This window comes from Pistacia vera, unplaced genomic scaffold (assembly GCF_008641045.1).
Source record: "Pistacia vera cultivar Batoury unplaced genomic scaffold, PisVer_v2 Contig1034, whole genome shotgun sequence".
Lineage (NCBI taxonomy): Eukaryota > Viridiplantae > Streptophyta > Magnoliopsida > Sapindales > Anacardiaceae > Pistacia > Pistacia vera.
The window spans coordinates 88585-160673 of NW_022195066.1; the positions used below are offsets into that span (position 1 = coordinate 88585).

General features: G+C 36.1%; 2 protein-coding genes, 1 long non-coding RNA gene and 2 other non-coding genes across 6 annotated transcripts; 3 read left to right on the forward strand and 2 right to left on the reverse strand.

Moving 5' to 3' along the window:
• Window positions 1–5121: 5121 nt before the first annotated feature.
• LOC116124300 lies at window positions 5122–6600 on the reverse strand. Its single transcript, XR_004127198.1, has 2 exons — window positions 6303–6600; window positions 5122–5250 (listed from the first exon to the last, which is right to left on the reverse strand). It is a non-coding gene; the product is annotated as an uncharacterized LOC116124300 (long non-coding RNA).
• Window positions 6601–10597: 3997 nt separating this feature from the next.
• LOC116124288 (UDP-glycosyltransferase 74G1-like) lies at window positions 10598–12581 on the forward strand. Its single transcript, XM_031409994.1, has 2 exons — window positions 10598–11321; window positions 11665–12581. Exons 1-2 carry the CDS (start codon window positions 10656–10658, stop codon window positions 12403–12405), a joined length of 1407 nt encoding a protein of 468 aa, XP_031265854.1. The 5' UTR covers window positions 10598–10655; the 3' UTR covers window positions 12406–12581.
• A 23961-nt stretch (window positions 12582–36542) lies between these two features.
• LOC116124306 (suppressor of mec-8 and unc-52 protein homolog 1) lies at window positions 36543–46939 on the forward strand. Of its 2 annotated transcripts, none has more exons than XM_031410026.1 (17): window positions 36543–36725; window positions 36947–36988; window positions 37071–37281; window positions 37827–37979; window positions 38336–38384; window positions 39689–39772; window positions 40107–40210; window positions 40516–40602; window positions 40687–40740; window positions 42077–42172; window positions 44237–44364; window positions 44718–44844; window positions 44945–45004; window positions 45133–45240; window positions 45567–45667; window positions 46175–46226; window positions 46642–46939. In XM_031410026.1, the coding sequence occupies exons 2-17, from the start codon at window positions 36963–36965 to the stop codon at window positions 46738–46740; spliced, it is 1539 nt and encodes a 512-aa protein (XP_031265886.1). In that variant the 5' UTR covers window positions 36543–36725; window positions 36947–36962; the 3' UTR covers window positions 46741–46939. The 2 variants fall into 2 exon arrangements, with proteins under 2 accessions (XP_031265886.1, XP_031265894.1); XM_031410034.1 differs by having other exon boundaries at window positions 36543–36720.
• An 8292-nt stretch (window positions 46940–55231) lies between these two features.
• On the reverse strand, window positions 55232–55338 carry LOC116124321. Its single transcript, XR_004127200.1, has one exon. It is a non-coding gene; the product is annotated as a small nucleolar RNA R71 (small nucleolar RNA).
• A 12658-nt stretch (window positions 55339–67996) lies between these two features.
• On the forward strand, window positions 67997–68103 carry LOC116124326. The gene has a single exon (XR_004127201.1). It is a non-coding gene; the product is annotated as a small nucleolar RNA R71 (small nucleolar RNA).
• The last annotated feature ends 3986 nt before the right edge of the window (window positions 68104–72089 follow it).

Consider the following 72089-nt stretch of genomic DNA (forward strand, 5'->3'; position numbering starts at 1 on the left):
TTACAGTCTGCAAGTCCAAGCCGTTCCTACTCTGTCTGGCCCGAGTGAGACCAGGATCTACAAAGGAAAAACAAAATAAGACTTTAGTAATCAAAGCATGAGTAAAGATTACGTTCCTCACCAGTTGCCTACCAGGTATACGGGATCTCGCCCTGGCCTTTCTCTCCAGAGACTGCTTCACCCATCAAAAAGAAAATGTGTTCCTTCCAGTTCTTATCACTCGACTGAAGGTCAATCACAAGATGGGTCCAGTCATGCCTAAGAGTGATAGTGTATCTACCCTTATCTTTGTCACTCTCCTTCAGGAAATAGGAATACAACAACTCGTGCAGTCCAAACATCACTTGATTCTGTACGCAGAGGACCATTAACGCCATTAGCAGCCTCCACCCATTCGACATGATCTGAGTCGGTGCAATCATAAAATGATTCAGCACCTCCTAAACAAGGCGAGGTATCGAAAACCTCAGCCCATCATGGAACCACTTCTCATAGACACTCACCCAACCTTTTGCCTCCCAGTCGACTCTCTCGCACGATTTAGACACCCTAACCTCAAATGACTCTGGAATGTGGTACATAGTTATGATCTGCCACACATCGTTCTCCTTTAACAAAAGTGGATAGTCCTTATTCAGTATCCCGTTGCTGGGCTGACTCAGCTCGTCCTCGTGGCCACCATTGGTAGAAGGTAAACTCTCAGAACTGTTAGCTTCATCAGAGTCTTTCCCACTCGTCCCTTGCCCATCTGAATCATCATCACTCGGAGCAGCACCACTTGGCCCAAGAGTAGCCAAATTCACCCCCTATGGTATGCTGACTCGAACACCTCCACCCTCTGGCATTACTGCCATCGTTGGGGCCCTCTCGTACTCATTCCTAACCTCCACCTCTACCCCGTTCGAGTTGCCCAATTCTGACTGCAACATATATTTGCTTAGCTCACCCGACTCAACCAAGGTGATCTACCGTATCTCTAACAAGGTTAAGTGTTCCACCCTTTGGCGAACACAATTCCACCACTTGGCTCGGTTAGGACGATAAATTGGTACCTCCAACCTACTAGTCTAACCTGCAGTGTCAAAAACACTCACTCACCCAAGACAACCAACTGCCTATCACTTCAACCTGTTGACTTAACCATAAACTCCCACAAATTGAACTCTGTCAGGACGACCGAATGACCTCACCCAAGAACTTCGAGTGACAATGTTTCACCTTCCTCGGTCCGGATGATCGAATGTCCTAACCCCCAATTTGCCTTGTCTGCAACCTCCACTCAACCGCTGCACTCGACCCAGTCAAGCCGACCGAGGTGAGCCGAACCAAAATACCCCATAACTTGACTTTGTCTTCTATCTTTGCTAAAAACCCAAGCACTTCAAAAAATAAATCCAACATACTTCATGCCCACCAAAAACAAATCAAAACTCGAGCAAATCACTCCAAATTTCTCCAGAAATTAAACACAAATGCAACTCCTTCAAACTAGACATACAAACCATAACAAAACACTCTAAAATCAAATAATCCCCTTCACAAGCAAACCTAGGAGACCCCAATCTCTTCTTTTTCTCTATATTTGAAACCTCCTCAAAACAACAAGAATACTACTCTAGAGACCAACTAAAAGCAACAGTAGACTCATAAATAAAAAAGAAGCGGTTACCATGAAGAAACGTCGGAAAACCTCTGAAGCGCTGAAAGTTCTCCCCTAAGAAAGGCATGCGAAGAAACTCTTCAATGTTTGAAATGAAAAAGATGGAATACCCAAAGACGCTTCTGAGTGGCATTTAATGATTGTCCCTTCAAACAGGGCCACATGGCAAAACCTCGTTTTGCCATAAATGACTCAACTTTCAAAATTCCCGCCCAAAACAGGTTGAAATCCTGACCTTATACGTGTCACCAGTTCAGGCACGCATGTACCCGAAAGCATGACGATTGCACTTGCCTTAATATCATCATTAGGTCAACCTGATCGGGCAAGCACACCTCCAATAAGCGCTGATGATTCATCTCATTACTTACTTAATCAAATGCCTTTGACATTTCATATCCATTCGCTTGGTCCGCCCAACCGAATGGGAAGCTCCAAAGAACTAGTTCGCAACACATCATTTGGCTCAATGCACCGAGTGATACAAGCTCTCATAACATTTCTCACTCGGTTCAATGCACTGAGTGAGGGCACCTTCAAAGGGTATGCTTCACATCCTCTCACTCAGTTCGATGCATCGAGCGAGGACACCTTCATAGGATGTGCCTCACATCCTCTCACTCGATTCGATGCATCGAGTGAGGACACCTTCATAGGATATGCCTCATATCCTCTCACTTGGTTCGATGCATCGAGTTAGGGCATCTTCACGGATATTCGCCTCTCCCCCTCACTTGGTCTGATGCACTGGGTGAGGCCTTCAAGGTCAACTCCTCTTTCTCACTCGGTTAGATACGCCAAGTGAGGGCATGTTTGTTTTTCACCTCTACCCACCCACTAGGTCTGGTATGCCAAGTGCATCACCTATAGTAAAAGCTATACTATTCAGTTTTGCGAATAAAGAAGCAGCACGTTCACATATTCAACCAGTCGGTCACAAAGGACGACCAAGCACACCTTCACGCAACATCTACTCTCTAAGCTAAGCACTTCTTAACTTAAAGAGTGGGGGGCAAACTGTTAGGGCCAAAAAATGTCCTCGGTCCCAATAGGCCCAAAGACGAAGACACCTTCAACAAAGCTCGGAGCCATGGCCCAATTCAGATTGGGCTCGCAACAGAGTTTGCATATTATGTCTGCTCAGTACACCCACCCTGTTGCAAATTGCTTAAGCCTAATCAACAAAGGTCCCGATTCGTTTAGGCCTCATCATTAACTTGTCTGGGCCCATGCCCTTTGATCTAAGATCACCTATTGGACCTAGGGTTTACTTAGACCCCAAGGTTGCCTACTTCTTATTCCGGTACTATTTAGATTCTATTGAAGAGATCCATTACTATCCTAATTCGTCTAAGATCTGTATCTTAAACCAACTAGGACTCCCTCTCCTACTACGATAAGGGAATCAAAGGTCTTCCTATTCACTAAACCTCAACCTCCAAAGGACTCTTAGTCCTACTAGAACTCGAAGATCCTACAGCTGTTATTTAAACAAAGGCTAGCCCTCTCACAGTTCATGGGACATCATACCAGCTTCTAAACCCATAGTTCCCACTCTTAAGAGCTTTACATCACGACCGTAGTTATAGTCTCCGACTAATCTTCTGGTAACCTTCTCTATCCCTAACCCTCACTAAATTAGCCTCATTCAGCCTTGCTAACTTGAGTGTCAGAGTGCCTATGGCAAACACCACTCTGGTGTTCTCTGTTCGCTTCATGCTTGTTTTCTTGTATGTGTAGCTACAGCGGATTGATGATGGCCTCAACCTCATGGGATCATACCCCCCATTCCGTAACCGTAGATTTTACCGTCTACACTAATCTACTTATAATCTCAAAAATTTTACTTAAAAGAGACAAGAAGTTACTTGGAAAAATATGATCTCATTACTAAAAATTTGGTATATTCTTACTCAAAAATTACATTAGAACATTTTTAAAATGTGTGAAAATATTTGTACAACGATACAGAAAATACCGACTTTTACCTTCGTTTTCAAAGTTGTTTTGTTTACTTCATTCCATAATTTATGTTCAGAATATTAATTAATAATATAAATATTTATATGCGTTTTTATAATTAACCTAAGTGCATGAACTCAGGCAAATATTTATATTAGAATACGTTTTCAAAGTTGTTTTGTTTACTTCATTCCATAATTTATGTTCAGAATATTAATTAATAATATAAATATTTATATGCGTTTTTATAATTAACCTAAGTGCATGAACTCAGGCAAATATTTATATTAGAATACAGAAAATTTGAAGGTGAGAGTGATACCCCAACCATCCTGTCCCAACTACTATAATTAAATATTAAAATATAATTGTTAGTCGTACTATTCAATATCAAGTTTGGTTTTTTCGGATTATTATAGTCCTTACTCCTTAACACATATATTATTAATTATTAGATGTCAATTATATCAATGCATAATACAACCGTTCATCTCTCCAATACTTAAAAACATTATTTTCATGAAAGTTATTCCCTTTTATTCTTCCACTATGTTCATATTTATTCTCTTAAATAATCTAGTTAATTCACCATCTTTTTATAAGGTTATTGGTAAATCTATAAAAGGGAGCTTCCTACTGCATGGGCACATGTATATGGAAAGAAGAATACATATATGAGATGTGCCTGCTACATGAATAAAATATGAGTCGGGTTTGTAGTTTTATACCTAATTAGTAAATACGGATATAGCAAAAAAATGGTACGGGAATTTTACGGGTATGATACGACAAAGCGTGAAAAATACGTTTGTAAAAATTCAGCCATAAAATTCAGATACGGGAAAAATATGATACGGATTTAATACAACGCATTGTCAATAATACATTTTGAAAAATATGACAATATCAATCCTGGTTTTAACACTTTTCATTGAGCACCTGGTTAAAATCAATATAGCATTTCAAATGCAAAATATTCAATTAACTAATAACAATTAGACCTAATAATATAACACAAATACCCAATATATAACTGAGATTCAAATTATAGTCTCAAGACTTAAACACAATATATAGCCAAGATTCAATTATAGTGTCAAACCAAACACATAACAAAACCAAAATTCAAAGTCGAATTAGAACTCCAAACAAATAAAATACACAAATAATACAACCAAGATTCAAATTATAGTTTATAACAAAAACTTACAAAGTACATAACCAACAATAACAACTCAAAAAAAAGTATCATCCAACCAAGAAATGTCATCATTATCTATCAAGCCATCTATGTAACCCTCAACCGTCGGTGTAGAATTAGAATCTTCGTCCATATGAATTTCTTCATATTCATAGTTTGGAAGCTCTCCCAATTTTTCAAGATCTATAGGTTCTAAGTCGCGACTCATTGTGGAAGTGAACTTATCCATCATCATCGTGTTCATCCTCACATACACAAGGTGTCTAGCATTTCATGTGACAACCTATTCCTTTTTTTTGTTTGAGGGGCTTCAAAAACACTCCAATTTCTCTCACATGATGAAACGCTACAAGATTGACTCAAAATTCGAATGGCATACTTCTTGAGTACAGGAAGATCATCCCCATTGTAATCCCACCATATTTCTCTAAATAATATAAAAAGTTTTCTTAAATACAAAGAGAGAAGCAATGTATAAAAAAGATATACAATTTTTTTTAAAAACTTACGAGGATGACTTGTTATTGAAGCAATTTAAGTAACTCAGTTTGTAACTCGAATTAATCCCACTTCTACGTATGAGATTTGGATGGCCACAAACTTCAGCAAGTTCAAGAAGTTTTGTTAAAAGATATGGATTTAGTTATTTTGAATTGATGATGAAGACTGGTTTGCTTGGTTTCTAAGCTGAAACTTTTATGGTTATTCTTCTCGATTGGAACCTTATACTCCTTTGTATTAATATCAGTCATTGACCAAGCAGTTTTTACAAAGAAGCTTCAATTATAATTTATTAGTAGCCTTGGATGAAAATTCAACCTATCATAAGCCTAACTTGTATTCTAGTTAGTATTATTAAATGTCAATGACTTATGAGGCTTGAGTTTAGTCAATCAAATGCTTTCACCTCTCCTTAATAGTTTTAAGTTTCTCTTGGTTGTGCTAACTGGTGCGGTGATTAAGGCTATTTATGAAGAAGTTGCTTAATCAGGTCTTGTTCAAGTTTGTACGCTAGCTGGAAAAAATTGGTTGACTAAAATTATTTAATGAAGTTGATAGACATGAAATTCTTTAATAGTTATTAAATTAAGAAGTCAAAAATTCAAAGAATCTTTTGATATTTAATAATTCAAGATGCATGACTTAAGGACTCTTTGACATTTTAGGATGAGCAGAGATAAGAACATTCATCATGTTCACATTGCGTAAACTAGGGTGAACATTCATCATATTAATTACTTAATTTGGAATCTCTCTTCTTCTTCTTTTTTCAGTTTCAATTTCACTCTTTGCAATGTGTCGTAGTAATTTCACTCTCACAAACATTTCATCAAACGGGTTTTAAACAAATCCATCAATCTACCAATATAACTAATCCATCAATCCATCAGCCCCCTTATTACTACTACTCACACGCCAACACAAATACAAGCAATTAACCAACATAAGAGATTCAAAGAAAAGAAAAGAAATGTGTACCTTGAAGTCTTACTTTTGGGCTTAAAGCTTGAAAAAGAGAGTTAAAAAGAAAGACTAAAGAGAAGAGAAGAAGAGATCAAGATTTAAGAGATGAAGAAAGTTAGAAAAGAAGTTTTGAAAAGGAGTCGAACTGCCGAAGACTTCAAAGAGAAGAGAACTGTCAAAGACGTCAAAGAACCAAGGATGAAGATGAGAAAAGAGAGTTTTGAGTAATTTGAGTCAAACAAAAATTCGCAAATTATATGGCTAGTCCAATTATACATGAATAATTCAGCGACCGCTTATAAAATATGTTTATATGAGTATAAAAGGCGTATTTACTAACTAGGGTTTTATATAACCACTTTTGTCAAGGAGATCCAATGCTGCAAACAAGATCCAATAACTTTAGGTTGTGTTTGATTAGGGCTGTGGGTAGTTATCTGTCTTTGATTCTAGATATTCTTTTGTTTGATCTGACAGTAATATAAGATTAGGGAATGAAAAGTGAATACTATTGGTCATTTTGGGGGGTTATAAAATTATCTAGTCTAAGGCTGTTAATCTTTTTTTATTGGGGTTATCTTTTTTCTCTTCTTTTTTTTAACAACTAAAGACTTTAAGGCTTTAACCCAAATAGTTGCCTCTCGGGCTCTTCAACACAAAACCCAAACGTCTGCTTCTTGGGTTAGTCAAAGCAAATCCCGAATGGTTGCTTCTAAGACTGCACATCACAAGGGCGATTGCTTCTAGAAGTTCTAGGTAGGGGTGGACCTTGGCCCTTTGAGGGTAGGCTTAGGCCTATCCTCAAATTTAAAAAAAAAAAACAAAAAAAAACAAAAAAAAAAAAAACCAATTTTTCTATAGAGTAGTCTTCCCTAGAATCTCTCCTTATCCTTTGGGGTTCTACCTGTCTTTATTAATTTAATATTTCTGTCCTCCCACTTTTTCTCTAATTTAGTCTATATAATATACCATACAAATAACTATTAACCATGATTTTTAATTCTATAACCTAGTCTCACTGTCATTTTATCTATAATTACCTTTCCGTCAATATCTCTCTACAATTAATTACTTAACAGACATCAATTCTCTCTACTAATAAAAGATTTCATGTTGTAACTTACACCCCTTTTTAATAGAAATAAAAATTAATAATTTATATAATTATAAACTAACAATCTACTTAATAATTATCATTATCTTTCCCTTATTTTAACAAATTTCAACTGATTATGTTATACTTTTTTCACAAATCTATCCTCCAACTAATGATAATGATTTGACATAATTAAAAATTAATAATTAGATTATGATTCAATTTGGTAAGAGAAGTTTGAATTGAAAGCAAATTAGGTTAAGATTTAGGGTTTAGTGTTTAGATTTATGGTTTTTTGCTCTGTTCACATTAAAGAGGTTTTTCCAAGTAAAAAATTTCTTGTGAATTTGATGTTTTTTTTCAACATATTTGCTCAAGATTTTGCTTCTCATAGACTTATTCAAGTAGGAAAGTATTGTGTTGTTGCATTTTTTCCTTTCAACTTCTTGATATTGTATTATTTCATTTGCTCAATGTTTGATGGTTTTTTAAAAGTTTTTACTAGTTAACTAGCAAACAATATCAGAGCTGCAGAGGCTTCATTTGGTAAAAATCCTGAGTCTGTCACTGCTTCTAGGGAACTCATATAAAGCCCATATAACAATAGGATGTCACATTTTATTATACAAAGCCCACCTAACTATAGGATGACACACATGAAAGATTTCATTTTAAACTCACCTAATCATAGGATGAGACCTATTGTTCATGATTGAACTTTTCTTGATTTTTCATTACCTCGTTAGTTGGTAAGGCATTCAATTTAGGGTGTGTTTGGTTGGGGGTAATCTCCTATTACTGGGGTAATGTCATCTGATATTACTTGATTACCATGTTTAGTTGTCAATTAATATAAGATTTCGATAATCTTTCAAAACCAGTAGTAATTACTGTTGGTACTATAGGAGGTAATCTGATTACTGCAATTTTCTTAGGTATTTTAGGATTACTTAGAAATCTTATTTTGTTACAATTTTACCATTAACTATTAAAATTTTTGGATAATAATGTCCTTATTTTAAAAATAATTTACAAATATATCCATGGATTATTTTTATCTTTATATACAAAAATTTTAGGACATAAATGTCTTTGGACTTTAAAAAAATTACACAAAGGTGGTGGCCGAATCTGGCCACTATTGCCAACTGCCAGCCGACGTAAGAATGGTGTACGACTGGCTGGATCTAGTCGGAAACAACCGGATCTATTCTAGTCGTTTCCGACTAGATCTACAACTTCTGGTTGTTAATTATGGCCAAATCTTTGGCCGTATTCAACGAACACGCATAAGGTAAAAACATGTAATTCGCTCGTCTTTATATAAAAAATATTGTTTTAGAGTTAAGATATGATTAACAGTTGTTAGTTTGTGAGATATTTCCTAGTATTTGAAAGACCAACACCAACCAAAAATTCAGGTTGGATCAAGTCTTTCTTGTGTTGGTTTGGATTATCAAAATACTGTTAGGAATGTGATCAGACCACTAAACTTTTTTTTTGGCTCTTTTCTTGAATAGTTAAGTTAGCTCATAATCACTGTCATTTTCATTTTGAATAATTCAATACATACAAGCAGCTTTGTTTTATGAATTCTGTTTGCACATGGACATTGTCACGAGCTCTATTGAATTTTCTGCGGTAGCTCTAATGAATTTTGTTTTCACTCCTTTTATATTTTAGCATAACAGTCTGATTCTAAATATTTTGATGGATGTAGATGTGGCCAGCATTGATAGGCAAAGCCAAAGAGGTAGGACTGTATGTCATTCAAACTTGTGTGCTTTGGAACCTTCACGAGCCCCAACCTGTTGAGGTTAGATTTTATATTAATTAACCCATCAACTCCCCTGTTTCTCTTTCAACTAATTTAATTTAATATATACTATAGTATGATTTCAGTGGTAGTGGTCAAATTCATCAAGGAAGTTCAAGCACAAGGCCTTTATGTTTGTGGCAGAATTGGACCCTTCATTGAGAGTGAATGGACTTATGGGTAATAAACTAATAATATCCATTTTTTCAACCCTGCCGTCGAATGTTGCTCCGATAAACTTAATTAACATTTCAACTACTTTTATAATTAATTAACTTGGTGCCAAGTGTCCTGTCTCATGCAATTGGACTAACGTGTCCTCCACGCAACTTGCTCCCAATTTGGCGGCTGTTTCCTTTCTACTAAATAAATACTTCATGGGAGAATGTGATGATAAAATTGTGGGTCAGTTTTCAAACAATACAAATGGATTGATTTGATCGAAACCTTAAAAAGGGCCAATGAAGTTTTTATTAACAATCTTAACAAAAATCCAACCAATACATATTCTATTCCATCAATAATTTCTTGTAGTTAAACATCTCCTATCAATTATTCATTTTCCTTGCTTTCAATTCTATCAAACCAGCTTAGTATTAAACTATTTTATCACCAAATCTGTCCATAAATTTATTTATTTTTCTCAAATCTCACTCGTGTTAAACGTTAATCGTAATACAATTGCTTAACTGTGCCACATGCATATGTCAGGGAACCTTTTGTTGTCCTTTGTGTCAGTTTATATAAAACTTTAATTTGCAGGTCCATGAAGTAATACCAATATCGTCATCATCATCTCAAATTTACTATAATATTCAGTGACTCAAATGAATATTTGTTAGCATACTCTAAACAGATATGACATATTTCACCATGAAAATTATGGGCCACCTGGTAAAAAAAACACTAATATAGTGACTATCTCTTTCATCTGAATGATTGGAGTTATATATCTATAGCAAATCATGCAATTTTAAAATAATATAATCTTTTAGTCTCCAAATAGATAGTCTAGCTGATTAGATCTCACACCATACAATCTTAGTTTTTGTATGAAAAAAGGGTGTAGTGGATGCATGTTGCTAAAAATAGAACTATCATCTTTTGAAGCATCATAAAAATGCATGTTTTTTTATAATATTATAACATTAAAATTTAATAGTAGTTTATAAAAGCTATAGGAGACACACACAAAAAAAAAAAACAAAACAAAACTTCATTTTCACAAATGAAACCTAATCACAATCCTTCGACATCTTTTCTAATGGTTAAATTTCTAAGCACCTCCCACCATTATGATATGAAGAGACCTACTATACTTTGACTTACCAACAACTAGTCTTGATTCATGACTACATATCTGAAGGTCCTTACACCATGTGATCGATATGCATTTATTTATAACACCAAATTGTCTGTAGGATTACTTCATTAGTTTCTTCTAAAATTAACAAGAATGGAGAACGCAAAGAAACCCTCCTGTAAAGCTCACTGTTTGATCTTATCGTATCCAGCCCAAGGCCACATAAACCCTCTTCTCCAATTTTCTAAACGCTTAGAGCAAAGAGGAATTAAGTTCACACTAGTCACTACTCGTTTCATCGTCAAAACCCTTCATACAGCTTCCTCCTCCACCTCCATTGCGCTCGAGACGATCTCCGACGGCTATGATGACGGCGGTATTAATCAAGCAGAAAGCATTTCTGCCTACTTGGAGCGTTTTTGGGAGGTCGGTCCACAGACCCTTTCTGAGCTTGTCGAGAAGATGAACGGCTTAGATTCAATTTGTCCAATCGATTGCATTGTATATGATTCATTTTTGCCTTGGGCTCTTCATGTTGCAAAGAAATTTGGCTTGTTTGCAGCTTCCTTTCTCACTCAATCTTGTGCCGTCGATAGTATATACTACCATGTGCAAAGGGGTTTGCTCAAATTGCCACTTAACGACCATGAAATTTTACTGCCTGGATTGCCTCCACTTAAGCCTCATGATACGCCTTCTTTTGTTTACGATATGGAGTCCTATCCTGCTATTTTTCCTATGGTAGTCACTTCTCAATTTGGCAATATTCACGAGGCTAATTGGGTTCTTTGCAACACTTTTTACGAGTTGGAGAAAGAGGTAGTTAACAAAATTATAATTTTTAGTTGAAATTTTAAAGATGATTTTGTTTCAAGATCTAGAAAACTGATAACATTCTAGTCCATTGTCAAGATTTTGTGGATTTATCTCCTATCCACTTTACATAGTAGACCTTAGAATGTGTCCCTCTTGATTCGAACTCATGATTTTATCATTGGAAACAAATCAAAGCTTCTTTCGAATGATGAAATCCGAATCAAGAGAGACGTGTTCTAAGTCCTCCTCTTTGAGGTGGATAAGAGACAAAAATCCAACAATATCTTAATATTTGGCTGGTGTGTTACAAATATTATTAATTTTTTTATGGAATCATTTCATTCAGGTAGTGGATTGGCTTGCTAAGCTGTTTTCATTGAGCACAGTTGGACCAACTATACCATCAATGTACTTGGATAAGCAACTTGAAAATGATAAAGACTATGGTTTTAGCATCTTTAATCCAAATAGTGAAGTGTGCATGAAATGGGTAAATGATCGACCAAAAGGATCGGTTGTTTATGTGTCTTTCGGTAGCTTGGCGGCGCTAGGAGCTGAGCAAATGGAAGAACTGGCTTGGGGTCTTAAAGCAAGTGACAAACACTTCTTGTGGGTGGTGAGGGAGTTCGAAGAGGCTAAACTTCCTAAAAATTTTGTGGAGGAGACAGCCGAGAAGGGGCTGGTGCTGAGTTGGTGTCCTCAATTAGATGTTTTGGCACATGAAGCAATTGGGTGTTTTGTTACACATTGTGGATGGAATTCTACATTGGAGGCTCTGAGTTTGGGAGTTCCAATGGTGGCAATGCCTTGTTGGACTGACCAAAGCACTAATGCTAAGTATATTATGGATGTGTGGAAAATGGGGCTTAAAGCTCCGGCTGATGAGAAAGGAATTGTGAAACAAAAAGCAATACAAGATTCCATATTGGAAATATTGGAGGGTGAGAAAGGGAAAGAAATAAAAAAGAATGCAGCTAAGTGGAAGAAATTGGCCAGAAAAGCCATGGGTGAAGGTGGTAGTTCCGATAAAAATATTGATGAGTTTGTTGCTACCTTGGTTAACTCCAAAAGTTGTGCTTCTAAATAATATTTCTTCTTGTATCATCTGTTGGTGTGTAAATCTAGATCAAGCTCAAGTTTCAACAGGGCGAGATCTCTCCTATATATGATAAAAACTTATTTAAAGTTGAATATCCTTATTAGTACATTAATGAAAGCTTGTTTGTACGTAGGTTAGCCACTAAGCTACCCTTCTCTATTAAATTAATAGGACTCTCCACCTGATCATGATCGAAATATGAGATGTTTAATAAATTCAAAAGTGATTCTATTGAAAGAAGACATTGTAAAAATTATATTTACAAAATAAATCATTGTGTTATCATTCCAAAAATCTCTTATTTATGATATTCATCATAATTATATTTGGGAATTTAATTTAGAATATAATTACTCTCTTTCATGAGTTATATATTATCTTTTTAAAACTTGAAATATTTGAAACAAAAAGAATATAACTCTATATATCAAACTTTTCTTTTTCTACGGTTTTTTTTCTTTTTTAAAATTGTATATTATCCGTTTGTAGCTTTAAGTTTCGGAACAGGCCCAGGGCCTAAACCGGGTCATTAAAAGGGGAAAACCGGAAAAATTTTGGTTTCTGCAACTGCGTCTTCAAAGTTCAATTCAACCCGTAAAAATGTAATATACATCAATGATTTTCTTGATGCGACCAAGACAGAGTTGGTGGTTCTTGAAATCGTTGACTTGTTCGATTTCTTGACGCTCGTAAGACCAAAACATTTGGAGTTATTGTTGCTGTTGTTGAAGGAGGTGGTGAAAACTGAAAAGGGGCAGCGACAACAGCAGTAGAGGAGGGAGGTTGGGGCTATGGGTACGTGAGAAGGATTGACCTTAATGGGTGTTCTACATTGGATTTTGATTATGATTATGATTAAGATTTTTGATGATGATCGTGGATTGGTGGTCTTTGTTTGATAGGATGTGGGAGATGTGTTTGCAAGGGTAGAGATGAATGAAGAAATTGCATGGTTGTGATTTTGTTTGGGAGAAAGAGGATGGGAATGGGATAAGGATTTTTAGATTCTCTTCTCCATGTTTTTCTATGTTTATATTAATATATTAATTCTAAACAATGACATCAGAGAATTGGGAAGAGAAAATTAAGCATATTCTAATTCATCATTCTCATGAAGTGCAATAATCGGTATTTCTTCTTCACTTAAGTATTGTAACTAACTGCAGTAACAATTAACTAAACTCTAGTTAACTAACTATAGCACATACTNAGGATGTGGGAGATGTGTTTGCAAGGGTAGAGATGAATGAAGAAATTGCATGGTTGTGATTTTGTTTGGGAGAAAGAGGATGGGAATGGGATAAGGATTTTTAGATTCTCTTCTCCATGTTTTTCTATGTTTATATTAATATATTAATTCTAAACAATGACATCAGAGAATTGGGAAGAGAAAATTAAGCATATTCTAATTCATCATTCTCATGAAGTGCAATAATCGGTATTTCTTCTTCACTTAAGTATTGTAACTAACTGCAGTAACAATTAACTAAACTCTAGTTAACTAACTATAGCACATGTAACTAACTACTTCAATTACAACTCAACTAACTGTCACAGTATATTGCTAATCACCCCCCCCCCCCCCCCCCCCCCCCCCCCCCAACCACACTTTTATGTTGGGATTCGTGCATTTTGGACATAGAAATTGAGAGAAAATAATGATCAAGATGATGAATGTAGAACACAAACACAACATCAATGGCAATTTTTTAAAGAAAAAGAATAGTATATTACAAACTCTTTTGCTATTAAATGCTTGATGTTGAAACTTGAAGTCTAGATTCTTCAAAAGAGAATGAAGAAACTCAAAATGAAATCCACCCAAGCCAAAGATGAGAGAGAGCCGAGAGAGTGAAGAGTGCTTTTGTTTTCAATTGTTGCAATTGCATTAAAATGGTATAATACTTAATTTATATACCATAGGCACAAAATGTAATTTTAAATTGTTTTGGGAATGCCTCAAACAATTTAAAATCAACTTAAGAATAAACATTTATGCCAAGTCCTTGGTTTTATGATTAATTCATAATCAGACCAAATTTTAATTTCATTAAATATTCTAACCCTTTAGAATAAGACCAATGCACTTTTGCCTCCATCATTAAATCCAATTCAATAACAATATTTAATAAATCCTTATTACCCTTAGTTAGTGCTAGCTATCCATGGATAATCATTTCTCACCAATACATTAATTCGGATGCAACCGTTTACGTCCAAATATCATTAATCCGATTAATGATATATATTACTCTCTCTCATTGAGCTCGGTTTTATGAGTAACCATTTTGGTTCACTGTGATCTAGCCATAGACCCAATATCATATTTCAATATGTTTTGTTATAACTTTTTATAATCGAAACTCTCACTGATTATGGTAAACGTCTAGCAATGTTCCATAACCCATAAACCATAATGAAGTGTAAACTCCAATGAATCGTTTCTGATCGTACGTATCATGTAGTAAAATCCCTTCGTCATCTAATCCCAATTAAAAATGGTTCATGATATGTCAAAACCTTTAACTTAATCTTTAATCAAATTGTCAATCGATACAATGGAACTCGTCAATATGAAACTACTTTTCATCTAACATTCATTATACTCGGGCCAGAGATTTCTCTTTTCCAATGTTTATTGACATCGTCTGGGAACTCGAGATTGGACTATTTTGAGTTAACAGATCCCATCTTGACCATCACTTGTCCTCGCACACGAATAACATATGACCAAACCGACTTATTACACAAGACATGACTAGTCTCGTGCTTATACACGATATGAACCATATACATCATATGTTGAATCCAACCGTGATGTCTCAGGTCTAAGGATTAGTGGTACACTAGCACGATCCTACGATGCATCATTGACCACATCCATGTGATTCATAGTAATCGGTCATATTCGATAAACAGTTCACTAATCATTTATCCATGCTAATGTCTTAGTGACATATCTCTTATAATCACCCACACTAATACCATCACGTGATATTCAATGGAGACATTCAGCATGCCTACTATGCAATGTTATTTCCCAATTAACATTACTTGAATAGGGAATTCTCTGATGATTTGATCTTCTGAATATCCGTGTCATCTAGACATTTCACATGTAATATTTAATATAATATAAATGAAGCAGTAAATCAACATGTGAAATAAGAATACTTTCTTTTATTCATAATACATTTACAAGATATAATGTCCAGAAACCGACAACACGATTGGTTCCTAGGGCATACACTAACACTTTCCCCCTTAAAGTTGGAGGGTGATAGAGATCAAGAATACTCAACTTGTGTAATAAATGATGATGAAGCTTGCTGCTGAGAGCCTTGGTAAACAAATCAACTGGCTACTTAGAAGACAAAACATAAGCAGTCTGAATTAAACCAACCTTGAGCTTCTCAAAAACAATATGACAGTCAATATCAATGTGTTTGGTGCATTCATGAAACATGGGATTAGCAGCAATAAGAAGTTGAACTAGCTAAACAATTTCACATACAATAGAGGTCATTGCCCTGTATTCAGCTTCAGATGAAGACTTGGAAATGGTAGCTTGGCGCTTGGATTTCCAAAAGATAAGAAAGGAACCAAGAAAGATGCAGTATCCAGTAATTGACTTTCTTGTCATGAGACAAGATGCCCAATTAGAATCACAATAAGCCATCAAAGTGAAAGGATTACTAGCAAGAAAAAACAAGCCCAAACCGGATGCAGACTTAACATATTTAACAATTTTGAGAGTAGCATTCAAATGAGATTGCTTGGGATTATGCATAAACTAACTCTGAAAAGTAACAAAATAACTGAAGTTAGGTCTTATCATCCATAAATACAAAAGCTTACCAATCAATCGTTGGAAAATGCTAGGGTCAGATAAAAGAGAATCATCAATTGGATGAAGAAGCTAATCATAAGCTGCAAAAGTCATCTTCAAGTTTTGATCCATGGAAACTAAAGAAGGTTTGGATCTAGAAAGACCAAATTTAGAAATAAGTTGCAAAGCATACTTGCGTTGATAAAGACTAATGCCCTTAGAAGATCTGGCCACCTCAAATTAAAGGTGGGAATTTGGGCCTAGACCCAAAAAACCCACCCAAAAAATCAGGCCTAGGACCAGTCCTTATAAGGTTCGATCCCAAAACCAGACCAGGCCCATGGAGGAGGGCCCAGACCCTAGTTCGATGCCTCCTCCAAGGCTCGAGCCTAGGCCTGGTCCCAAACCCTCTCGCCCAATTTCATTTAAGCGCCTAGTAAATATCCAAAAACCCCGTATTTTATACAAAATAGATAATAAATATAAAGGCTAAACTAAAATTTTACGTATTAGAGGGCATATTGCAATTTTCCAAGCCCATAGGACCTATGGCCCCATGACCCCTAAGGACCAGTCCGGGCCCTAAAAAATTTCATGGGCCTAGGACCAGTCCCGAGATCGATTGGGCTCGGTCCCAATTTGGGACTGGATCCATTAGGCCCAAACCCAGGACTGATTAGGCCCGATCCTTGCCCACCTCTACCTCAAATCCTAAAAAATACCGCAATAGACCAAAATCCTTCAACTTAAAATTGGAATGTAACAACTCTTTAGTATGAAGAATTATATCAGAATTGTTCCTGTAATAACTATATCATCTACATAAACCAAAAGCATCACAATATGTGTATCATCTCTTTTAATAAAAAGAGAATAATTCAACTTAGACTGCCGAAATCCTCCAGAAAGAAGTGCTAATGTGACCTTGTGGTTGTAGGCTCGAGAAGCTTGTTTCAACCCATATAGGGACTTACTTATGTAACTTGCAAACAAGATTGGATCCCCCTTGTTCAGCAAAACCTTGAGGCAAAGTCATGTATATTTTTTCTTGTAAATCTCCTTAAAGAAAAGTATTATCAACATCCACTTGATAAGGTTGCCCAATGATGGATAGATGCTAAGGTTAAAATAGTCTGAATAGTAACCATCTTGATGACAGGATAGAAGGTCTCAACATAATCAATCTCTGCTTGCTGAGTGTACCCCTTGGGAACCAACTATACCTTATACCTTTCCAAGGATCTATGAGCCTTATACTTAAGTTTATACACCTATTTACAACCAATGGGAAGTTTACTAGATGGTAAAGAGGCCAAAGACCAGGTATGATTAAGTTCTAGAGCTTGAATTTCTCTTCTCATAGCATCAACCCAATGCTAGTCTTTAGAGGCTTGGGAAAAGGTAGTAGGTTTAATGAGATGGGATATTTTGGACAAAAAAGCTTGATAAGAAGGTGTAATATTGTCATAGGAAAATGTATCAGATATAGGGTATTGGACAAGCTTGGCTTAAAAAAAGGATAGAATTGTGGGACAAACAAAATCTGATGTCCAAATAGGTGGTTTAATAGATCTGGTGGATTTCCTAAGTAAAACAGGAGAAGTATCTAGGTTATGGGCAGTAGAAGGAGAAATTAAAGTAGGTTCTAAATGATGTTCTGAGTTGGGGTCTGCAATCTGAACATGTGGAGACTCATCAAATGAAAAAGAACGAGAGTGAACAGCTTCTAATTTGAGAAAATCATAATCAATTAAAAAAGGTGGACTGGAAGGTGTAGACCAAGTGAAAGGAAAGACATTTTCATAAAAAATAACATCTCTGAAAACAGTGACTGAATGAGAAGCCAAATTGTAAAGAAAATAGCCCTTTTGTGTTAAAGAATAACCTAAGAAAACATAAGGTGTGGATCTAAGGGACAACTTATCTTTGGAAGGGAGAATAGTAGAGTAAGCCAAAGATCCAAAAACTCTTAAATGATTTAATGCAAGAGATTTACCAAAAAAAAAAAATTAATATGGAGAAATGCCTTTAAGAACTAAAGTGGGAAATCTGTTTATAAGATAAACAGCTGTTTGGACACAATATCCCCAAAGATGAGTAGGAACATTTGACTAAAACTTTAAAGCTCTAGCAACTTCTAATATGTGTTTATGCTTCCTCTCAACAACACCATTTTGTTGAGGGGAATATGCACATGAACTTTGATGTATGATCCTTTTATTAGTTAGTAAATCATGACAATCTTTGTTAAAAAACTCTAGACCATTATCAGTCCTAATACATTTTGGAGTCCTATGATACTGAGTTTGGACCATTTGAAGAAACTATTTAATTATATAAAATGAATCAAATTTAAATTGCAAAAGAAATAACCAAGTAATTCGAGAATGATCATCTGCAACAGTAAGAAAATATCTAGCATTCCCATGTGTTGGAGTCTTATATGGACCACAAACATCCATATGTAATAAGTCAAAAATATGATCAAAATATGAAATACTTTTAGGGAATGGAATTTTAGTTTGTTTTGCTAATGGACAAACATGACAATGAGGAATACTTGACAAACCATTCAATTCATTTCGCATAATTTGCAACATTGGATATGAAATATGCGCTAATCTTTGATGTCATAGTGCAAGATTTTTTTACTTAAAGAAACACAATCTTTATTGGACCAGTTTGTACAATAGTACCGAAACAAGAATTGTTACAAACTGTTTTATTCAAAACTCTTAAATCTGATACTTTGGACTTTATTTTTGAAATGGAGTCAAAATAGTATAGACCTTGGCTATGTCTACCAATCCCCTTAAACTTGCCATTCCAAAGATTCTAGATTAAAGAGAAATTAGGATAGAAAGTGATTAAACAATTGTTAGAAGCTATGAATTTTGAAACAAAAAGAAAATTGTGTTTGAATTCTGGCAAATGTAAGACACCAGGTAAATGAATGTCATTATCCAGATTGATAGAACCAATGTGTTTAATATGAGTTTTAGTACCATTGAGCAATCCTACGAGTGATTTAGGAGATGATTCTATGATAGTAGGAGAATTCAAACTAGATAAATCATAGGTCATATGGTCAGTAGCACCTGAGTCTATAATCCATTTGCTATTATCATGACAGGTATATAAAGTTGTAAAATTACTTGCAAGATTAGTTGAGGAGAATACACTATTTTCTTTTCCTAGCAACTGTAGAATTTGATTGTACTGCTTTGATGATAAAACTGGACCAAGTGTATTAGTACAATGTTAAGGGTCAGAAGCTGTAGTGAGATTTTGTGTTTGCACTTGATTGGCAGAGGCTTTAGACTTGGAGAACTGGTAATCAACTAGGTAACCATTCAATTTATAACAAGTCTCCCTCTTGTGTCCAGGCAGATGACAATAGTCACATTTGAAATATGGTTTCTTTCCCTTATATTTCGAATTTGGATTTTGTGGTTTACTATTGTTTTGAGCATAAAGAGCAGTGGTAATCTCAGAGTTAACACTTATTCCAGATAAAATCCTCCGACTCTCATCTTGGTTAATTATTGAATAAGCATATTTAACATATGGCAATGTATTCATGAGCAATATTTGACTACGTACCATAGAATACGAGTCATTGAGTCCCATAAAAAATTGTAGCAACTTTTGTTGATTGAGATGCTCTAGATAAGCCCCTGCCAAGATACTATCTAGAGATGACAAACTTACTAAAGAATTGAGCTCATCCCAGACTGATTTGACCTTGTTGTAGTAAGTCGCCACTGTGTTTGTCCCTTGAGCTAGACTAGCAATCTCACGATGTATTCCATACACTTTGGTTCCATTGACCTTGTGATACTGCTCTTGTAGATCTTGCCATATTTGATGAGCGCACAATGAGTAAACAATTCCATTGAATATTTCTTTCGACGTTGTGTTGAATATCCAAGCAAGAACCAAAGAATTACAACGTTCCCATTGCGCAATCAAACGAGGATTAATTGAAGACTTATCGCAAGATCCATCCACAAACCCTAACTTATTCTTTGCCCTCAACAAAATAATCATTGCTCTACTCCAAATCTCATAGTTCTCGGTACCTATGAGCTGCTTAGAAACTAAAACAGAGCCTGGTGCATCTGATGGATGGATGTACAGTGGTGAATTAGAGTCGATCGAAGTTGTGGTTGTTTCCTTAGTTGTGTATGCCATAGCTGTAAACCTTTTCAAAGTTAAGAAAGAAATTTGCAGCAAAGAACTAAACTTCAAAACTTTTGAAGCAATTTCAGAGTTTGATCCGATTAAGATTTGATCAAAAAGCGGAAGAATTTTGTGTACTACTCTGATACTATTTAAACGATAAAAACAGAGAATTAGGGAGAGAAAATTAATCATATTCTAATTCATCATTCTCATGAAGTATAGTAATCAGTCTTTCTTCTTCACTTAAGTACTGTAACTAACTGCAGTAACAATTAACTAAACCCTAGTTAACTAACCAGAGCACCTGTAACTAACTACTTCAGTTACAACTCAACTAATTGCTACAGTATATTACTAATATTAATATTATTTAGTATCAATTAGATAATTTGAATATCATTTTATTTTATTTCTATTTATTTTTATTAGAATTCTTAATCTATTTATTAAAATTATTGAATTTCGATTATTATTTTAATATCATTCTTTTTTTTCATTCAACTTTAAGAAGTTTGACCCCTCCCTCTAATTTGTTTGTTTTCTTATTCAATTCAATTTTAATTTAACTAATTCATTTGTCTTTAATTTTAAGTTAGTTTTTTTCTTTTTCTAAAATCACATTTAAGCCCCTATTAATTATCGGTGTTTAATTTTTTTTATTATGTCATGCTAACGTCAGTATGATGACATCATTAATTCGACCCACCAATTGAACCGGTCAACCTAGTACTCTGGTCAAGGGCCCGAATTGGATCTTTAAACATTGAGTTAGACTATTAATAGATTAATTTACTTAAATATGAACCCTAATTAGTGAATATCCGATTAGAGTTTTAGAGCTATATAAATGTGTGAGCAAACTCAATTTGTTTCCAAATTAGTCTTAATATTTATGTTACTGTTAATATATTATATATTAATTTACCTCTTTTTTTCTCATGAGACCATTATTATAGCANATAATCAGCATCAACAATAGTAAACAAACACATCCTAAACTAAGTATAGCCAAATAATTTTATTATGTATAAGTAAACACAAAACATGTCTAATTATTTCATCTTCTGCTTTCTGAATTAATTAAGTTTAATTATCAAAAAATGGAGAAACTTTTCCAAGTTATGATAATGGTTGTCATCTTCTTCATTGTCACGGCATTTGAAACTGAATTGACTGGTTTGGAAAGAACTACTATTGTCCTTGTCCCAGCATTCCTCCTTGTTGCAGACTACCTAAAGATTAATATATTTTATGTTATCACATTTGGGATCGATCAGCTTGACAAAATGCATAATCAGACTGTCGTTTGGTACACTTTTTTTAATAGGATTTCTAAAATCTTATTATGAATATATTTTAGGGTAAGATTCTGAAAATGTGTTTGGTACATTATTTGAAAATATTTAAATTATTTTTTAACCTCATACATTGGTTAATTTAGCTAAACACCTCCAACAATAAAAATTTATAAATTAACAAAAATACTCTACCTACCCAATCGACTTCCAGCAGTCGGCCACCATCGTGGGATGGTGGCCGTCAGTTGTCGGAATGACGCATGACTGGCTGAATCTGGCCGATCATACATCGTTCCTATGGTGGTAGCGGCGACAGTGGCTGCTAGCGGGTGATAATGGTTTGGGTGGGTGGGGCTGTTTTTGTTAATTTATAAACATTTATTGTAAAAGGTAATTGTTAAATGTTTTGAGTTGAATAAAATAGGCTTGAATTTTGAATTGAATAGTTAATATTAAAACAAATATTTTTTCATTGGATTAGATAAGATAGTAGAATGGAATAGAGTATGAAAAGTGTATCAACTGGGGGGAGCTTTTAGCATCACACTTGAGAATTTTAATTAGAGGTGGGAATTAGGCCCAGACCCAAAAACCTAGTCCTAGGACTGGACCAGGCCCAAGGGAGGAGGGACCGGGCCTAGTTGGTCCCTCCTCCAAAGCTTGGGCCTAGGACCGGTCTCAGCTCTGGCCCAAACCTCTTCCCCAATTACATTTAACCCTCGTAGGATATCTAAAACCCTCATTTAAATAAAATTGACAATAAATATAGAGGTTAACATGTAATTTTACGCGAAAAAAATAAATAGGATTGATCGTAGGACCAATCCTATGGATCCTCATAAATCTCATGGGCTAGAACCAGTTCTTCAAAAATTGGGCCCAGTCCCCCAAGGCCTTGCCCACCACTAAAATTTTAATATATTTACTTATTTATTTATGTATGTGTTTTACGTTGTTGTTGTTATAAATTATAATGAAGTAGTTTAAAATTTTCAACCTTTGTTATGCAAGTAGCAAATCTCATTCTCAAATAATATTTTTAATTAAATCAGTTTTCTTCTTGAAATTGCTCGTGGCTTTAATTTCCCTTCAGCAATGAGATATATAATANTTGGTAGTGGTTTCTTTTAATTTCTTTGTAGGCAGAGGGCTTCCCTTTACAGAAGCTTTTTCAGGTCTCTTCCGGGGTATTTACTTCTTATATAAGTAGTGGGCTTTCAACCCCTTTTAAATAAAAAAGTAAGGATTAACGGTTCCCTTTAGACAATTTCCTCAAAATGGAAAATCAAAGATATTAATTGGAAGCCGTCATGCGGATCAAAAGCTGGTTCCTCAAACAGATCTCGGGAAATCTGATTTAAAGGCTCCCCACATTCGCAGGGGCTAGGTACCTGATGGGAACTACACATATGGTTAACAAAGGTATCCCTCAGAACCTGAACCAGCAATTTCGGATCCGGTGTAAGATAAAGAGCAGATGGGCTTTCGATTATTAACTTAAATTAAAAGAGGGCTAACACTGCCTGAAAGCAAGAACTGTTGACATCATAAAGAATTGTTCACCAGCAGAATTCGAATCCGCTGCTTTCAATATCCGCTCTTTGAAAGAAGTAAATGGACAAAGCCTTTTTGCCGGCTATTCTTTCTTTTCTATCTTCTTTGTCTGAAACTCGGCTCAATGGATTTCTTTCAATCCCTACTTTCGAAAATGGGGTTCTCTCTTGGGAGTCGAGTCCTGTTGAGTAGGGGCTTAGCCCGTGAAGGATGGCTCCTTTTGGTTTTTATTCTAGCCGCTTTCGGGATCTTTGACGGAACGATAATGAATATGACGGGAGGAAACGAGACAGTTAACCAAGGGCTGCACAGGGGCCCCTCTTCAATACAAAATTCTGAATCGGACTCGGGTAGTTGGCGAAAGTACCTCACTTTATCATCAGAGATAGAAGTAAATCAAACTCCTGGGCGTCAAGCTCCACCGCTGCCCATCGAATCAGGGACTGTGCCACCCGCCAATGCAGTCGCCTTCTCTCATCTCTTAAGATATTTTGAAATCGAGAATCGTGAGACTCGCTTTATCGGGATGGGGGATGGCTCGACATCAAATCTCATCTCCGGGTGCACATATGGTATCAATCTCTGGTTGGTATAAATCTCAATCTCTGGTCAGAAAGAATGATGCCAACCAAGCTCTATCTTAGCGGGGCAAGGGCGATTCGGATCACCTATGATTCGGGACTCACATACCGCTATTGAATCTATTGCCGCCATTACGGCCAGTTGTTAACACAACTATATAGGGATAATGGAATGACTGAGGACCGGAACCACTGAATCAAAGCTTTCTCCTTCGACAAAGATACAGGCAGATGTATAACTAATAGCTGATAGCTCCGGGGTAGGGACTCGAATGGAATGAATAGCCCTAGGGGTTGACCTACTCCCCTTCCTTGGCGTTGGGGGGAAAGGAGAACCGCTAATGCCGAAAACGCCCGTTGGTTGGTATTTTCTTCTCAAACCCCCATCCAGTACGCTATCTCTTTGAATCCTGAATATGGTGATACCCTCGATTGTACTAACCTACATATGTCTCTCCTCCATCAATCGGTACTAGTTATTGTCATTTGGATTCCTTGACTTGATTTGTCCGATGAGAAATGCGAAACGAAAGAAGGATCCTCCTGCTGGGAATTAGATCCTACTCTTTGCTCTCCTCTTCACAGAAAATGGAGAGAGAAATTGATCGTCTTTCAACCCTAGCCTAGGTCGAGCTGACGGGCTCGAACCCGCAACTTCCACCTTGACAGGGCGGTGCTCTGACCGTTGAACTACATCTCCGCTTAAGCAATCTGGTTAAGTCTGTGTATGGGAGCATCGCTTAACGATCAGTAAATGGCATAAGATCGCTTAAGCGATCATGGTTGTTTATACTGGATCGCTTAAGCGATCAAGTGTATCGCTTAAGCGATCCAGTATAAATAACCATGATCCCTTAAGCGATACATCAACCAAATATGCGAATGTGCAGATTCTTTTTAAAATTTGAACCCTTAGTACACTTTAAGAATATTGTTTTTCTTGCATTACAGGTAGTTGGCTATTATTATACATAGGACAATTTTTTTTGGTGTTGAATATTTTGGTGAGTGGGTGGAGAAAGAAAGTAGGTGGAAGTGGATTGGGAAGAGCAAAGAAGTTATACCAATTGCTGTGAGCACAGAGGTTAGTTTTGATGAGTTGATTGATGAATAATTAGAAGAGGTAATTTAGTTGCTCGCGTAGTGAATAGTTGTGAAGTATATTTTAAGCAGAGCTCCTGAAAATTATAAGGTACCTCTTGCTATATTAAAGTCGGATGAAAGTGTGAAGTTATATATGATTGATATGCGCATAGTGGTTCGAGCCGATTTTAAGGGTTTCTTATGTAGAAAAACCGTTGGAAGTTGGTTCCAAGGAAGGGATAACGATGTAGGCGGAGATTTGCCTGGTTTTAATTTGAACTACGAGGCCATTGATTTTTTAGCTAAAAATCAAGAGTAGACGGTGAATTGGTGGTGAGAGGACACTATAGAAGAGGTTGTGATGGGGGACAGAATGAAAATGTTGAGGAGGAGGCCCCCGTAGATGTTCCCACAGATGTAAGATTCCTTTAAATACTGATTATGCAGAAGGCTTACATTGTGGGAAGAACACTATGGTTGTTTATGTAGGTTCAAAGGGGGCAATTGGAGCTAGTAGTGAATCAGCTCATTTCTTTACGGATGGATCGGAGTGTCACATAGGGTATTTATTTGACAACAAAGAGAAGTGATAGAAAGCTAAAACTTGTTGCTGTGAAAGGTAATTTTGAGTTCTCACTAAAAGTCAAATTCATTGGCTTGTACGGTTGCATGTCGTGACCGAAATGTGCAGTGGCGGGTTTTTGTAGAAGGTTGGCGGAGTTGAAAAAGTTTATTCTTAGCACATATACCCGTAGCACACTGTGGTTTGGACATGTTTCAGGTGACATCGACGAGCGTCCGCTGATGTTATTGGACAATTTGTCAAAAGTCGGTTCTTCGAAGGAAAGGTCCATCTCCTAAAGACATTCAGAGACTTGGCGCGCACAGAGTTGGGATGTGCTGTTGTTACTGGAAATGTTGGAAAGGAGACAACATGCACAAGATTTTGTGAGGCACGCCGGAGCACGGGTACGCAGTATTAGAAGCGTACCGTTATATGCTTGAGTTGACAAACCAAGGTAGCAAGACGGCTTTGAAGTGGGACAGGAATATGATGTTTAAATATTTTTTGTTGCTTATGGTTCTGCTATAAGGGGTTTTGTAAACATGAGAAAGGTGTTGCTGTTGATGGTTGCTTTCTGACGGGAAGTATGGAGGTACATTGTTGGTGGCCACTGCCACAACAGCGAGAATCACACATATCTTGTTGCATATATGTGGTTGACTCTAAGAATGACGAGTCGTGGACTTGGTTTTTTCAGCAGTTACGTACGATAGTGCCTGACCATGACGAGTTATGCATAATATCCGATAGGCACAACTCTATAAGAAGGGGATGCTACTATTTACCGTCAAGCACATCACGGATTCTGTATGAGGCACCTTGGTGAGAACATAAACAAAAGTTTAAGTGTGCTGGCCTCCTTCAGACATACTACATGGCAGTAAAAGCTTATCAGGTGATGAGTTCGAGAGCACTTCCAGCAAATCCGAATGAAGGTGTTAGAGTTGCTAAGTATCTTGAGCATGATGTTGGTTTCGAGAGATGGAGTAGAGCTTACTTTCCTGGAAGAAGGTTTATGTCATGACCACAACATAGCTGAGTCCATAAATTCAAAGTTATTAATAGAAAAAAAGTTTCCAATAGTTGCACTTTTTGATGCATCCAGGACACTATCGCGGTGGTTCCATGAGCGTCGTACGGAGTCAGATAATTTTACTACAACCCTGTTCCGTCACTGAAAAATTATTACGAGAACGTATGGAACTGTCAATGCACTGTTTGCCTATCCTCTTAATGCTCAAGAGTTCACTGTGCGCGGCTATGGTCCGGATCTCTAGTTAACCTTGTTAGAAAAACTTGCAGCTGTAAGTGTTTGACATTCAACGTTTACCTTGTCCTCATGCCCTAGCAGCACTAAAACACCAACGGAAGCAAGATTTTGGTTCAAGAATTTACATGGACTTGCTCCCCTCTCTATATGACAGATCACTACATGCTACATATTCAGAAACAATATATCCGGTGCCTCCAGAAGAGCATGGGTAGTGCCGCCCGAGTGCTGACATTATCCTCCAGCCGCTATTCAAGAAACACCAAAGGGAAAAAAAGGGTTAAGCGTATTCCATCAGCCTTTGAGGTTCCCCGAAGATGAATAAGTGCTCAATTTGGGGCAACCTGGCCACAAGAGAAGCAGTTGCTAGAAGTAATTAGGTTCGAAGAAGGATGAATTGAGGAGTTGCGAAGGGCAACCATTGATGAGTTATTGTTTCATAATTGATGTTTAAATTTTTATGCTACCTTTAATAATTATCCTTTATATTGTGTATTCTTATTACATGGTCTAAATATTTGTTGGTGATTTTAGTTTGGAATTAGGTTGTCAAATTGAGGAAAAAGTATGAATTAATACGTTTTAGTAATTTTAGTTTGTCAAAATTCGGGAGAAAAGGTGCAAAAGTATACATTCCATGATCGCTTAAGCGACTAAGTGTACGCTTAAGCGACAAAGTGTTTCGTGACAGGATCGCTTAAGCGATACACAATCGCTTAAGCGATCGTGCACCTGGACTGATTGATTCTACCCAGGTGCATGATCGCTTAAGCGATCCGTGTTATCGCTTAATCAACCATGGGAAAAACAAGATTCGCTTAAGCGATATCACATCGCTTAAGCGATCATGCACCTGGGTAGTTTGCTTCTGCCAACCACATGATCGCTTAAGCTACGTGTTATCGCTTAATCGCCCATGGAAAAAGACAAGATTCCTTAAGCGATATCACGGATCGCTTAAGCGATCATGCACCTGGGCAGATTTGCTTCTGCCAATCACATGATCGCTTAAGCGATCCATTGTATCGCTTAAGCGATTCTTGTGCAAATAGTTTTAAAATTTAACAGATACACCCCTACCTACCCACGGTGCCAGATTCTGGCCACCGGAGCCGGAATCTTATCGGGAAAGGCCGTTAGGATGCACAGTGGTCGGATCTGCCCGATAGGGCCTCATATGGCCTTTTCTGGCCAGATCGACCACGATGTGGCTGAAAGGCTAGACGATCCGCCAACTGGCCGTAGACGAACGGAGAGGTCCAGATCTTGCCATCTTCGACAGCCAAATATATGGCCTTCGTTGTCGGTCAACGATGGCCAACATTTGGCCGTCGTTGACCGTCAAAGTCGGACATTTCATTGAAAGTCCATGACGGCAAGATGTGGCCTTTTCCGGCCGCATCCACGGTGGATCTGGCCAAAAAGGTCACAACTGGCCATTACCGACCATTTCCGGTCGTTGTTGCTGTCGGCGGTAGCCAAAATCTGGAAGTTGGGGTGGGGGTGTTTTTGTTAATTTTTAAACTTTTTGGTATTAATGAAATTAATTCACTTAATGTGTCAAAAATTAATTAAAATATACTATATTTTCGTAAATAATTAAGCAAACATATAAAAATATACTGAACGAATCGTAAACCCCATATGTTTAGTATAGCCATAAACAGGTGCTCTGAACGAATCGTAAACCCTATAAGGTTCATACTGACGTGTAAAGAACTGTATGTTAATATAAATGTAATAACGGAACAGGTGCTCTGAACGAATCGTAAACCCTATAGGTTTCATACTGACGGCAAAAGAACTGTATGTTTAATATAGTCTTTTACACGTCAGTATGAATTGTATCGCTTAAGCGATTCTTCCTAAAAGACACATAGTCGCTTAAGCGTTTATGATCGCTTAACGATTCTTCCTAAAAGACACTGTCGCTTAAGCGACCCATATTATCGCTTAAGCGATTCCTCTAAAAGACACATGGTCGCTTAAGCGATTTAGATCGCTTAAGCATCTTTTCCGAGGCAGAATGACATCTGCCCAGACTATGATCGCTTAAGCGACCCACTTGTATCGCTTAAGCGATTCTTCCTAAAAGACATATGTCGGTTAAGCGATCGTTTCCGAGCAGAATGACTTCTACCCAGACTATGATCGCCAAGTGACCCACCTATACGCTTAAGCTTTCTTCCTAAAATACACATGGTCGCTAGCGATTTATGATCGCTTAAGCGATCGTTTCCGAGGCAGAATGACTTCTGCCTAGACTAGTATCGCTTAAGTGACCTACTTGTATCGCTTAAGCATTCTTCCTAAAAGATATATGGTCGCTTAAGCGATCATAGATCGCTTAAGCGATCGTTTCGGGCAGAATGACTTCTGCCCAGACTATGATCGCTTAAGCGACCCACCTGTATCGCTTAAGCGATTCTTCCTAAAATGACACATGTCGCTTAAGCGATCGTTTCCGAAGCAATGACTTCTGCCCAGACTATATCGCTTAGCGACCCACTGTATCGCTTAAGCGATCCTTCCTAAAGACACATGTTGCTTAAGCGATCGTTTTCAGACAGAATGACTTCTGCCCAGATATCGTGTTAAGCGACCCATTTTCGCTTAACGCTTTCTTCCTAAAATGACATCTGCCCACACCTTGGTCGCTTAAGCGATTTAAATCGCTTAAGCGATCATTTTTGAAAAGTCTTGGTCTTTAAGAGAGATTGTGGACAAAGAAAATATCTTATATGGACACACCATACATAGTAAATTGAAACTGCTGATGAATTATCTTATATGGACAACAAAAATATATCCCAAATATCAATCCAATTCTTTATAGAGTCACACCATACATAGTAAATTATTTACAATTTCCTGTACACTGCCTTTAATTTAGTTTTTGATGCCAAAGAGTTTAGAGTCCACAGTGATGGTACAGGGCAGTCCATGCTTGAAAAGATGCCCACGACATCATTCTTCCTGATGCTTTCTGGCTCTGCACTAGCATCCAACAAATTCAAGATGGTGCCTCCGTTGACTTTCTGTGGAGATTGACCATTCCATCTTTCATAACTACAAGTCAAAAAACTCAGTGTCAGCAGCTGAAGTTATATGGTTTAGAATAATACAATCAACTCAAAAACCCAAGTATGAACATCAACATCACATAAACTACAAAATTCAAACATTCATACCCTTTGATTGGGTTCTAGTCACTCAAAACGGATCCATCTGCCCATGGAAGCAGTCGACAGCCCAGCGCTCCCACACTCTCTCATTGTTTCGTCATTCAAGCTGTCCATCGGGCTGTTGGTCATGTCGAACTGAATATTTTAGGGCATATGCCCCACATTCAGCGCTACAATGGAAGAAGACATTAGCATTATATAACTTATAAACAATTGTATTATGTAATTTAGTTTTAAACAAAATTTACCTTGACTCATTTATTGGGCAGGTAGGCGCTGAATTGGCCACTTTCCATTTAGTACCTGATCACCGAAGTGCCCAAACATCCCGCTGTCACGCAACAGCCGCGGAACAACCTGGACATGTCCAACTCGACCCAACTGCTTGTCTCAACAAATGGTTGGGTTGCAGTCAAGGTCTTCAGAAACCCCTCCCTAGATGCCAACGACTGCTATCCAGTGCATCTGTTTGAAGGATGATGCGTACACTCTTTAACAAAGGCCCAACCGTGGCCATATTTGGCCGATCCCCCCTTACGTACTGCATATCCTGTCATCAACCGGAAATCATCAGGGATGCAGTCCGACGGTTGTGCGGCCATCGTTTTCGCTTCGGTCCTTTTCCCACACCACTAGCAACGGCATTTTTAATTAAAGTGCGATATGCCGAAACAAGCGTTTGCCCAAACGCCACATCGGTGATAGCACAGTCGGGATACAACAGATCACCATCACTAGTCTGTCGTAGCCTCATCATTGCCAATATCTCATCGTGTGCTGCATCAAAAAAAAACAACAAAAGTATAGAAAACACAGGCAAAAATAAGAAAATTAAGTGAAAATAACCCACCGAGTCCTCAAGCCACGTCCCTATCGTCAACAACTTCTGAAACCATCCCAGGATATCCCCTGTCTTACACTTTATATGGTCATCACTTCCTGATCCATTGTAATAGGCATAAGGAGTTTTTCTTTTCCTCTATTGGCCTATACAAATCGACATTTGATTCCAATTTCCTTCCCCACTTCCTCCCCCTTCCTCCATTTTTACATCCCCGCTTCCTTCGCCTCCCACCTCCCCCTCCTCCATTATCACCGCGCCACTTCCACCACCAACCTCCTCAACCTCCTCCATTTGTGGTTGTTCCTCCATTTGTTTCTTCATTTTCTTCTTCTTTACCTGTGTCACTACCATGTAGGCGATTTCACAACTTGCTTTCGGCTCTCTTTTTTCAAGCCAATTTGCACTTCAACCGCCTTTAATTCTCCACCAAGTTCCTCCTCCATTGTACCAACTTCGCCCTCCAATGTACCTACTTTCTCCCCAGCTTACCACTTTCTCCTCCATCATTTTCATTGTTTCTTCCATCTGTCAAACATTGTAAACAGTTATTGTAAAACTCTCAAACAGGCCGTTTATAGGTCAACAACCTTCTCCCCACGTCGATGTCTCGGCAAAGCGGTACTTGTTGACCGGTTTGCTGAGGCATACGAACCTTTCCTCCCTCTTCTTCTCCTCATCCTTGGCCCCCCGAGCTTCATTACCTCAGCACAACGACATTGTCAACAATGGCCCTGCAACTGTCATCACATGCGTGACCCCTTTTAGGTCCCGCATCAGGCGGTCTATCTGTTCCTCTTTCTCCTCCATTGCTTTGAAAGATGTGACATAGTCCTCTTCCGCTTCATCCCCAATAGCGGTCAGAAAGGGACGACGACTCCCTGCAATAAAATAAAATCAATCAGATTGAAGCAAAATAAAAAAGCAACTGCATATTCAAAAGCTTAATCCTTCAATCTTACCCAGCTGCTGCTTGAATCTCAATCTCTAATTGCCATAATCCCAATGGTTACAGCTCTCGACATGCCACCCAACATCCTAGGAAATTGCTGTTGCACATTCAAATTGTTGCCTCCCCCACCTTAGCGAAGACAGGGATGGCCTCGTACATCCAAGCCTACATTGTAAAAAAACAGTCCATGTCATTATTCAACACACACATATTATAAAAAATATAACAAAGAGCTATTATATTTACCTGCATTGCCCATGGGAAGCCAAACAAATTATACGTGCTTGGTTTAGCCTTCCCGCCCCATTCGCATGCTTTAACGCCATGTCTGGTTTTTTTAGGCTCTTAGGTTCGCTCAAATGATCCGTCCCCACGGATAGAATTAAAGAACTCCAAGTCGCTTAAAACAACAACCAATCTTTCTCAACAGCTTTTGTTGAGTCACCAACCAATAAGAAATGTAAAAACAATACCAACACACTTTTATCTTCTCTGCATCACTAAACCAAACTGTATATAGCCTCTTCTCTAAACTTTTCCTAATAGACTTTGCCCCTTTCAAAACCTTTTTACAAAAGTTTACGGCTCCCGCACTCTCCTTATTGCGTCTGCCTCCGCCTTAGTAGGCACTTTCCTGCATCCTAAGCCCGTCACCAACGCATACTCCATCACCAAACCGTAGTGGCTTTCCCTCCACCACGAACCACATTTCATATTTTTTGTTGCATTTACTGAGTGCATCAACATGTAATGCACTCCCTGCCCCCAAAATGACTTTTTCCACTTTGTTCCAATTCTTAAAAACTGACCGAAACAAGTTCACCAAAATCTCTTTCACCATGCCTAATTCTACCTAAAATGGCCCTTATTCTGTCAAAACCTCCCAGCTCGACCTCACCGTCACCCTTGCAGGGAAGAAGGGTACCTTCTCACTTATAGGCTCCAACTCGTAATCTCTGCAGTTTACGGTCCGCACAATCTGCATAATCGATATAAATAAAATGTCAGCAACAAAAATAAACCAAAACCCGTAGTCGCTAAGCGATCTCGGATCGCTTAAGAGATCTTTACTCTGCCTCATGCAAGATCGCTTAAGCGATTTAAATCGCTTAAGCGACCAAGAGTTAACTGAGAATCTCTTAAGCGATACAACAATCGCTTATTATATCTTGATTCTGCCAGACCTAAGATCGCTTAAGCGACCAAGAGTAAAACCTCATGATCGCTTAAGCGATCTTCGGTCTGGGCAGAATCATCTGCCCAGATCTCAATCGCTTAAGTGATCATTTTATCGCTTAAGCGATCGTGACTGCGATCACGAGTAAAACAAAATAATCGCTTAAGCGATCAAATGATCGCTTAAGCGAAAGTACAAGTATATTCCCAAACTACGTATCCTATCTTCGCCGGCCTCCTCCTTGTCGCCTGGATCCTCCGACGACTCCTCCTGGCCTAATTCTCCCCAGAATCCTCCTCATGGCCTGAATTCTCGCCGAAATCCCGTCTTCAGACCCGTTTGCGGTTCTTCCTTCTGTTCTTGTGCCGTCGGCGTCTCCTCTACGTGTGGACCACCTTCACTGGTCATGTATCCACCGGAGCAGCCTTGAACTGCTTGCGCCACAGAATCTAGGATTCGAAGTGGCGTTGGGCTTCCCTCCTCATTGTCAGTGTCACTCATGGTTTTGGATTGAATTTGGTGTCAAAGTTTGCAGTTTCGATCGGAAATGTGGACTGTATCGCCGGAAATGGCACAGATTTCGTTTACGTTAAGGAAATCGATTTAGGGTTCAATAAATCGATCGAAAATCGCGACTATATCGCCGAAAATCGCGTCTGTTTTCGTTTTAGGGTTCAAGAAATTGATTTAGGGTGCAAATTTGCAGGTGTTCGATCGGAAAAATAGCGTCTTTTTTTCGTTCAACAATCGCTTTTTGAACGGATGAATTCGATTAAGCGAGGTGAATAGTTTGTGGGGCTTGTTTTGCGAAATTTCAATTTTTAAAAACTTTCATTATTTCTATTCGGCCCACAATATTTTTAATCTTTTCATTTTAACCCATTTTACGTGTTTAATAATCCAACTATCATCTTCCCTAAATTAAAAATTTATAACAGTTTCATGGCCATTTTCTTAATCCACTTGGGATGACCGGCCAGCTAAATTTTCTCTTGTTATCCTACACCTCTTAGCACGCAGACAACAAAACATCCACCACCACCAAAATCCATCAAAAAGTAACATCAATCAAGCAAGTATAATTTCACCAAATTAAAATCTAGAAATGATATAATATTTCAGGTGAATAATTGTAGGCAAAAAATCAACTACCATTATACTTATTAATTGATTATTGATAATTGATATCCAAAAAAATTAATACTATTAATTTTTTTTTTCTAATTACCCAAAGATTTTAAGGACTGGAGATAAGAAGTAATTTTAAAACATTTTAGGGAAAAATTGAGTTTTTAATCCCAATTATTTTAGATAATTATTATTTTATTTTTTTTTTCAAATAATATATAAAATCAATTATTTAAAGTTTAGTTACATAAAGTTTATACTATAAACTATAGTTATTTACAAGAATATTTTAAGGATAGAATTGAGCTTTATTTACATATAAAGTTTATACTATAACTATAGTCTCCCCTTAAATAAAAACTAATTATGTATGAAAACATGTCAATTTGGAGGTGGATTATTTAATTGTAATATATATATATATATATGATATTTTTTAGTTTTGTTTTTCTTTAACTTGATTTTTTATTAATATTTTCTTTAATCATTTAGAGGGTTATATAATATTTTCAATTAATTATAAATGTGTTTAATATTAATCAATCCCTTCCAAAAAACAAATAAATAATAATTTAATAATTTTGACATCGGACAATTTGGAATTTTGGATTTGTAATTTCATACGTTTAAGATTTAGAGTTTCAATTTTTATGTAACTCTTATAATAGACTTGTTCATCTATTAGATTATGTTAATAGTTTATATTTAATTTACAGATTATTAAATTAAAATGTATAGTGACATAATATATTTTATTTATGCTTGAGAATATATTAATATGATTCATTATAGGATATAATTCATTAATTCATTACATTAATAATAATAAATAATAACTTCACATATGGCAATATTATTCCATTATTAAAGGTTTCAGTAGTGATTAGTTTTATAATATTAAGGAAATATATCAAAAATTAATAATTTTATGACTTTTTTTTTAAATTGCATAATTACAGTGATTATATTTGACACTAATAATAAAGGAAATCAATCACATACATATTCAAATGCGAACGTGAACACATCTTTAGCAGGTAAAAAATTACTTAATCTATTATTAGAAAAGAGAGAACCTAGAGAGGGATATATTACTTAGATCTTTGAATCATTAATCTTTACTCAAAAGTATTAAGTATCCTTATAAAACATAATAAATTATTAATCTTTAATCAAATTAAAATATATTCACTTTATGCCTTCAATTACTTTTATTACATAAAATAAAATATCAATAATAATTTAATAGAATTACAAAATTTGATTGCATCACATGATTCATAATGATTATTTTACATAAAATCTATTTCTCATCAAATTTTATAAATCATATAATTAATTAAGTATATATTTTCGGGGTGGGGCGGGTATTCTCGGGCGGAGCAGGATACACCCATCCCCAAACCCCCCTCGCCCCGCCCCTACCCTGGGGAATTCTTCTCTCCCCATCCCTGAAGTTGTGGGGATCCCTAACCTATTCGGGGCAGGTAAACGCTCATCTCTAATTCTTGATATATTGGTTTTGAATTAAAGTTTTGTTATTTGAAAGTTGTTGAAATCTAAAAATTTGAGTAGTGTGCATATATTTCTAGGAAACATGTTAATAAATTAAATATTAAATTTATATTTCAGTAAATATGTTGAAAATAGGTGGTTTAGGCAATATGGGTATGGGTTTTAGCCATTTCCGAGAATTCGAATCAAATGGAAAAATGGATAGAGGTTGAACAAGTTTTAGCCAAAAACCACATGTAGATCGATTTGCCCAATTTTGCCTTTTTGATACTAAGTGTTGTAAACCTTGCCATTCCATTCGACCTTTGGATAGAACCTTCTTGGCCAAATCTGCTTTTTTTGGCCAAGTCTAGTTGAAACCCCTTGATTGGCCAAAAAATGCAAATTTCAACCACCATACAACCCAATTATTCGCCATTTTCGTGTCCTTCTCAACAACTCAACATAGATATCGCCCATTCTTAACCCTAAAATCCCCAAAACCTAAATCCAAAGTATCTACTCAAATTCCACTCATTTTGGCATAAATAAGAGTTGAGTTCTAGGTTTGAAAGTTTGGATTTTGACAATGGAGAGAGAGTGGTTAGCTTGAGAAAATAGGTAAATAGTATAAGTTTTATTCACTTGTTAGAAAATATGTGGTGAATAGACAATGCTATTTCTTAAACTTTAAGAAAAGGAAAATAATACAGTACGAAGGATGCGTATCGATTCGATACCAATGAGGCGCGCAATCCTGACGTCGATTAATTAAATTCATAATAATCGAGGTCAGGATTATACCACATCATTGGTGTACGAATTCGATATGCATTCTTCGATACTATAACATTACTCGAAAAGAAAATATGTTACTTCTCAATTCAAACGTACAAATAGTGCAATTTAATATATCTCTTAATTATTAGTTGTAAAAAACGGGAACAAAATAACTCAGTACTTATTTCATTTATTTATTTATTTATCCAAACTTCAAATTCCTAAACCCTAAACCCCTCTTTCGTATGCCGTATTCAAATCCCTAATTACTCCATCTCTCCCTATTCGATATTGTTGCTCATTCCGTTTGCTTCATCATTCCATCATAATCCCGTTGGCTGAATCATTATATCACTCAATCGCGTTGGCTCAAATCGCTTCGTACGGTAAATTTTATTTATTTTTTTAATAATTTGATTCTCTGAACTTTCCGGTGGTGACTCCATTTCTTCCGACAGTTTAAGTTACAGCAATGGTGAATTAAACTTTTGCATGCAACACTAATTGACCTTTGACAATCGATTTTCGCCACTTTTAAAGTATATTTACTGATTTATTTCATCTTTCTAAATTAAACTCTCCTTCTTTCTCCCTGTCTTTTTAACAGCATCGAAGGGGAGAGAATGACTTTAGAAATTGAAGCTCGAGAGTAAGTTTTACAATTTTTACAATGCTCTATTTTTTGATATGATTTTTGATTCCGAGAGATTCTGATTAACTCAACTCTACAGTGTGATAAAGATTGTTCTTCAGTTTTGCAAAGAAAATTCACTACAACAAACATTTCAGACACTACAGAACGAATGCCAAGTGTCTTTGAACACTGTGGACAGCATCGAAACATTTGTTGCTGATATCAATGGGGGAAGATGGGATGCAATATTGCCTCAAGTGGCACAGCTTAAGCTTCCCAGAAATAAATTGGAGGACTTGTATGAGCAGGTATGAAGTTCTTGTGAAGTTTTTGAGTTTTGGGATGTAACCATTTGCTTGAATTGTGTGGATGTGTTAGAAATAATTGCTCATTGTAAGAAGTTGAATTTTGGGGTATACCCATTTGCTTAATTGTGCATATTGTGTTTGAAATTGTTGCACTTTGTAAGAAGTTGAGCTTTTGGATCTACCCATTTGCTTGATTATGTAGATTATGGTGGAAATGATTGAGCTTCGTAAGAAGTTGACATACTCATTTGCTTGATTGTGAAGATTATGTTAGAAATTATTGAACATGGTTAGAATTTGAGTTTTGGGCTATACTTATTTGGTTGATTCTGCAATTATGTTAGGAATGATTGAACTTCGTAAGAAAATGACTTTTGTGTATAACCTTTTGCTTGATTGTGCATATTGTGTTAGCAATGATTGAACTTTCTAAGAAATTGAGTTCTGGGTTATACCATTTGCTTGACTATGTAGATTATGTTACAAGTGATTGAACTTGGTAAGAAGCTGACTTTTGAGATGGACCCATTTGCTTTGTTGTGCAGATTGTGTTGGAAATGATTGAACTCCGTGAGTTGGATACTGCCCGTGCTATTTTGAGGCAAACACAGGCAATGGGTGTCATGAAGCAGGAGCAACCTGAGAGATACTTAAGACTTGAGCATCTCCTTGTTAGAACTTATTTTGATCCACATGAGGTTAGAAGCTAGTTTTCATGTAATTTTTATGATTTCTCATGAGTTTAGAAGCTAGTCGTTTTGTTAGTTATCATGATTTTTGGATGTTTGCAGACATGGGATCTTGGTTTCTTTTATTTTCTACTGTTAGTGATTATATATAAATAACAGTTTTGAGAATGGACCATGATTTACTAATGCGTAGAAAGTGCCAAGTGCCTTTAACACTAAACATATTCTTAATCTTATGTGCTGGTTTTGCTTTTTTATGTTTGCTAGCGGAATTAGAGCCAATTATGTGGTTTAGGGAAGAATGTAATTTTATAGTTCATGGATTATGAATTCTTTACTGAGATCAATAAACTATTTTCTGATAGGCTTATCAAGATTCTACCAAAGAGAGACGCCGTGCACAAATAGCGCAAGGTTCTGTCCAATTATCTTCTGATTGTTTGTTACATTTGATTTTGTAGATCTCCAATACTTCTTAAAATATTAAATAATACATTGGCATATTCTAGTTTTGAAGTTGTTTGTCTCTGTTGACCTTGGGAGTATAAATATAAATTAAAAAAATTGTATCAAAGGGGAAAACAGTAACAAAAAGGATTTGGATTTGGCTTCCCTTGGCATTCATTTTGTTATAAAGGTTGAATGCACATGAAGCTTCGAGCAGTAAAACTAATAACTTTGCTTTCTAATATTTTCATTTGCATTATTGTTCCCTTCTTCTACACATGGGAACTCTCCTGGCTTGAGTTGAAACTTTGATGCTTAAATGTGGTTACACCACTGAATTAGCACTTATGCTAAATGGCTTATTTCAAACAAGTGGTCCCTCTGTTGCTAGCCATTTATATAGCTAAGCTTGTAAGGTCTGCTAGGTTCTTGAGTGCTGAAGATGGTATGTTAATGTAGGGTGGGATGGTATTTGAAATGCTTGGTGGGATGGTATCTGAATGTACTGGAGACTGGTGTTTGAATTTAGTGTGGAATGATAGAAATAGTGGAAGTGGAGAAATATAAAAAGAAAGTGTAAGAATGATGTAACCCAAAGTGAGATCCATCAACTTAATTACAAGCTATACCCGTAAAAGATTATATTAATAGAATACTGCTTACTTGTAACATTAAAAAGAAAACTATAACAAACTAAACCAGCAACTTTATAACTGAAAGAAACATAATCTAAGAATAGAAATCAACTTTTGAAGGCCGAGCGAGATCCTTAATAAGGTTCTCCTCATCTACTTTCCTCATTCTTTCTCTTCAGTGACTGACTAAAGTTAAGGTTAGTTGCAGCAGAAAAATGGTGCTGCTTAGAATAAGAGAGGCACAAATCTCTCTTTGAAGTCGGCCTTATCTTAATGATGGGCTTTTGGGCACTCTAATATTAGAAAAGTAAAAAAGAAGATAAAAATAGGAGATAAGAAAATTTCAGTTTTGTTGGACCATCTTAGAATTTTACCTAGTTAACAAAATCTTGTCATAATCAGGGTGGAAAATCTGGAACGAACTTCTCATTGATTAATCATATTTCTTTTAAAGAGTGCCAAGGGATACTTTAAGCAGCTGGTAATCAAAATTAGGATATAAAATAGCAGCAATGAATAAAACATTGCATAAGCATTTTAAATTTTCTTCTTTCTGTGAATTTAAACACACATATGAATACAAATGCTGTCAACTGTTTCTCCATTTCCTTAATAAATTTACTTCTCCATTTCCAGCTCTTGCTGCTGAAGTTTCTGTTGTTCCACCATCTCGGTTAATGGCTCTAATTGGTCAGGCCCTGAAGTGGCAGCAGCACCAAGGTTCCATTCTGAAATTAATATTTTTCTATATTTGTACAGCACTGATTGGAGAGTTTCTATTAAAGTGATTTGAAGAATTTTCTATAGTTGGATTCTTGTGGAGATGACATTCTGTTTTTCTTTGCATATGGTGTAAGAAGTAGAAGTGCCCATGATAAATCTGCATCTATTCTTTTAAACGCATTTCTTTTGCTTACAGAACATTGTTTTATTCTTGATGCCTGAGATTCACCTAGCTTGCAGTAACTGCCGAGGACAATTGCTCGAAGGGTGCTTCAATATATTATTTGAATTTTGCTGCATCTTCATGAAATATTTTTATTTGGCTATCCAGGGTTGCTACCTCCTGGAACACAGTTTGACTTATTTCGAGGAACTGCTGCTATGAAACAAGATGTGGATGACATGTATCCAACAACTCTTTCCCACACTATTAAGGTGAGATTTTATTGTATGCTGGCAAACCATAAAAAGGTGGGGAAAAAAGAGGGCATTGGGTAATGTCGAAATTGGACTGTTTAGGAACAGTTAGTCTTTTTGTGCGCTCCTTTGAACTTCAAATACCGTTTCCAGATTTATATGTACCGCTTTTTCTTTCATGCACTAAACTTTTAATTGTTTTTGGTGAATATCTTGATTTGTATTCTGTGTTTGGATTCTTCCTTTGTGATAATATCGCAGCTGTATAATGACCTTAACTTTTCATTTCAAAGTCACATCTTCTGTTGGTTTATTGCTGTTAGTTTGGGACAAAAAGTCATGCCGAATGTGCTCGTTTCTCTCCAGATGGGCAGTTTCTCGTATCTTCCTCGTTCGATGGATTTATTGAGGTATTTATGATCACATTTCTTTTTGTCAGCATTTAGAAGTTATTTATCCACTTGAATACTATCTGAGATCTTGGACACTACCAGGTTTGGGATTACCTAACTGGGAAACTCAAGAAGGACCTTCAGTACCAGGCTGACGTGAGTATCTTTATCCTCCTTCATTGACCATCTTATCCTTATGGTCTAATATTGGTTTACATGGAATTCTTGTGGAAAATGCCTTGTCGATATGTGGTCTGCATTATACATGTGTGTGATGGCAAACACAGAGAAAGGTTGATGCAAATAACTCAGATTTCTGCCAACACTTTCAACCATGAAAATTACAACTTGGTACACCATTGTAGAAATAGAAGCTGCAAAAGTGGATGCCCGTTTTCCAGATTCCATAAAGCCAAGTCTTTGTTGGATCTTACTATGTCATATCTTGCAAAATAAAAGAGCTCATCCTTTGATGAAAGCATTTGTACTGTTGTGAACTCTCTTTCATCCGGTGTCGTTTCATCTATCTCCTTTCTGCCTATTCTTTCATTTTCTACATTTTCTTTTTCCCCTCCAAGCTGCCAAGTATTAGGTAATATCTCTGCAACTTTACCCTTTTGGTCAATGAAGTTTAATCAATGATTAACTTGACAAAATAAAATTGAGAATTTGAAAAGGCATGGGAAATATGTAAAATATTGAGAACATATGCTGATTCCAAAGTTTTTATGAACATGTATGTGATTTTGTAAATTAATTTATGAAGTTTACTAATAGAAATGTATCAGAACGGTGTCAGTGTCCCATAATCATTCTTTTAATCTATGTTATTAGACTATAATATTAATTATTCTCTTAAGCGACCGTTGCTAATTTTTTTTTTATTTGATAAAATGTTTAAAATTTTTTTTTTTAATTTTTTAAAATTTAATTCATTGTTAGTGTTGTTTGGAAAGACTACTATGTATTTTGTGGCATCAGTTTACTTCTTTTTGTTATTCTTAGAAACAGAACAGGTGGAGTGCTGTATTGTCTGCTTGTAAATTAATCTAGAAGAATAAAGATAGAGTGGGTGTTAAAGCTCTTGCTATTGTGTTCCGTATTATTGGAATGTTGGTGTTTATGGTCTGGGAAATGTAAATTAATAGTCGCGAAATTGATGATTGATGTATGTGCCTTGTATCTTCTCAATTGCTCCTATAGAATCTGTAAGTTGTAGTTGTATGATGCTGGTTTTTACGTGTTGTTGATCATTGTTCTATAGCATCTTATAGGTATTTGGATAAGAAACATTATTTTATATAATGTAAATAATCTGGAGCAACTTGCATAATTTTGATTAGAACTGAGCCAAGCAACAGTCAATGGAGAGTCATGAGAATTATTTATGCTTTTAATGTCTTTTGTTTCATAGGATTTGCTTCTAGACATTTTCTGAGGGGAGCTGTGTCTCCATATGGTGCCTTTACCAAAGTAATATCAACTTTTGCAGGAAACTTTCATGATGCATGATGAAACTGTCCTCTGTGTTGATTTTAGCAGAGACTCGGAGATGCTTGCTTCTGGGTCACAAGATGGAAAGATCAAAGTAAGTCTTAGCTTCAAATTTTTGCTATTTAGGCATGGTTTGAATTGTAGTCAAGCATGACTGGATTAAAGATGAATATTTTTTATATTAACTACGATTTAATATTTGTCATTTATAATCAATGCTTTGCCTGCTTTAAAATATACATATGGTCATTCGGAAATTTAGTTTGACCAAAATTATACTGGACATTTAAGTCTGGAAAAAATTATTGATGTATTGGGATCATTTCATGCCAAAATGGTTAGACCCTGGGCTTACAAGAACAAGAGTGTGGATTCAAGTCTTGACAATGAATGCCTTATGCCAAATTCTATAGGCTATGACTATATAAAACATCTGAACAGCTTTCTTCAGACTCTATGTATAATTTCTGAACATCATTCGTCAGACTCCATATACAATACCTGGACTCCTTTCCTCAGACTCTGTATACATTATCTGAACACCTTTCCTCAAGAATCTGTAATGACCATTACAGCTCTACCTTGAATAGACATTTTAATTCCTTCTCCTGAAATATTATGTGATGAAAACTTCATGATATTTAAGCTGTAGCTATAATCATTATTGAGTTCACCGAACTTTTATCCAGTGGAGAGTGATTAAAGGAAAAAGAGGGTGGGTCTAACTAGTTCGATTGGTTAGGCCTCTTTAGGTTGCAGAAGAGATCTTGACAGATCAGAGTGGAATAATTTTAGTCATTGTGAACATTAGAGATCTTGGGATCAAATCCCATTCACATGAGGGTTTTGTGTGTGTGTGTGTGTGTTGGGTAGGGGGTGGGGGAGGCGCTTGAAAAATAATGAATAGGAAAAGCAAGGATCAGAAACATGATCAAATTAGTTTAGCGTTTGAGGGATCAACATGGAAGTTATTGGTTTAGGCAACTAACAAAGGAGTTGTCTAGTTTGAGAGTCGATTCTCTTATATTTAATGTGGAGTCTCTGGTTGGTTACAGAAAGCTGCATGTTTGAGGGTGTGAATCTGCCAATAATACAGATCAAGAGGGTTTTCTTAAGGTGCTCATGAATTTCACTGGTAACTTGGGTGTGTGATACAGCCAAACAGGGTTTATCTTGGGGTAAACATGGGTGCTGTCTTGTCGACCCAATCTTTATGAGAGGATTTTCTAGCCCTGACAAATATTTGAGCCAAAGTCCTTGTTACTACTTGGTAGTACAAAATTTGGAGTAGGCGAGTTTCAAGGTTTACATAAAGTTATTATACCGAACTTCCAGTAATACACAGTTCTAGTTTGTGGAGGTATTTTTGTAATGTTGTCTTATTATGTAAAGGAAAAATAAGGTTAAACGGGAATATGATTTTGTAATACAGTTGAAATGTGAAGATTAAGCAAGAAGCAATATATTATTATTATTATTATTGTAGTTTTCTATGTTTTGGAATGTGTTACCCTTAATTGTCATGCTTGTTTACTTGGGTGGCGACTAATCTATGATCTTATGAGCATGGTGTGTTTCCTTAGTGTCTTGAAGTTTCGGTTTCTAATAGTTAGATTAAAAGTTATTTGCGGTTTTATCTGTTTGCCACAAGAGGTTGTTGGTGTGAAGAGATGAATGGTGGAAGTTTGTAGACAGGAAGTCTAAAATGGACAAAAATAAAATTTGCCTTCTTTGACTCGGAAGATTATAACGAGGGCGTGACACAAACACATATTACTGGTTAAGTAGCCGGCCTGTGGCTCGATCTTCATTCAAGGAAGGAGTACTTAGGTTTATAATACTGTCCTCAATAAAAATTAAAACAGCCATGTTAATGGCATCAGCACCACCACCTGAATCAAGAGTTTAGTAATTTTGCTGTTTCACAAGTTTCGGAAACATCCTCCAAGCCTGTGCTTTGTGCTTCATTTTCATCAGTGTTTTTTTCTTCTTTTGCTATCATATGCCCCTGGGCTTTATCCGGAAGCATTTTGAAGTTTCTCCTGACTTTCCAGTTTGTGTTTGCTTGTGATATTCTTGATGAAATCTAATTTGGTTCAAACTTCAAGCTGTTATAATATGAAACAAGCTTAATCTAATTTTAAGAATACAATTTCAGGTTTGGCGTATAAGAACCGGTCAATGCTTGCGCCGCCTTGAACGAGCACATTCTCAGGGTGTTACCAGTCTTTCTTTCTCTCGAGATGGAAGTCAGTTACTAAGTACATCCTTTGACAGCACAGCAAGGTCAATTAAGCTTATTAAGACTTCTATTTTTGTATGCCCACTTGTTATGCACATCGATAGTTCATTTTAGTATTCAGTTAACAAGTAACAAAGTCTTTCTTTTCAAGAAGAGACAAAGACTACAGCAAATAACACTATTAGCTATAAGCCTTATTGTTTATTTTACTAGTATTTTTGAACTTTTTTTTCTTATGTAAAAAAGAAAAAAATTATTATTTTCATACTTTTGGTTATCAACACATCCAAGTGTAGCCCTTTTATCTAGTTTGCAAATTAATGCTAGCAATTTTAAGAGCAAGACATAAAAAAATTTCATTGCTAAAAATTCTCAATGACTGTTATGTTTTATGCAGAATTCATGGCCTAAAGTCTGGAAAATTGTTAAAAGAATTCCGTGGTCATACATCTTATGTGAATGATGCCATCTTTACAAGTGATGGAGCTCGTGTTATTACCGCCTCGAGCGATTGCACAGTAAAAGTTAGTTGATTTTAATTTTCTTTTGATTGTTGGATCTTCTGATTACTAGATACTGTAATCTTCATTGTCTGACTCCATTCTTCATTGTTGTCTTCTATAGGTCTGGGACTTGAAGACCACAGATTGCATACAGACATTTAAGCCACCACCTCCTTTGAGGGTATCTGTTTTGTTCAGATGAATTATGCATTCCTTATTGGATAGAGTAGTTTTACTAAATTATCACGTCTTTAATTTACTTCATCGGTTCTTCTATCTAATTGTTGCTCTTTTTCCTTTGAACGTTAGGGAGGTGATGCTTCTGTGAACTCTGTTCATCTATTCCCAAAAAGCACTGATCACATTGTCGTATGCAATAAGACATCATCAATATACATAATGACCCTTCAGGGACAGGTACTTATTAATGTCATAGATGACGGCAAGAGAGTGTGCTGTACATTATTGGGCTCTATTTTTATTTCAAATCTTATGAGTTTCACTAGTGCATAATTGCTCTGTTATTCTACAATTGAACAAGCTTTATTATTGAAGAGACTGTGATTATAACTAGAGATCAAAACTTGTCCTTTTTCTGAAAAATCACCTTTAAATGTTTTAGTAACTGATGTTATTTAAGACTCACCGTTCACCAACACTGAAATTACTGTCTTTCAGTTTCTTTGGAAGAGTGCAAATAATTTTCTTTTGTGGAAATTTACTTCTGGATTTTGGTGATGTAGGTTGTAAAGAGTTTTTCATCTGGGAAAAGAGAAGGCGGAGACTTTGTTGCAGCTACTGTTTCACCGAAAGGTGAATGGATCTACTGTGTTGGGGAAGACAGGTATTTTTATAAGTGATAGCTTTTTGTGCATAGATTTAAAGTTTTACTGTGTTATTTACTTATTCTGATTAATGATTTGTTTTATCATACTGTGTAATGACAAGTGTAACTTTCAAGAGGCTTGGACTGTTTATCTTGTTACTCTTTTCTTGAGTTGTAGTACTAGTCTCCAATCATTGACTCAAGTCTTTGTTGTTTGGGCTTGGTCTTCGCTTTGTTTCTCATGTAATCTAAGGATTGCATCAAAATGATTGCAAGTAGCAAAATCTGAAACATTGGAGTTCTAAGTTCATACTCATTACTGTGGTGCTTGCAAATTTTACGATGTGGTTTTTGTCTGCAACAGTTGTATATTTTGCAATGGAGTTGACTAAACCACTGTTATGGCAGAATTAATATTCAACATGTTCGGCAGAATTAATTTTCAACTTATTTTAAATTTTCTCCCTAAAAAATGCCTTAAATTAGTTTGTATGCTCTCTGATGTAATGTGTGAATTATTTGTAGGAACCTGTACTGCTTCAGCTATCAGTCCGGTAAACTAGAGCATCTAATGAAGGTATTTTTTTCCTTGGTGAAGGGTGAGATGTTATAATATTAAGCATTTAAATTGCTTTTACATATAAAGAAATCAATAATTGGTTAATAACATTGGTAATTGTATCTCAAGGTTGTTGACCATATGCTGAACTTGAATCCAAACCACTAAAGTTAGAAGGGTAGAAGAAATATTGATACTGAACTAGAAGAGTGGCTTACCATAGGCTGCTTTTTTATTTCGACCATGAACGAATTCAATACTAACACATGGATTTGTTATTTTTTTAAACCTCTCCCAGTCAAGTATATCTGTACTTCCATCTCTAGACCTCGTGTACAACTACAATATATGCATGTCAATGTGTGTCAAATGTTCATGATAATCTTGTTCGACATATATATGTATGAATTGGGATTTCCTTTGTCATTGTCAGGTCCATGAAAAGGATGTAATCGGTGTGACTCATCATCCCCACAGAAATCTTCTTGCAACGTATAGTGAAGATTGCACAATGAAATTATGGAAGCCTTGATTTTCATTGTTAGCTTCATCTAACTTAAAACTCTATTTGAATATTTATTTTAATGTTTGTATTCATCATAAGAGCCATTGGGAGGGCATGGATTGGAACTTTGTCAATTGAGGATTAGGATTTTCTCCTTTTTATTAGACACTGTAAAACAATTAATGATTTTAAAATAGAGAACATAGTTGTATAGTTTGTTTCAATATTTTGATCTTATCTTTGGGTTCTTTCTTAATATGAGCTTCCTAAATTTCAAATGATCGTATGTTATTTATTTATTTATTTTTTGCAAACCGCGAAAAACAGGGGACAAATCCTAAAGATTAAGGAGTAATATTATTGACAAAAAGAAAGATAAGACATCAGAAAATACAACGTAACGAAAAATCAAGAAAATCAGTAGTTAGGAAACTCCCAACAATCGTGGAGAAGCATATTATGAACATCCGAAGGAGGTTCATCCCACCCTTTCATAAGTATTGATTAGCAATTTGGTTGCCTTCACGATATTTATGGGAACAGTAAATTTGCATTGAACTCATTTTCTTCTTGTAGTTAATCCACAAGGTATAAAGGCGCCAAAGAGGTTGAAAACACTAAACAACAGACGAAAAATCACACTCTAACCAAAGGTATAAACATCCTTTAGAAAAATCAATCTCTGCAGCAAGGCCAAGGATGACACCTATTAGCTCAGTTTAAAAGGCTGAATGCCTAGACCAACTAGGAAGCAACCAAAAAATTCCTTTTAGGCAATCTGAATATATCCCCACAAGCAGCATCACCTGGTTTTCCTTGTTGCAAAGTAATGATAAAATCAGTTTATCAAAAGCAAAGATTGCCCCCTGGTGCAGTAACCTTTATACAAGTCTCAAGGAGTCTCTCTAAGTGAGAGAAGAGAGCTCCGACGGACTAGAGAGAAATTGACGGTAAGTGAGGTGTTTGTGTAATATGTCATAGTTTCAAACTTAATTGGCAAGTTCAAATACTTCACCCTTTATTTTTATCTTGTATTAGATTAATCTCTACCTCTTAGACTACTATAAATAAGGTCTTGTATCTAGAGTTTGGCTTGAATAAACTTATTTGTTTCATTGAAAGTTTCTTTCTAATTCTTGGCATTCTTAGAGAATTAACAAGAATGATTTAATCACTTCTTAGGCATTCTTAAAATTAACAGGTTTTATTTATTCTCCCCACATCATCTGAAGTCTTTCAAATCCTGGATACGAATTCAAGAGGCCTTAGAAGTCATTATGTAAAAATCCTTCCCATTAACATTGGCTGGTCTAGCATGCCATTGGCATAGACAGTTTAAGCCAAGTACCATTGACTTTTTTTTTTTTTCTCTGATTTTACACTACAATAATTAGTGATCAAATAATTCACCAGGAATCCAAATTCCTTACTGAAAATGGTTTTTGGTGAGGAATTATTTTTTTTCCTCGGCAAAGTGATCTCAAATTGTAATGCTCAACTTAATTTAATAGTAAGTTAAATTAAGTTTTATGGCTTATTGATTGTCTATAATTAAAGGGTGGGTTAAAGTCTACTGCAACTAAGAAGTTGTTGATCTGTTTATGATAACTAGTAAGCCAGTTATTAGAGTTGATTTATTTATGACCTTTATTGAACAATTAACTACAATAGTTATATAATTCTATTAAGAGTAAACGACTATTTTCCACCCAAGGGTTTGCCTTGATGACATTTTCCCACTCAAAAAGTTTCAAAATACTAAATTGACACATAGACATCAAGTTCCGTTTGAAATTCTGTCAAATACAGTAATTAAACTGTAAAGACGGAAATGCCCTTAACTATTGATAGGAATTGTTTTTATTATTATTATATGTCATGTCAACACATTCAATTACCAATATACCCCTTTTTAATTCTGTAATTACCAATATATCTCCAACCATGTATAAAATTTAAATTACCAATTTGTCCTTAATGCTAAAAACAATCAGTAACCATTGAGATTTTAAAATTTTGAAGTCGTTCATATTTACCATCTTGTCCATGTGTTTGATGCAAAATAAACTGACTGAATTTTATAAATTAAACCCAACAAGAGTGCAGATTCCAAAATCATAATGCAATCACTTGAATTCCAAAATCATAAATAAAAAACTTGATGCGTGTGATTCGACAACATGCATACGTAACAAGTGCACTAGTCGTAAAAAGTAATAAAATGGTGAATAGAGTATCGTTCCCATGAGGATTGAGTGTTAAGTACTAATTTTCCTAGTTTTGTAACTAATTGAAGAACACAAAGATTGTTTGGATTTGCGGGAGAAAAATAAAGCAGAAATTAAATACAAAAGTAAACAACTTAAATTAAAATTTAACTAATTAAGACAATATCAATTCAAGGCAAAAGAGGTTAGGGTTTAGACTTCACTAGGATACTCTGATTTAATCTACAATTCCTGTTGCTTTCAAATTCACATGCAAGGATTATAAATCGGACACCCTAATATGTAGAATATACATTCTTTGGCTATATTCTCCTACTTATTCCCGTTAACCTTCTTCACCTAACAAAATGAAGATTAACAGTTCAAAGTCCATTAAGCTAAGTGGAATCCTAAAGCGATTTCATAGATCTCCGAACCTATCTCTAGCGTTCACTCAATCTACAGTGTTTACTCTAAGAGGCAAACACATGAATCACTTTTTAGTCTCATCATGCTCAACATTAAATTGAACGAAAAAACTCAACATCCAATTGCATTAAGAACAAGAATAAACACATAATCCAAGCAATAGAACTAAAAAATAACATCAATTTAAAGACTAAAACATTGTAATCCGAGTTACATCAAAACCCTAACCCAAAATTGAGTTAGTTCATACTCAAAGTAAAGGAAAACATAACAATAACTGTAAATAAAGAGTTCAACATGCTAGGAATTAAAAGAGGAACGAAATCTTCCCTAAATTGAAGACCCAGATTCGTCAAAACTCCAATCTCCCCTTTTTCTTTCCTAACAATCTCGATCTCCCAAAAAATGAGCTAAGTCTCTCTTAAATAGTCGACCAAAACCCTAGGACTCAGGACAAAAATGGGAAAACGCATTGTTTTAAAAAAATAAAAATCTCCAGAGTTCGCTGCGACATCGCGACGAAGCACAAAAATACACATTGTGCCCGAGAGTCTCGTCCTACGGCGAAAATGCTTTTCACAGGGGCAAAATTCTATCTTCATTAAATTGAATTTACAAAAATGCCCTTGCCTGCTCCAACACTTGAATCTTCGATTTTCTCTTTCCTTTTTGTTCATTTGAGCTCTAAGGGTGGTTCCAATCAACCTCCAACATTCCTGACTCTGAAGACTCTCGAATTTGAATTGATTGACCTTGTTTTTGCTTCGTTTCGATTTGGAAATGCGTTTTAGACCTGAAATGTGAAATGAACGAATTAAGTGGCAATTCAGGCCTAAATTCAAGGAAAAGTATCCGAAAATCTTACCAAATAAACAAGAAAAACAGTATAATCTATGGATTATCAAATACCCCCAAACGTAAGGTATGCTCGTCCTCGAGCATCAAAAACAAAATAAAAGAAAAACAACACAGCAAACATAAGGAAACACAAAATTAAACCAAAATGAGAAAAGAGGAAAACTACAAAATAAAGATACGTTACCCAAAATTAATTGACGATGCAAGTCTTAAAAATTGTTGAAACAATATTACGGGAAAATACTCAACACTCCAAGAAGTTATAATTGAATTGACTATCTTTCTCTATGGGTCCCCTAAGTAGGTAATTCCCATTTCAATCTACCTTCCGACTTCCTGGATTATTTTATGCAAAAATGTGAAGTTTATTAAATGGTGGTAGACTCCATAAGCCTAAGTATCGAACTACTCTCCACTAATGTGGACTAGACATCACTAAGGATCAGAAGGTCTTTATTGGCTTGTAACGTTAGGCTCAGGTGAGTGGGCTCCAAGGAAAAGGATAGGATAAACAAAGTACGAGAACTCGGTTTTCCTTATGCAAACACTAAGAGCTACATCAATCTCTGCTTTCTTTCTCAACCACCAATCAAAGTGTCAACCATTTTACAACCCCCAAACTTATGCATTTCTTATTTTTGATTTTGAATTGAACTAAAGAAACCTTTTTTTTTTTTTTTTTACTCAAAAACAATTACTTACAACACCATTGAGGTTTATTGCCCCTTTTTCCTGCCCTTTTTGCAACCCCCAAACTTAAAATTTTGGTCCATCACTTATTCACACACCTCTCAAAGCTCTTTTGTGTCATATATTAGGTCCATAATTCTCCTAAAAGGTATGATAAAGTGTTTAAGATATAGGGATTGGAAAATTTTTAGTTTGCAAGAAAAATAAGGCAATGAAAATCTCATAAGCCTCAAATGGATGACTAGGGAAAGATTCATTCATGGGTCGGCTGGAAAGGCTTAAACATTTTGGAAAAAAAATCCTAAATCATTTCCTCAACAATGTCTAATCTTAGAATTCCGCCTCAAGCACCTCTCAACTAGGTTCTAGGGTCTACCAACTTTATCAACACTTCACCTAACCACATAAAATGAATCTAAGCATACCGAAAGAATGAAAATGGTGGTTGAACCACTTAACAAACCTCTAGATCAACCTAATCAACCAACCTAACTTGAAGCAATGCTTTGCATTTTCCAATAATAGTATACCAACAATCAAAATCTCATCATAGATTTATGCAATTCATCTAGACAACAACAACACAACACACACAAACATACTAAACAAATAACAATCAAAGAACTTAAAACAAAAAGAAACACAATTTCGAGCTAAGACACACAAACAAACTAAACACAAAAATTTTCAAAATTTTCCTACCCCCAAACTAGAAATGACATTGTCCCCAAAGTCATATCATCCACATCCAAGGAATAGAAAAACAAAAGCAGAGGTTACGAGATACTCCCCCGATTAATTTGTAAAGGCCGATTTTTGTGCAAAATCCTGGCATCCATTCCTTGGCTCCCTCATCATCATCATCTATCAAACAAAGGAAAATCTATGGTGCCAAATGTGTTAGATATCCTCACCGATTAATATGAAAGAATTACATCTTGATCTCAACCTTATCGAACCTAACCTAAAGTCTAAACAAAAACAAATAAAGAGCTAAAAACTAGGAAATCAACATCGGTTCCACTTACAAAACACAAAGAAATAAAAATATAAACTAAAAAGAACAATGCTTTAGGCTTCAATCTTCTTTTGCTTCTTCTTCTTCCTCCTCATCTTCTTCCATGGCATCTTTAGGATGTTGTTCATTGTATTTATTCCAATCCTGCCATTAGAATTGTGTCACATCATAGCCCAAGAGGTTGTAGACATGTTGTTGCATCTCAAACATCTTCTTCATTTGATCACTCATCCATGTTTGTTGCAACTTCATTGTCTTCATCTCAGTTTGGAGTTGCTGCAATTGATCATTCACTATACGTTTGGATGTGGTTGCAGTTGCTCTCAGTCTTTGAACACTTGTACCCGTACTTGATGCTCTACCACTTTGTCTATCTCCCAGCTAGCTTATAGTAGAGTGCCGTGTCAAGAATCGGAGTTGGATGAATGGTTATCTCATCACTAAAAGATGTCACCCCTTCCCTCTTATATATATCCATGATAAGGTTTGAGAAGGCATAGTTCGGTCGACTGAGCCTTGCTGCATGCTTGATGTAGTCGAAAATGATCTCTCCTACATTCATCTTCTTCTTTGTAGCAATGCAGTAGAGTAGGACTACCCTCCCAGAATTTAATGAATTGAAATGTGTCTTGAGCATTAACCGTGCACAAATGAAATATTGCCAAATCTGCGCCACAAACATTAGATCACTCCCATTCAATTTTCTTGTTCCCTTTTTACTAACTTTCCAAGAAGCTTCTGATTTGACAATTACCTTGAGTATCTTGTCCCAATCTGAATTGTTCTTGTACATTTTGTATTCATCAACCCATAAAAATCGTTGATTATTTGTACATTAAACGACACTTGCAAACCTCTAACATACACAGAACTATGTTGACTCTCCAAGAGGTTTGCATAAAATTCTCTAACAAGTGGTTCTAAGGCTATCTGCAATGGTTCCTTCACGAAGGTGAGCCAATCTAATTCTTCAGCCCAATCGGAAGCATAAAGAGCATCTAATCCCTTCTTAGGAATGACTTTCCTATCCTTCCTCTTGGCCTCGACCTCATACCGCTTTCTGGCCCTATCATTCGATAACCGATTGTCTACTTGCTTTCCTTTCGCCGTTCTCTTAAAAGGCATTATCTTTTTATTCGGAAATTCCCACAAACAAATTCAATCCATAATTTCAAAACTGCTCCACAACACAATCTACACAATATTTACCATAAACAACTCCAAATTTCACACTTCTCCACAATAATCAACTCAAAATTTCACAAACCCAATCTTATCTAAATCAACCCAACACAATTCAACAATTAAAAACTCTCCACAACAAACAATTTAACACAAAAAATCACACTATAATACCACGAATTCGCAACTCCAAAAACCTCAAAATTCAAATTTTAATCAATGTTGCAAATCCATAGATTAACATTCAAAATCAATCAATCAAAAGCTTAAGACAAGATTTCTTACCAATTCGACCAAGCTTCAGCTTTCAATCACACCACTTTGCCCCAATTTTTTTTTTTTTTTTTTTTTTTTTGAGAAACTTTGGGTTTTCTCCAAAGATTTGCAAATCTCCTTATGAATCTTGCGAAAATAGTAGTAAATGGTGTTTAGGGGATTTAGAGATATGTGATTTGTAGTGGAAATGCTTGGGAAGGATAAAAGAATTGAGATGAAAGAGGTGTGCTATGGAGGCTAGGGTTTGATGTAGTGAAGAAGATTGAAAGAAAAATTGCGAGTTTAAATAGAATTCTGTCTTAGCTGTGGTGAAAATAAAATTTGCCGCGATGAAACTTGCAATTTTTTCTTCATCCCAACATTGCAGTAGATTTCATGCCGCGGCAAAAATTGATTTTGCCGGGGCAAAAACTGGACACATTTTTTCGCTAACATCCAGTAGATTTCATGTTGCAACGAAAACTGATTTAGCCGGGGCGAAAACTAGACATATTTTTTTCGCTAACATCTAGTAGATTTCATGCTGCCGGGGTGAAAACTTGACACATTTTTTTTGCTAACATCTAGTAGATTTCATGTCGCGACAAAAACTAATTTAGCCGGGGTGAAAACTGGACACATTTTTTCGCTAACATCAAGTAGATTTCATGCTGCAGCAAAAACTGATTTCGCTGGGGTGAAAATTGGACATATTTTTTCTTCTTCAAATTTGTAGATTTTCACCTGAAACAACACAAATAACATCAGTTAACTATCTTCTAACTCTATAAAAACACATTCACATAAAAACATCACAAAAATAGTCAAAATGAACAACACTTGGGTTGCCTCCCAAGAAGCGCTTGTTTATAGTCGAAAGCTTCACTTTCTCTTGGGATCTCATTCCAAGATGTCGAGTTTGATGAGCAATGACTTGCAGTTCAGCGCTCCATCAATGTATGGCTTTAATCGCTGCCCATTCACCTTAAATGTACCATTTTCCTCATGAGAGACCTCAATGGCTCCATACGGATATACTTGTGTAACTATGAAGTGTCTGGACCATCTAGACTTAAGTTTTTCGGGAAAGAGCCTAAGTCTAGAATTGTATAACAACACTTTTTGACCCACTTCAAAGTTTTTCTTCGCTATGTGTTTGTCGTGCCACATCTTGGTTTTTTCTTTGTATATCCAGGCATTTTCATAAGCATCATGGCGAAACTCATCTAGTTCATTCAATTGAAGCATCCTTTCTTCCACAGCAACTTGTAAATCCATGTTTAGCTTCTTGACAGCCCAATATGCCCCATGCTTTAGCTCCACTGGCAAGTGACATGCTTTGCCATACACTAGATGAAACGGAGGCATGCTCTTTTTCTTTCCTGTGTAGTTTATGCGAAGAGCAAGAAATCATACAATGGTTCCTATTGATCCAGACATTGAAAGAACTGCGAGAAGACTTATTAAAGAGAGAAGAGAACGAGAGACGATAGTCATTGAGATGGCTGAAAACAAAACTTTGAGGGAATTCTCAGTGCCCACAGTTGATGGTAGTGATCCAAGTATCACTTGGCCACCGGTACAAGCCAACAATTTTGAGATAAAACTGACAATCATCCAAATGATCCAACAGTCGGTACAGTTTGGGGGAGATACAAATGAAGATCCAAACTCGCACATTGATAACTTCTTAGAGATATGTGACACATTTAAAGCAAATGGAGTGTCAAATGATGCCGTTAGGTTGAGATTATTTCCATTTTCACTAGGAGATAAAGCAAAGGGATGGTTATTGGCACTACCAGCAGGAACAATCACAACCTAGAATGAATTGGTGCAAATGTTCTTAACTAAATATTTCCCACCAACGAAATCAGCAAAAATGAGAAACGACATCACATCATTCTTGCAAGATGAGAACGAGTCACTTTATGAAGCATGGGAAAGATATAAAGAACTAATGAGGAAGTGTCCACACCATGGTTTGCCTATTTGGATGCAAGTCCAAATCTTCTACAATGGGTTGCTTCCAAATGTGTAAACAATGGTGGATGCAACATCTGGAGGAGCATTGCAAAACAAGACACCTGAAGAAGCTTATGAGTTACTTGAAGTCCTGGCAAGTAACAACTATCGAAGACCCAATGAGAGAATTCATCTGAAGAACTCTGTGGGTATTCATGAAGTTGACACTTACACGACTATTTCAGCCCAACTAGCATCACTTCAAAAACAATTAGGATGTATGCAGGTTAATTTTATTCAAACAACTCAAGTAACATGTGATTTTTGTAACGCCCCGCTTGAGGTACGTAGTTATTGTTTCTTCTTTTGCTCTTATTTGAGTTGGCTTCTTAATAATATTGTTTGGTTGACCTTTGATTGAGTGTTATGTTGAATACTTGCCCTGAAATTGGTTGAAAATAGAAGAAGTTTAGTTTTCCAAGCTTCGCCGGGGCGAAGAAGAATCTTCGCCGTGGCGAAGAGGTGTTGAGGCCACGGGAAGCTGCTGGACAGTTTAGCCGCGGCGACAGAAGGTTCCTCGCCGCGGCGACAGGCCGATCAAAATGTTTGTTAAGTTTTAGATATTTTCTTCCATAAGGGCAATTTGACCATTCTACCCCTAATTAGCAGGAAAAGTGGGGAGTAAAATGTAAGGAATTTTCATGGAGAATATGTTGCTATGGGGTGTGTTTGTAATGAATCAAAGGATATAGATAGAATTTCCAAAGAAGAGTAAGGGCAAAATGGGAATGCTTGTATATAAATTTCATTAAAAGGGATTAAGTCATTGCAAACCCTTCATTCTTCTTCTCCATCGCCACTCTCCTCTCTTGCTTCCTCTCAAACGAGAACTCCTCCCCCCGATTAATTTGTAAAGGCCGATTTTGTGCAAAATCCTGGCATCCATTCCTTGGCTCCCTCATCATCATCATCTATCAAACAAAGGAAAATCTATGGTGCCAAATGTGTTAGATATCCTCACCGATTATATGAAAGAATACATCTTGATCTCAACCTTATCGAACCTAACCTAAGTCTAAACAAAACAAATAAAGAGCTAAAAACTAGGAAATCAACATCGTTCCACTTACAAAACACAAGAAATAAAAATATAAACTAAAAAGAACAATGCTTTAGGCTTCAATCTTCTTTTGCTTCTTCTTCTTCCTCCTCATCTTCTTCCATGGCATCTTTAGGATGTTGTTCATTGTTTTATTCCAACCTGCCATAGAATTGTGTCACATCATAGCCCAAGAGGTTTGTGACATGTTGTTGCATCTCAACATCTTCTTCATTTGATCACTCATCCATGTTTGTTGCAACTTCATTGTCTTCATCTCAGTTTGGAGTTGCTGCAATTGATCATTCACTATACGTTTGGATTTGGTTGCAGTTGCTCAGTCTTGAACACTTGTACCCGTACTTGATGCTCTACCACTTTGTCTATCTCCCAGCTAGCTTAGTAGAGTGCCGTGTCAAGAATCGGATTGGATGAATGGTTATCTCATCACTAAAAGATGTCACCCCTTCCCTCTTATATATTCCATGATAAGGTTTGAGAAGGCATAGTTCGGTCGACTGAGCCTTGCTGCATGCTTGATGTAGTCGAAAATGATCTCTCCTACATTCATCTTCTTCTTGTAGCAATGCGTAGAGTAGGACTACCCTCCCAGAATTATGAATTGAAATGTGTCTTGAGCATTAACCGTGCACAATGAAATATTGCCAAATCTGCGCCACAAACATTAGATCACTCCCATTCAATTTTCTTTTCCCTTTTTACTAACTTTCCAAGAAGCTTCTGATTTGACAATACCTGAGTATCTTGTCCCAATCTGAATTGTCTTGTACATTTTGTATTCATCAACCCTAAAAAATCGTTGATTATTTGTACATTAAACGACACTTGCAAACCTCTAACATACACAGAACTATGTTACTCTCCAAGAGGTTTGCATAAAATTCTCTAAGTGGTTCTAAGGCTATCTGCAATGGTTCCTTCACGAGGTGACCAATCTAATTCTTCAGCCCAATCGGAAGCATAAGAGCATCTAATCCCTTCTTAGGAATGACTTTCCTATCCTTCCTCTTGCCTCGACCTCATACCTCTTTCGGGCCCTATCATTCGATAACCGATTGTCTACTTGCTTTCCTTTCGCCGTTCTCTTAAAAGGCATTATCTTTTTATTCGGAAATTCCCACAAACAATTCAATCCATATTTCAAACTGTCCACAACACAATCTACACATATTTACCATACCAACTCCAAATTTCACACTTCTCCCACATAATCAACTCAAAATTTCACAAACCCAATCTTATCTAAATCAACCCAACACAATTCAACATTAAAAATCTCCACAACAAACATTTAACACAAAAAATCACACTATATACAACGATTCGCAACTCCAAAACCCTCAAAATTCAAATTTTAATCAATGTTGCAAACCATAGATTAACATTCAAATCAATCAATCAAAAGCTTAAGACAAATTTCTACCAATTCGACCAAGCTCAGCTTTCAATCACACCACTTTGCCCCAATTTTTTTTTTTTTTTTTTTTTTTTTTGAGAAACTTTGGGTTTCTCCAAAGATTTGCAAATCTCCTTATGAATCTTGCGAAAATAGTAGTAAATGGTGTTTAGGGATTAGGATATGTAGTTTAGTGGAAATGCTTGGGAAGGATAAAGAATTGAGATGAAAGAGGTTGGCTATGGAGGCTAGGGTTTGATGTAGTGAAGAAGATTGAAAAAAAATTGCGAGTTTAAATAGAATTCTGTCTTAGCTGTGGTGAAAATAAATTTGCCGCGATGTTAATCTACAATTTATGTTGCTTTCAAATTCACATGCCAGGATTATAAATCGGACACCCTAATCTGTAAAATATACCTTCTCAGGCTATATTCTCTACTTATTCCCATTAACCTTCCGCATCCAACAAAATGAAGATTAACATTTCAAAGTCCATTAAGCTAAGTGGAATCCTAAAGCGATTTCATATATCTCCGAACATATCTCTAGCATTCACTCAATCTACGGTGTTTACTTTAAGAGGTGAACACATGAATCACTTCTCAGTCTCATCATGTCAACATTCAATTGAACCAAAAACTCAATATCCAATTGCATTAAGAACAAGAATAAACACATAATCCAAGCAATATAACTCAAAAACAACATCAATTTAAAGACTAAACCATTGTAATCCGAGTTACATCAAAACCCTAACCCAAAATTGAGTTAGTTCATACTCAAAGTAAAGGAAAACATAACAATAACTATAAATAAAGAGTTCAACATGCTAGGAATTGAAAGAGGAACGAAATCTTCCCTAAATTAAAGACCTAAATTCGTCAAAACTCCAATCTCCTCTTTTTCTTTCCTAACAATCTCTACCTCCCCAAAAATGAGCTAAGTCTCTCTTGAATAGTTGGCCAAAACCCTAGGACTCAAGACAAAAATGGGAAAACGCATCGTTTTAACAAAACAAAAATCTCCATAGTTCGCCGCGACAAAGCACAAAAATACACATTGGGCCCGAGAGTCTCATGTCGCGGCGAGAATGCTTTTCACAGGGGCGAAATTCTATCTTCATTAAATTGAATTTACAAAAATGCCCTTGCTTGCTCCAACACTTAAATCTTTGATTTTCTCTTTCCTTCTTGTTCATTTGAGCTCCAAGGGTGCTTCCAATCAACCTCCGACATTCCTGACTTTGAAGACTCTCGAATTTGAATTGATTGACCTTGTTTTTGCTTTGTTTCGATTTGGAAATGCGTTTTAGACCTGAAATGTGAAATGAACGAATTAAGTGGCAATTCAGGCTTAAATTCAAGGGAAAGTATCCGAAAATCTTACCAAATAAACAAGAAAAACAGTATAATCTATGGATTATCAAATACCGCCAAACTTAAGGTATGCTAAATCTAAACCTAAAACAAAACAAAAACAACACAGCAAACATAAGGAAACACAAACTTAAACCAAAATGAGAAAAGAGGAAAACTACAAAATAAAGATACGTTACCCAAAATTAATTGACGATGGAAGTCTCAAAAATTGTTGAAACAATATTACCAGAAAATACTCAACACTCCAAGAAGTGATAATTGAATTGACTATCTTTCTCTATGGGTCCCCTAAGTAGGTAATCCCCACTTCAATCCACCTTCCGACTTCCCGAATTATTTTATGCATAAATGTGAAGTTTATCAAATGGTGGTAGACTCCATAAACCTAAGTATCGAACTACTCTCCACTAATGTGGACTAGACATCACTAAGGATTAGAAGGTCTTTATTGGCTTGTAATGTTAGACTCGGGTGAGTGGGCTCTAAGGAAAATGATAGGATAAACAAAGTATGAGAACTCAATTTTCCTTATGCAAATACTAAGAGCTACATCAATCTCTACTTTCTTTCTCAACCACCAATCAAAGTGTCAACTATTTTACAACCCCCAAACTTATGCATTTCTTATTTTTGATTTTGAATCGAACTAAAGAAACCTTTTTTTTTTTTTTTTTTTACTCAAAAACAATTACTTACAACACCATTGAGGTTTATTGCCCCTTCTTCTTGCCCTTTTTGCAACCCCCAAACTTAAAATTTTGGTCCATCACCTATTCACACACATCTTAAAGCTCTTTTGTGTAATACATTAGGTCCATAATTCTTGTAAAAGGTATGATAAAGTGTTTAGGATATAGGGATTGGACAATTTTTAGTTTGCAAGAAAAATAAGGCAATGAAAATCTCATAAGGCTCAAATGGATGACTAGAGAAAGATTCATTCATGGGTCGGCTAGAAAGGCTCAAACATTCCGAAAAAAAAAAAGCCTAAATCATTTCCTCAACAATGTCTAATCCTAAAATTCCGTCTCAAGCACCTCTCAACTAGGTTCTAGAGTCTACAACATTATCAACACTTCACCTAACCACATAAAATGAATCTAAGCATACCGAAAGAATGAAAATGGTGGTTGAACCACTTAACAAACATCTAGATCAACCTAGTCAACCAACCTAACTTGAAGCAATGCTTCGCATTTTCTAATAATAGTATACCAACAATCAAAATCTCATCATAGACTTGTGCAATTCATCTAGGCAACAACAACACAACACACACAAACATACTAAACAAATAACAATTAAAGAACTTAAAACAAAAACAAACACAATTTCGAGCTAAGACACAAACAAACTAAACACAAAAATTTTCAAAATTTTCCTACCCCCAAACTTAAAATGACATTGTCCCCAAAGTCATGTCATCCACATCCAAGGAATAGAAAAATAAAAGCAGAGGTTACGAGATACTCCCCTGATTAATCTATAAAGGCCGATTTTTATGCAAAATCTTGGCATCCATTCCTTGGCTTCCTCATCATCATCATCTATTAAACAAAGGAAAACCTATGGTGCCAAATGTGTTAGATATCCTCACCAATTAATATGAAAGAATTACATTCTGATCTCAACCTTATCAAACCTAACCTAAAGTCTAAACAAAAACAAATAAAGAGCTAAAAACCAGGAAATCAACATCGGTTCCACTTACAAAACACAAAGAAATAAAAATATAAACTAAAAAGAAAAATGCTTCAGGCTTCAATCTTCTTTTTCTTCCTCCTCCTCCTCATCTTCTTCCATGACATCTTCAGGGTGTTGTTCATTGTATTCATTCCAATCCTACCATTGGAATTGTGTTACATCATAGCCCGAAGGTTATAGACATGTTGCTGCATCTTGAACATCTTCTTCATTTGATCACTCATCCATGTTTGTTGCAACTTCATTGTCTTCATCTTAGCTTGGAGTTGCTGCAATTGATCATTCACTGTAGGTTTGGATGTGGTTGTAGCTGCTCTCGGTCTTTGAACATTTATACCCGTACTTAATGCTCTACCACTTTGTCTCCCAACTAGCTTATAGTAGAATGATATGTCAAGAATCGAAGTTAGATGAATGGTTATCTCATCACTAAAAGATGTCACCCCTTCCCTCTTACAGATATCCATGATAAGGTTCGAGAACGCATAGTTCAGTCGACTGAGCCTTGCTGCATGCTTGATGTAGTCGAAAATGATCTCTCCTACATTCATCTTCTTCTTTGTAGCGATGCAGTAGAGTAGGACTACACTCTCAGAATTTAATGAACTGAAATGTGTCTCGAGCATTAACCGTGCACAGATGAAATATTGCCAAATCCGCGCCACAACCATCAGATCGCTCCCGTTCAATTTTCTTGTTCATTTTTTACTAACTTTCCAAGAAGCTTCTGGTTTGACAATTACCTTAAGTGTCTCGTCCCAATCTGAATTGTTCTTGTACATTTTGTACTCATCATGCTCAATGGGGCTCAACCCATAAAAATCGTTGATTATTTGTGCATTAAACAGCACTTGCAAACTTCTAACATACACGTAACCATGTTCACTCTCCAAGAGGTTTGCATAAAATTCTCTAACAAGTGGTTCTAAGGCTATTTGCAATGGTTCCTTCACGAAGGTGAGCCAATCTAATTCTTCAGCCCAATCGGAAGCATAAAGGGCATCTAATCCCCTCTTAGGAATGATTTTCTCATCCTTTCTCTTGGCCTCAACCTCATATCGCTCTCTGGCCCTATCATTCGCAAACCAATTGTCTACTTGCTTTCCTTTCACCGTTCTCTTAAAAGGCATTATCTTTTTATTCGGCAATTCCCACAAACAAATTCAACCCACAATTTCAAAATTACTCGACCACAACACAATCTACACAATGCTTCACAATATTTACCATAAACAACTCCCAATTTCACACTTCTCCACAATAATCAACTCAAAATTTCACAAACCCAATCTTATCTAAATCAACCCAACACAATTCAACAATTAAAAACTCTCCACAACAAACAATTTAACACAAAAAATCACACTATAATACCACGAATTTGCAATTCCAAAAACCTCAAAATTCAAATTTCAATCAACGTTGCAGATCCATAGATAACATTCAAAATCAATCAATCAAAAGCTTAAGACAAGATTTCTTACCAATTCGACCAAGCTTCAGCTTTCAATCACACCACTTTCCCCCAAAATTTTTTTGGGAAACTTTTGGTTTTCTCCAAAGATTTGTAAATCTCCTTATGAATCTTGCAAAAATAGTGGTAAATGGTGTTTAGGGGATTTAGAGATATGTGATTTGTAGTGGAAATACTTGGGAAGGACAAAAGAATTGAGAAGAAAAAGGTGTGCTATGGAGGCTAGGGTTTGATGCAGTGAAGAAGAGTAAAAGAAAAATTGCAAGTTTAAATAGAATTCCGTCTTAGCCGTGGTGAAGGGATTTAAAAGAAACTTCAATCATCAGTTCGCGATGCCGCGACGAAAATAAAATTTGTTGTATCGAAACTTGCAATTTTTTCTTCGTCCCAACATCGTAGTAGAGTTCATGTCGTGGCGAAAACTAAACACATTTTTTTGCTAACATCCAGTAGATTTCATGCCGCAGTGAAAACTGATTTAGCCAGGGTGAACATTGGACACATTTTTTTGCTAACATCTAGTAGATTTCATGCCGCCGGGGTGAAAACTGGACACATTTTTTTGCTAATATCCAATAGATTTCATGTCGCGGCGAAACTAATTTAGCTGGGGTGAAAGCTGGACACATTTTTTCTTCTTCAAATTTGTAGATTTTCACCTGAAACAACGCAAATAACATCAGTTAACTATCTTCTAACTCAACAAAAACACATTCACATAAAAACATCACAAAAATAGTCAAAATGAACAACACTTGGGTTGCCTTCCAAGAAGTGCTTGATTATAGTCGAAAGCTTGACTTTCTCATGGGATCTTATTCTGGGATGTCGAGTTTGATGGGCAATGACTTACAGCTCAGCACTCCATCAATGCATGGCTTCAATCGCTGCCCATTCACCTTAAATGTACCATTTTCCTCATGAGAGACCTCAACGGCTCCATACGGGTATACTTGTGTGACTATGAATGGTCCAGACCATTTAAACTTAAGTTTTTCGAGAAAGAGCCTAAGTCTAGAATTGTACAACAATACTTTTTGACCCACTTCAAAGTTTTTCTTCGTTATGTGCTTGTCGTGCCACATCTTGGTTTTTTCCTTATATATCCAAGCATTTTCATAAGCATCATGACGAAACTCATCTAGTTCATTCAATTAAAGCATCCTTTCTTCCTCAGTAGCTTGTAAATCCATGTTTAGCTTCATGACAGGCCAATATGCCCTGTGCTTTAGCTCCACCGACAAGTGACATGCTTTGCCATACATTAGACGAAATGGAGGCATGCTAATTGGAGTTTTATATGCAGTCTAATATGCCCACAATGCATCATCTAACTTTCGTGACCAATCCTTCCTGGATGCATTTATTGTCTTTTCAAGAATCCTTGTCAGTTTCCTATTTGAAAGTTCCACTTGCCCGTTGGTCTGAGGATGGTATGGTGTAGCAACCTTTTGTGTCACTCCATATTTTTCCAAAAGAGCTTCAAACTGCCTATTGCAAAAATGGGTTCCTCCATCACTAATGATTCCCTGTGGCACTCCGAATCTCGAGAAAATGTTTTTCCTTACAAAATTTACTACCACCTTGGCATTGTTGGAGGGTAATGCAATTGCTTCAACCTGTTTCGAAACATAGTTAATAGCTACAAAGATATACAAATTCCTATATGAACTTGGGGAAAGGACCCATAAAGTCAATTCCCCACATGTCAAAAAGTTCAATAACCAAGATGTTACTCAATAGCATCTCATTCTTCCTTGAAATATTTTCACTTCTTTGATATTGGTTACATTGTTGAACGAACCAAAAAGCGTCATTGAACAAAGTTGGCCAATAAAACCCAGATTGAAGGACTTTAGCTGCTGTTTTAGTTCCTCCAAAATGACCACCGACTTCCTTCTCATGGTAATGCCTTAAAATACTTTCTATTCCTTCTTCTAGGACACACCTCTTTATTATCTGATCTGCACAATATTTATACAAAAATGGTTCTTCCTAAAAGTAAAATTTCAAATTAGAGAATTTTTTTTTTTTTTTTTTTTGGTTGTTGGAAAGTTAGGCCATTTGGAAGCACTCTTGCTGATAGGTAGTTTGCAATATCTGCATACCAAAGTGTTTCTTCAACTCTCATCAATTTCTCATCTGGGAATGTCTCCTTGATTTGAGTTTCCTCTTCACTTCCTTGTGTCGGTTGCTCAATTTTTGATAAATGATCTGTTACCACATTTTTCGACCCTTTCTTGTCTCAGATTTCTAAGTCAAACTTTTGAAGTAGTAAGATCCATCTGATTAACCTTGGTTTTTGTTTTTTGCTTTGCCAGCAAATGCTTGAGTGTTGAATGGTCAATGTAGAAAAATACCTTAGCACCTAGCAAATAAGAGCAAAATTTGTCAAATGCAAAAACAACGGCTAAAATCTCTTTTTCAGTCGTGGTGTAATTTAACTATGCATCGATTAGTGTCTTACTAGCGTACTGAATTATATGTAGAACCTTGTTCTTTCTTTGTCCTAAAACCACTCCTAATGTAAAATCACTCGCGTTACACATCAATTCAAATGAGAGTTCTTAATTGAGAACTGCAATAATGGTGCAGACACTAATAATTTCTTGAGAGTTTGAAAGGCATGCATGCAATCATCATCGAAATCAAAATATGCATCTTTAATCAACAATTTGCAAAGGGGTTTAGAGATTTTGGAGAAATCCTTTATGAATCTTCTATAGAACCCTACATGTCTTAGGAAACTCCAGATAGCCTTGACATTTGTAGGTGGTGGCAGCTTCTCAATCACTTCCGTTTTAGCTCGATCCACCTCAATGCCTTTCCTTGAAATCCGATGACCGAGCATTATGCCTTCTTGAACCATGAAGTGACACTTCTCCCAGTTGAGCACCAAATTTTTTTCTTGGCATCGCTGCAAAACAAGAGAAAGATTAGAAAGACAATTATCAAAAGAATAACCGAAGACAGAGAATCATCCATGAAGACTTCTATGAACCGTTCCACCATATCACTGAATATTGACATCATGCATCGTTGAAATGTGGCTAGTGCATTACACAACCTAAAAGACATCCTTCTGTAAGCAAAGGTACCATAAGGACATGTGAATGTCGTCTTCTCTTGATCTTTAGGACCAATAGGGATCTGATTATATCCTGAATAACCATCTAGGAAACAATAATAAGCATGCCCCGCTAGCCTTTCCAACATTTGATCAATGAATGGAAGCGAAAAATGATCCTTCCTTGTTGCTTCATTCAGTTTCTTGTAATTGATGCACACCCTTTAACCCATGACTGTCCTGGTTAGTATCAACTCATTGCTTTCACTTTTCATTACTGTGATACCTCCTTTCTTTGGAACCACTTGCACCGAGCTCACCCAAAGACTATCTAAAATAGGGTAGATGATTCCTACATCTAAGAGTTTTACTACTTCTTTTCTCACTACTTTCTTAATAGAGGGATTTAATCTCCGTTGTGGTTGCACTCTAGGCTTGACATCATCTTTCATAAATATCTTGTGCATACAAGTGGATAAAGAAATGCCTTTAATGTCAGAAATGATCCATCCAATGGCTAATTTATGCTCTCTTAACACTCGAATCTATCTCTCTTCCTCCACGTTACTCAATTTCGCATTGATGATTACCAGAAAAGATTATACTTCACCAAGATATACATATTTAAGGTGGGGTGGTAAAGGCTTTAGTTCAAGCTTTGGAGGTTCTTCCGTTCTTGCCTTTTCCTTCTCTTTTTCTATTCAAAATCTTCAAATTTTGGATCTTGGCTTGTGTTTATCAGTGGGAGTGCTTCCAAGGACCTAACACACTCATTCTTCTTCGACTTGTTTACCTCAGTTGTTTTGGATTGGGCAATGCAAACTTCTAGAGATAGTTGAGGAGTGATCTTTCTGATAGTATCAACTACATGTTTGTCCATTAGATCCACACTAAAACATGAATCAACCTCTGATGGGAATTTCATAGCTTCAAAAACATTAAAAGTCACTATTTCGTCTTAGATCCTTAGGATTAACTTTCCTTCTTGAACATCAATCAAAGCCTCCCTGTTGCAAGGAATGATCTTCCCAAAATGAGTGGTATTTCCTTGTTTTCTTCCATATCCAACATAACAAAGTCAGTAGGAAGGATAAACGTATCCACTTTAACCAGTACATCTTTAATAATCCCCCGTGGATGCTTGATGGATAGATCTACTAGCTGCAATGATACGGTTGTAAGCTTCACTTCACCAATCCCTGGTTTCCTGAAAACAGAAAAAGACATTAGGTTAATACTAACACCCAGATCGTATAAAACTCTATCAAATGTAATATCTCCTATGACACAAGGGATAGTGAAACTCCCCGAATCTTTGAGTTTTGGTGGTAGCTTTTTCTGCATAATGGCATTGCACTCCTCTGTAAGCATCACTATTTCTTCCTCTTCCAACTTTCTTTTGTTTGACATAATTTCCTTGAGGAACTTAGCGTAGCTCAACATCTATTGCAAGGCATCTACAAAACGAATGTTAATGTGCAGTTTTTTAAATACATCAAGGAATTACATGAACTACTTATCCTGATTTTTTTTTTCTAAGCCTTTAAGGGAAGGGAACTAGAGGAGTATGATGTGCCAACTCCGGTGGTATTTCAGGAAATGACAATTTTTCCTTCTTTTGCTTTGGTATCTTTTCCCTCTTTAGTTCTTTTATTCTGGGACTTGTTGACTTCTCCTCAACAATGGTCTCTTCCTTGAATTCTTCCTCTTCTTTTGGTGGGTTCTCATCTTTCCCTTTTTATTCAACCTCTTCTAAGACTGTTCTACTTCTTAAAGTTATGGCATTTGCTTGTTTACGTGGATTTGTCATTGTGTTACTTGGTAAAGAACCTTGAGGTCTCTCATTCAACTTTTCGGCTATTTAACCCATTTGTACCTCCAAGTTTCGGATAGATGCCCCTTGGTTTTGAAATTTGCCCTTGTCTCACTCATAAAACTTCTGGTCTCTTGCATAAACTTCTCGAACATATCTTCCAATTTCAAAATTCTTTGATCGCATGAATGATGGTTCACCCCTGATTGATGGTTTGGCACTGTCCTTTGATTCAATTGATTGTTTTGATTACCCCAAGACAAGTTTGGATGATTTCTTCAACCAAAATTGTACATGTTGAAGAAAAGATTGTTCTGTTGTCTCTAATTTTCAGCCAAATAGTTAACTTGTTTTGAAGATGAGGAAGATGAAGCAAAGGTAATCCCTACTTGATAGTCATTGCTCGCATGGTTACTTGCACAAAAATCACATGTTACTTGAGTTGTTTGAATAGAATTAACCTGCATACATCCTAATTGTTTTTGAAGTGCTGCTAGTTGGGCCGAAATGGTCGTATAAGTGTCAACTTCATGAATACCCATAGACTTCCCTAGATGAATTCTCTCATTAGGTCTTTGATAGTTGTTACTTGCCAGGACTTCAAGTAACTCATAAGCTTTTTCAGGTGTCTTGTTTTGCAATACTCTTCCAGATGCTGCATCCACCATTGTTTGCACATTAGAAAGCAACCCATTATAAAAGGTTTGGACTTGCATCCAAACAGGCAAATCATGGTGTGGACACTTCCTCATTAGTTCCTTATATCTTTCCCATGCTTTATAAAGTGACTCGTTCTCATCTTGTAGAAATGATGTGATGTCGTTTCTCATTTTTGCTGATTTCGCTGGTGGGAAATATTTAGTTAAGAACCTTTGCGCCGATTCATTCCAAGGGGTGATTGTTCTTGCTGATAGTGTCAATAACCATCCCTTTGCTTTATCTCTTAGTGAAAATGGAAATAATCTCAACCTTATGGCATTATTTGACACTCTATTTGCTTTAAATGTGTTGCATATCTCTAAGAAGTTAGCAATGTGTGAGTTTGGATCTTCATTTGTATCTCCCCCAAACTGTATCGATTGTTGGATCATTTGGATGATTGCCAGCTTTATCTCAAAATTGTTAGCTTATACCGGTGGCCTAGTGATACTTGGACCACTACCGTCAACTATGGGCATTGAGAATTCCAACAAAGTTTTGTTTTCAGCCATCTCAATGATTATCGCCTCTCGTTCTCTTCTTTCTTTGATAAGTCTTCTCACAATTCTTTCAATGTCTGGATCAATAGGAACCATTGGATGATTTCTTGCTTTTCGCATAAACTACACAGGAAAGAAAAAGAGCGTGAGACCACAAGCAAATAAAAAAGAAAAATTAAGCTAGAAATAATTTGAAACTAAAATCAAACTCCAATTTAGCAAAAAATAGAAAACTTCAATATTAACACAAAATCAATCCCCGGCAACGGCGCCAAAAACTTGATGCGTGTGATTCGACAACATGCATACGTAGCAAGTGCACTAGTCGCAAAAGGTAATAAGACGATGAATAGAGTATCGTTCCCACGAGGATTGAGTGTTAGGTACTAATTTTCCTAGTTTTGTAACTAATTGAAGAACACGAAGATTGTTTGGATTTGCGGGAGAAAAATAAAGCAGAAATTAAACACAAAAGTAAACAACTTAAATTAAAATTTAACTAATTAAGACAATATCAATTCAAGGCAAAAGAGGTTAGGATTTCGACTTCACTAGGATACTCTGATTTAATCTACAATTTATGTTGCTTTCAAATTCACATGCCAGGATTATAAATCGGACACCCTAATCTGTAAAATATACCTTCTCAGGCTATATTCTCCTACTTATTCCTATTAACCTTCCGCACCCAACAAAATGAAGATTAACATTTCAAAGTCCATTAAGCTAAGTGGAATCCTAAAGCGATTTCATATATCTCCGAACCTATCTCTAGCGTTCACTCAATCTACGGTGTTTACTCTAAAAGGCGAACACATGAATCACTTCTCAGTCTCATCATGCTCAACATTCAATTGAACCAAAAACTCAATATCCAATTGCATTAAGAACAAGAATAAACACATAATCCAAGCAATATAACTCAAAAAAAAAACATCAATTTAAAGACTAAACCATTGTAATCTGAGTTACATCAAAACCCTAACCCAAAATTGAGTTAGTTCATACTCAAAGTAAAGGAAAACATGACAATAACTGTAAATAAAGAGTTCAACATGCTAGTAATTGAAAGAGGAACGAAATCTTCCCTAAATTGAAGACCCAAATTCGTCAAAACTCCAATCTCCCCTTTTTCTTTCCTAACAATCTCGACCTCTCAAAAAATGAGCTAAATCTCTCTTGAATAGTCGGCCAAAACCCTAGGACTTAAGACAAAAATGGGAAAATGCACCTTTTAACAAAACAAAAATCTCCAGAGTTCGCCGCGACGAAGCACAAAAATACACATTGGGCCTGTGAGTCTCATGCCGTGGTGAAAATTCTTTTCGCTAGGGTGAAATTCTATGTTCATTAAATTGAATTTACAAAAATGCCCTTGCATGCTCCAACACTTGAATCTTCGATTTTCTCTTTTCTTCTGGTTCATTTGAGCTCCAAGGGTACTTCCAATCAACCTCTGACATTCCTGACTTTGAAGACTCTCGAATTTGAATTGATTGACCTTGTTTTTGCTTTGTTTCGATTTGGAAATGTGCTTTAGACCTGAAATGTGAAATGAATGAATTAAGTGGCAATTCAGGCTTAAATTCAAGTGAAAGTATCCAAAAATCTAACCAAATAAACAAGAAAAACAGTATAATCTACGGATTATCAACAATAAACATACTTCCTACCATTAACCAAATCGTAAACAAAACAACAAAACGACACTTTTCTTTCCAACACAACCTACAGTAAATGAAAACAAAAAAAGTATAAACAAACATGATTACCTCCAAAAGTTCAAACACTCGAACACTTAAACCTTATCGTTGATAGCCTCAATGATTACGGACTTCAAAAGTCGCAACTTAGAAGACCAACTTGTCATTAGAACTTGCAAAAAACCTCTTCGTTCGCCGGAAAAAGTCGTTGTCAACAACCCTTAACTCCTACCGTTAACAATGTACAAGAACGCAAAATGCTAAACTCGCCAACCGCTACTCCACTACCAATCTACCTCGTCGTTAACACTCACCGATCGCTGTAAATAGTCACCAGAAGGCAATCAAAGACGTCAACAAAAAACCCAACAGTCGCCACTTCCAGAACACACAAACGTCAAATGACTTTTGCGTTTTTCCTTTTCTGTCAAATGTCAAACTCTCATGGACACCTGTCAATGCCCCAACCTTGCACTTCAATTTCAAATTTTAATTTTTTTATTAAAATATTAATTGATAATAATGCCCTTACTTTTATCAGTCGATTGACCATTATACCCTTTTATATTAGGAAAATTACTAACGGAACTCCTCAGTGAGTGGCAATTTGGCATTTTGAAACTTTTTGGGTGGGAAAGTGTCATTAAGGCAAAACTTAAGTGGGAAATAGTCGTTACTCTTCTATTAATTGTTCTTTGTTAAATTAGATAGTAAGCATTAAGATGAAATTAATAGGAAAACAAAAGTTGCTACATCTATATGGTTTAACACTAATATGTAAAATTTATTAAGGAGAAGATAAATGAGCTTTATTATTACATAAGTTATACTTTATTAATTAAATGACAGTTAAGTTGGATTACATACTTATATATACGTATAATATACTAATCCATGGAAACATATAAGATATAAATAGAAAAATTTATGGAAGAATTATTATTTGGAGGTAGAGCAAACTTTTGATTATCATCATATTGTGACAAGATTGATTCAAGGTAAGTAAAGTAGATAGTTGTTTTAAACGAATCATAGTAAGCATATGAATGTAGTTATATAAAGCATTTTCATGTGAATTTTTTTGTATATTAAATATGTTTGATCGATGATGCTTGTGGCTTTGCCTATATATGAAGCTGATTTTTGTGTATGGATTGGATTTTCGTTAATATGTTCTGATCAGGGCGTAGTCAAATTTTTGTTTATATATTCTGATTATGCTATGTTCAGTTTCCTCTTTGTTATGGAAAGTCCACTAAGCTAAGTGTTAAGTTAAAGAAGCTTTGTGAAAAGTATATGTTTTCAGAAAAAGTTTTATAAAAGTATTTATGAAAAACCTCAGTTTATATATTGAGTTAACTATCACCCTAGCTTATTGTGATTCACAGATAATTGAATGATTAGAACGTAATATTGGATTTGGCATGGAGGCTTCAAGTTCCCTTGGTTCCCTAATTGTCTACAATGATTAAGAGTTTTACTAATGGTTTTCAATGAAGATATGATAGAATATAGACATGTTCTATATGAGGGAACAGAGCCTCCAGATTATAGGGAGAAAAGAAGAGGGGAATTTAGGTTAAAACTCTGATGATCTTTATTTCATGATTATCAAACTTAAATATTGTTGGTCCAACAATCAATTACCAGAAGACCCTTACACCACAAATACTTAAAGTCTGAAAAACCAGAGTAACGTAAAACTAACTAATAAGCAATTGCTTCATAAAACTATTAAGAATCACACCACATAATCCTTTGACCACCAAGGTGAACGTCTCACTCTTGCAGGAAGCTTTCTGCTGCTTTCTTCCTTACTCAAAGTCCTATCAGAAATTATTGAACTTGGAGAGTTGGATACCCACATATTGCCATCCCTAAAACTCATACGAGCCTCAAACGTTTCTTGATTACGTT

What these genes read in the sequence shown, in the direction of transcription:
- LOC116124288 (XM_031409994.1), top strand. Translation starts at nt 10,656, where the DNA reads ATGGAGAACGCAAAGAAACCCTCCTGTAAAGCTCACTGTTTGATCTTA. An exon ending in TTTACGAGTTGGAGAAAGAG is followed by an intron (nt 11,322 to 11,664) that starts GTAGTTAACAAA and finishes CATTTCATTCAG; the next exon opens with GTAGTGGATTGGCTTGCTAA.
- LOC116124306 (XM_031410026.1), top strand. Translation starts at nt 36,963, where the DNA reads ATGACTTTAGAAATTGAAGCTCGAGA. An exon ending in TGGAGGACTTGTATGAGCAG is followed by an intron (nt 37,282 to 37,826) that starts GTATGAAGTTCT and finishes TTTGTTGTGCAG; the next exon opens with ATTGTGTTGGAAATGATTGA. An exon ending in CACAAGATGGAAAGATCAAA is followed by an intron (nt 42,173 to 44,236) that starts GTAAGTCTTAGC and finishes ATACAATTTCAG; the next exon opens with GTTTGGCGTATAAGAACCGG.